Source organism: Strongylocentrotus purpuratus, unplaced genomic scaffold (genome assembly GCF_000002235.5).
Source record: "Strongylocentrotus purpuratus isolate Spur 01 unplaced genomic scaffold, Spur_5.0 spur5_scaffold_7, whole genome shotgun sequence".
Lineage (NCBI taxonomy): Eukaryota > Metazoa > Echinodermata > Echinoidea > Camarodonta > Strongylocentrotidae > Strongylocentrotus > Strongylocentrotus purpuratus.
The window spans coordinates 34,998,506-35,054,017 of NW_022145613.1; the positions used below are offsets into that span (position 1 = coordinate 34,998,506).

A 55,512-nucleotide genomic window follows, 5' to 3' on the forward strand; every position below is an offset into this window, starting at 1 on the left:
AAATCAATGGCTGAGATGAATCTAGAGATCCAATAATGGTGAACGCGCGATCGAGTGGCGTAGCCGCGAGAGCCTTTTGCAATCTAGATATTACTGCTCCGCATGAATTATTCATAGCTTTGGATTTTATTGACCAATTAGAACGGCCACCCCCAGTTGGCTTCGTTCGTGATTCGTTCATTATCAAAACATGTAAGAAAAGGTAAAAGACGTAAATACGTTTTGCTTATGAGATGAACATATAATTGATATATACAAAATATCACATTCAAATTTATTTTACATGCAAAATTACAATGAAATAGGAAGCATTTGATGACTTATGCTAACAATCATAAGTGAGATAATTGGACTTTCACTGTATATAAAATGAACCAGTATCGGTTTCGTTCCATATCAGTGGTCAGTGGTCTTAGCCCGAACGTCAGTTCATAGCAGATCCATGTTTGTATGTGTGATGGATACTATATGTATGTACTATTATTTTTGCATTGAAATATTGGATATATAGATGCAGGGGAAAGTCCGTAATATTGTCTTTGGGGGAGTTTCAAAAAGAACTGATAGAATTTAGGGAAGAAGAAAAGAATATTGCAGGGAGGGCAGGTAAATTGGCCTTACATTTACAGAAGTGGGAACAAGTAACGTTTTCATGAACTTTTTACACTGGACTATTGTAGCCTCGTTTAAATGATTTTGTTTTAAATGTTTTAAATAGATTGTTTCGGTTTTGTCTGTCGCTCCAATTTGGGGTATTCTGAGGGGGCTAGGAACAGTGTGTGGTGGAAGTGTGGTCGGGTGGAGTGTGTGTCGCATGATGGGGAGGGGGGGGGGGGGGTAGTAGTAGTAGTAGTAGTGTGTTTGGTTGGATGGGGTTATTTGTTTTATGATACAACTGATTTCATTTTACTTTTGTTTTCATCAATTGTACAATGTATGTAATGTAAATGTTTTGAATTATGTCAAGGAAAAAAAATGTATTTCTAAAAATTAATTTGTATTGTTTGGAATCAATAAAAAAAAAACTATTTAAAAAAAAAATCAAAAAAATCATATGCTGACGTAATGCGAGGTACGTTCGTTGATTGGACGCTACCATTTCGGTAGAGAATTCCAGTCGGAAACAAAGGTTAACATAAGAAATCCAACCTGGATTGCTAAAGGCTACTTGGATGCGCTGCTCAGTCTGGCGTTCACTCAGGTTTTCATGATAAGTCACTCGGCGTCTATCAGACATGTGGCCTTGTGTAAAGGCTATCATCACGAGTGTGGCATAGAGAAGGAGCGATGAGTCAGTGGTAGAGCAGTGGTCTCGTAATATGGAGATCCCGGGTTCGAGACCAATTCGATGCGCTAGTGCCCTTTGGTAAGACATTATATCCTCATTACTAAGTCCCTCGGAGAGGACTTAAATTCGTCGGTCCTCTGGTTGCAAAGACTGACTCGATCGCGAAATTAGTTTGAAAAATGAAGGATTTTTATTTTAGTTTGTACTATTTTGTTTTAAAATGATATTGTAAATGTCTATTTAACCTAATGATAATCGTTTATTAAAACTAACCTTAATATACTAAAAACAGTAAAATAACTGCGATAAATGATTCCAATGCAGGTGAACCTTGAAGAAGGTGGAGATGGTCCACGTATTGTGCACAAGCTTCTTTCTTCCTTGAAATTTTGACTAGAAGATAAAAGGAGAGGAAAAAATAATACAAATTGATGTGAAAATGTAATGAAATGGGTGAAGAAGAACATACTTTTAATACGGTGACTTTTGGTTTAATAATTTGTCATCATGCTATTATTATTATCAACAACATCATCATCATCATCATCATCATCATCATCTAACTATATACTATTTAATCCAAACGACGCGTGGTCATGTTAAGAGTGACAATCATTTATATATTTTAACCAGCTTCCTTATACATTTTTGATGTGCTTCAAATTGAAAAGACAGATTGAAAAGAATTGATAATATGAATTCTTCTAAATGCTCGACAACTAACGAAATGTCGCCTTCTTTTCTTCATGCAGGTACTGGGCTGTCCATGGGATATCTGTCATCAAAAATTATGCTCAATGAATATTTTAAAGGTAGTTACGTTCTGGTAGCTTCAATCGCAAATATGGGCAACACAGCGGGTGCGCTCATTACACCATATATCGTGGAGAGGTCGCTTGAAGCATATGGCTATGTTGGAGCTATGCTTATTTTGGGTGGTATCAGTTTACATGCCATTCCGGCAAGTGTCGCTCTGAGGAATCCTCCAAAAACCCCGATGAGAAGCTCTAATCCGGAAAGAGAGGCAAAGGCTTTGATTCTAGATGAAGAACGGTCTTCGAAACGTCACCTCAGGAAGACACGACAACCTACTAACTCTAATCATATGATCACAGAAGACAATCAACAAAATAGACCGGCAGTTTTTCTTGAACGTCATGACGATACAATAAAACAGAAATTCAAGAAGTTGGTTCAAAGCTGCATTTTTATACAAGAACCTCTGATGACCATTTCATTTGCTTCCATTTTCTTTACTCATTTTGGATTTGATTCCTGGGTTCTCTTCTTGGTGTCGAGAGCTGAATGGCATGGTATCCCTAGCTCCGACGCAGTTTTGTTGTCGACTTTAGCTGGTGCAGGGGGAATCATTGGACGATTAGTCTACATAGCGTTTATTTACTTTGGCGCCAATGCCATCTTCCTCTCCTTCATATTCAACATGATATCAGCAATCACATTTCTGATGGACCCGCTCATTACAACCTTTCCAGAGATGTGTGTGGTAGCTTTTATCCAGGGGTGGTGTCTCTTCTCGTGTCAAGTTTCAACGTCTGCCTACCCCAAGTATGCTGCTTCTGATAAAAACTTTACACTATATGCAGGAATTCAGGGTCTGATGGCTGGATTGGGAGCAATCGTCGGTGGTTTTATGTCAGGTACAGGATTTGATTAGTTTTTCAATATTCTCACATTCTTCTCATATACTATGTATGATCCAAATGTTTCAATATGCAGATAACTTATAAACCATCCAGCCATCATGGAGAGACCCTTAAAACCAGGCGCGGATCCAGGATTTCTTAGTGGAGGGGGCCCACCTTTTTTTTTTTTTTTGCTCCCGGGTAAGCGGGGGGGGGGGGGTAGTGAGCACATTTTTTTTTTTTTTGGGGGGGGGTCCTCGAAAATTTTAAAATTTGCACCCCCCCCCCCCTTGAGCGCCAGGGGGGGGGGGCCCAACCCCCCAAAAAGGTAAAAATCGTGTGATTTTGCATGATTTTTTTCTCAAGGGGGGGGGGGGGCCGGGCCCCCCGGCCCCCCCCCCCCTGTATCCGCCACTGCTTAAAACTAGAAAATACGATCTCAACCACTTTCGAGAAATTCAATTTCACATTGAATTGCCTTTAGAAATCATGTTCTGATTATGACTGTAATTTGTCATCGTCATGCCTGCCCAATTCGTTAGGTGACGCACGAACCTCTTGCAATTGCCTTAGGTTGATTTTTTTCTCGAAAGTCTTCACAATCGTGTTAGAAATAAATTGATTCATATTTTGATTAATAGAAGCAAGTTACCAATGAATAGTTTTTTTTCTCACACGAAGAAAATGGAAGATATTGTATAGTAAGTAATCTAATGTTTAAAGTACTCTTTTATTTCGGAACCTCCTGAAACAAGATATGATATATGAAACTAAAAAGTTTTTAGGAAGATCCAGGTTAAGTTTTTTTTCATGACCAAGCAAAATCTATCGCCTCATTTGGGACGACAATGTGAATCTCGTCATCTTAATTTCGTTTGGATGAGAGGAGGAGAATCAGAGATCTCGAATCACGTCATCTCAATTTCCTTTGGATGAGAGGATGAGAACGAAAAATCTCGAATCTCGTCATCTCAATTTCCTTTGGTTGAGAGGAGGAGAATCAGAGATTTCGAATCTCGTCATCTTAATTTTCTTTGGATGAGAGACTCGTCATCTTAATTTCCTTTGGATGTGAGGATGAGAATCAGAGATCTCGAATCTCGTCATCTCGATTTCCTTTGGATGAGAGGAGGAGAATCAGAGATCTCGAATCTCGTCATCTCAATTTCCTTTGGATGAGGGGAGGAGAATCAGAGATCTCAAATCTCGTAATCTCGATTTCCTTTGGATGAGAGAAGGAGAATCAGAGATTTCGAATCTCGTCATCGTGGAATTCGTGTAACAATTTACCTCACCTGGGTAGAGAAATGTCTCGCTAAAAGACTTCTCAGCTCAATAATCCTAATATCTCGTTTGTATACAGGTCTTATAAAGGATGCCAGCCAGTCATTCACTACCGTATTCCTTGTCCTTGGAGCTGTGTTCACCGTAAACTCGATGACTACTTTGCTGTTTTTTGTTGCCCATCGCAGAAAAAGGGCGCTGCCTTCACCGTGTGGTGATTAAAAAACAAAGGCACGGTTGATATCAAATCAAAGATGGATGCAATATACATTAGTTGATATATATGTATTTTCAGTATAAAAGACAAGGATTATTTTAAAGAGACTTTCAGTTCATGTACTGCCATCGCAATACATTTTAATGGAAGATTTTTTTAAATTATACGTTCTTTGACAGGTTACCAATGGAGATTTTTTTAAGATAGGTGTAATGTGACTACGTTTGCTTGACAGAGAAATGGTGCGTGCAGCTGCATTTTGTAGTTTTTGTAACTGTGCAATTTGTAAATTTGGTAAATTATAGAGTAGACTGTTGCCGAGACCCAGACGTGAAGAAATAAGTGAGTGAACAAGTTTCTCTGTTGCCGAACGAGTCGGATATTTCCGGCGGAAAAGAAACAGAAACTAGTTTGTCATCTGCATATAAATGATAGTGAACAGAGTGACGTGGAAAAACCTTTCTGAGACCCGTAAAGCTATGGTCACAACACCTAAGAGTAGCCTGCTCGGCGGCCGGACGGCGAGTTTTGAGCCAATTTCGCCCGGCCACCGAGCGGCTTGTTTTTAGGGCATCGCTCGGTCGCTGTTGAAGTTTTAGCGCGGAGTTGAAATTCGAGCGGCGCCTGCTCACTTTCACTCGTCGCCCAAAGTACGCCCGGGCACCAACCTAATCGAGTGTTCGCCGTCGAGCGATTTAGGTCAGAAATCGAAACCACTAGGTCAAAGGCTGCCGAGCAGTCCCCGCCCGGTCGCCGTTGAGATCAGTCGGTCACTGGGCGGCTAGTCCAAAATCGGTCGGCATCCTTTGACCTAGTGGCTTCGATTTTGACCTTAATCGCTCGACGGCGAACGCTCGATTAGGTCGGTGCCCGGGCGGCGAAAGCCCGGGCACCGAGCGTATTTTGGTGCCCCGCCGATTACCGGCCGACCGCCGGCCAACTCTTTAAAATCAGCCGGTGGCCGGTTTCTTGATCAAATAGTCTGTTGACATACTATGATCATAATGTAATGTTTACTTCACAGTACGCAAACTATTATAATTGATAAAATAAAGTGAGAATCTAAAACAATTGTTGACCCTTTAAAATTTACGTAACGGGGATTTCAGGATGTGCATAAGCTACATTTATGTTGGATGTAAGGTTGATAAACTTCCACAAAATAACGCAATTACTAACAATCATATTACCATTCAGTGGTAAAGGTTTGAGTTCTTTTCGTGTAAGACATGATTTAAAAAATGCCATAGTGCTATATATTGTCAGGGACAGATTTAGATCTACCAAAACAGTGCTTTTCTCTAGTGAACTACTCATATAAGTATGCTATGTTATTTGTTATAGCTGTAAGTATGTACCCACCTATTTATTTTACTGTATGTAGAACTGTCTTGCTACCATTTAGTTTTATGTTTCTAAAATAATTTTAAATATATTTATGTATAGCTTTCATAGGAATATATTTTCATTGTCATGCATCATGCAATTTATTTTTGTTTGTATCGTATTTATTTAGTTACAATTTAGTTTGTATCAGGTTAGTTTTTCTACCCATATATCTTTTAAATATCAGTTGTATTGGGGGAAATATGATGTTTTGTGAATGTTCATTTTTGTCATTTTATTCTTGTTTAGTTGAAATTAAAACTTCAGGTCACTTATATGTTTTTTAATAATTTATTTGCATACTCACCTCAACAAACTTGGTAACAAACTCTTTAAAACAACCGATCCAAGTATAAAGAACATTTTTGTTTGCATCACGTATACAGTTTTATGTATGTCTGTCTTGATCAGTGATACCATTTTTCTGCTTTGGATATTTTGCAGAATAACTTGTTTGAGACTAAATGACTGCAAGGGAGAAGTAGTCAGTCATTTATACCTCTCTCCCTCCCCCTCTTTCTCCCTCTCTCTCTCTCTCTCTTGCTCTCTTGCTCTCTCTTTCACTCAGTTCACTTTTTTATTAAGATTTAATTAATTCATCTTGACTATCTTTCCTTTCCATTTTACATATTCGTCTTCTTTTTATTTCAATTGTGACGTTCTCTTGTTTCTTTTTCTATTTTTTTTTCCCTCTTAACCATCTGTTTCACTTTTTGTGTATGTCATAATATTATTTTCTTTTTCCTTTCATCATTTCTCTGTCTATTGTCTTCCTTTCTTTAATCTTGTCAAGCTAGTTAATCTACTTCTACTACAACTGTTCTGTACATTCACTAAAATATTTATTTAGACACTATTACAAATATGATCTTGTTTGACAGCATTGCCACTGATAATGTGATTGAATTTAGAATGGAGTACATGCATACATTTGATCTAAATTGTCAATTCTTCGAAATCTTTGTAATTAGATGGTTTCCAACAAAAATGAATAGCAGGTAAATCGTATCAGTCAGCTTGTAAATCATGGTCACACTTTGTATGTAAAATAACATGCACAATGTAGGTGTGAATATTTTGCACTGAGAAAATGCTATTTTGTGAGAAGAAGAAATATTTGTTTGTTTTTTAACTAGACAATGATGAATATTTATGAAGGATGCACCAAGTTAATGCAATGGTTTATACAGCTATGTTGCTGTAACACACTTTTTCATTGTAATAAAAATGGGAGAAACTTTTAAGCTGGTTTGACAGTGGCTGTTTATTAACCTTTTGTCTTCTTAACATGTAGTCATAAATATGATGTTATGGAAGATCTATTTTTGTTTAAACAAAACATTGGGGAAAGATGTCAAGAAGGAAAAGGGAAAGGTGGGAGATACAGGAATCAAAATAAATAGAAATGAGAGTAGATGAGACTATAAGATGGGAAGGAACATGTACGTCATAATGGATTGGAGGGGAGAAAGAGAGAGAGAGAGAGGGGGGGGGGGGGGAGAGCAGTCGGGGAGGTTGACCAGGGTGTACATTTGGTTGAAAAGAAAAAGGATTGACCCGTCTTCTAATAGATGTATATATATATGGCAATTGCTTTCCGACAGAACTTTATGTCATTTCTTGTTCTTGTATTTGCGATGTACAGTTATACTACTTTATTTTGAGAAAGTTTGATCTTCGATCTTAAAATCGATCGAATTTAGGTTCATGTTTGAGGGGTGAGGGGGGGGGGGGAGGGCTCTAAAAAGATGAACCTGACTGCTATACGGTGAGGATACCAAACAACTTTTATAGAATAAATACAGCTGTAGGCCTGCTGGGTTAAATCATTTGGGCTAACTACTTCGGGACAGGTACTTGGTCTAGAATGACTCATTTACTATCATAGACAATCCGGAATCTCTCCTTCGATTAAGACATCTACTCCAGCGAAAGTTCCTGGTACAGTCCTTCCATCGTCCTGGTCTACACACCAGCAGGTCTGTCGATCTACCGTACACTGGATGCTAGCCCACTGAGAACCGTCGGCTTGGCATTGAGGTACGTACTCGCATTGGGCCGAGGAGCTCGGCCGCTCACACGATTCGTTGAAAGTTTGTTGCCAGGCAACGCATGAGAGGGGTTGTGCAGTCGTGCTGGTGATAGGCGGAACATCTGTGTTGATAACCAGAGAGGGAGAGTGGGATTAATACAGATAAGGAGAGGACAGATGTGGATTAATGAAGGAAACAAATCGGACGTCCACTTTGATATAATGAGTATGGGTGATAGGATTTGAGGGTTATGTCGTTTGTCGGCCCAAAATGTGGAAACATAAGAAGATGAGATTATTAATACCTTCACAATATTTTTCATCGAGACCAGTCGTACAATCTAACTCTCCATCGCATCGCCATTCCTCTGGAATACACTCGGGCACATCAGCATGGGTGTCGCACCAGAACTCGCCTAATAAGCAGCTTTTATTTTCATCTAGTGGTAAAGTAAGTAATACAAAAATAGTATTGTTTGAAAATGTATTACAATGATATACATCGCCATCACGATAAATATTCACCATAATGATCATCATTATTAACATCCCATCACCACCACCACCACCACCACCACCACCACAACCACCATCGACACCATACCATCATTATCGTCATCATCATATAAACGTTGGTTCCCTCTAGTGGGGATATACCTCTCTCTCTCTCTCTCCTCTCTCTCTCTTTCTATTTCTCTCTCTCTATCTCTCCCTCTTTCTCTCCCCCCCTCTCTCCCTCTATCTCTATCTCTATTTCTACCTCTACCTGTAGCCAACGCTAGAATGACCATTCTCCTATCTTTATCGATATAATCTATCTATATTTTCGTTAGTGTTTCCCTCTCCATCCCCTTTTGTTCTACTTAAAATATTTTGGCAATTCGTTTTCTCTTGTCACTCTTCATTTTATATTAATATCCGAGTCCGCTTTCTCCGTTCTCAGTACCCATTAGAAAATATACGGATCACAATCGTCCAATTCTTCTTTTAATGCAACTGTTAAATATTTTGTTCTTATATATTTTTTTACAGCTTACACATTTTGATGCAGAAATTCAAAATGCATCTGAATTAATCCCGACCATTATTCAAATGTTACCTGTTAAAATTGACGTCGGAGTGGTAGTCGAGTTTATAGTCATCATCGACGCTGTCGTAGTCGTCGCTGTTATCGTTTCACGTCGAACCATTGGTATCACTGAAACATAAATGGATGTAATATTTGCATACATGTATATAATGTGCTGAAAGTATACACATTTCAGGAACAGAAGGGCAATGGGATATCAGATACATGTACAACAAAAACAACAGAGTATGAAAGAACAAAACCGATAATTTTGGTTCACAGCAGACGATAATTGCATTATTATGATTCTCTTAGGCTATGTTAGAATACTTAATAACCTATTCTTCTCTCTGGAGGTATTACGTTGCAAAATCTTCAAATAAAATTAAGATTAACAAATGAAATTCTGTACACGGCACGCTATACAATAATGTTTCAGAAAGCCGATCAAAAATGATGTTTGTGTGTGTTACATCATTTTGATAAGAAATCGGGTCTAAATATTATTGGTTCTATGACCAAGTTAAAATATTGAATAACCTATTCTTCTTTCTGGAGGTATTACGTTGCAAAATTATCAAATAAAATTGCAAATCAAAAGGTTAAATTCTATATACGACACGCTATATAATCATGTATCAGAAAGCCGATCATAAATTATGTTTGCGTGTGTTACATCATTTTGATAAGGAATCGGGTGTAATATTTTTGGTAATATGACCAATATGAAATTACTAAAAAGTGATATTGCCTGTCTCATATTTACCCGAGATAGTGACGAGTACAGCTGCTACAAGAAGTGATATGAGGATCAAAACAGCGCGGGAAAACCAACGAGGAACCCGTCTTCGAGTCATCGAGCTGCCCACTTCGATTTTCCTTTCAATGTCATCATCATCGTCATCATTGACCAAGCTAACGATTTTCTGATTCCGCGATGCTTCGCCGACGACGTCGTACGATGTCCGGCTCCAGGGATTCCAATTCGTACGGCTATTCCTCGACGTCATACTCGACGTCATACTAACCATCTCGACCGAGGTGTCGTCAGGACTGACATATTTCTGATGAAGAGATGAATCCTGTTTGGGAATGATATCTTAAGTTATTACCTTTGGTTTAAAAGCTGCAGGGATGATTTGGAGCCACCTCTTAAAGGCCCACTGTACTACTTGTAGTTACCTGCTCCCTCTAGATAGAAAACAATGCCTAATCGGTGACCATTGTTCCCACATGATCCTCTTTTTCTTATGTTAATTTATTGAGAGCTGAGTTGATGGGAAGCCACCTGTCAGTGACATTTCTAGGTGGTCTAATCCCTCCTAGCCAGACTAGTACAGATGGGCTTTAAACTGTTTTTTAAAAATAAATATAATTCAGCCCGATAAGCACATTGATATTACTTCGGTACTCCCTCTCCCCACCCTTGTCTGCACATGAACAGACACTCAATGTTAAATCAAACTGAATGAAATAAATACGAGTATAACAAAACTAGAGTCTCAATACTAATAAAATGTAGAGATGTTATACCAACAAGAACAACAACATTGGAAACAAAACTCATTTTTCCTCGTGTGATCATACATGTTTAGGCAAATCATTCTTTAACTCACCAATCACACCGCCAAACCGCATCCAGACCCGAACGAATCCAGCCATTCGGGATTAATTTTTTTCTCCGTCTTTTGTCGATCTGTTGTCGGTCTCTTCGGTTTGAGTGGTACTTATATATATATATAGGCACAATGAAAGTGGCCTACTTGATCATCGCGTCGGTTCGGGTGGTCGCGTCACCCGACTTTTTGCGAAAACATGCCCCCTTAGGCACGAAATGTCGGGAGTAATGATTGTGAAATAATCCCCTCTCATCTACAAACAACAAATCTACGAAAGGTCGCGCCTTAAACACCCCCCCCCCCCCCCCCCACTCAGTGTTATTGAGGGTACGCGTATGCTCGTTCCCTCTTTTTGAAAGCACCCCCTATCTGAGGACTGCCCTTTCGCGGGCTTTTCGCGGGCTTGGAGACCCCCCTTAATACGGAAAATTGCTCAATGTACCCCCTTAATTCGGAATAATTTCTCAGGAGTCCAAAGAGATGAGAGAAAAAAAAGAAAAACACCCCCTTTTTAAAGAAATCTCCGGGTGAAAAGTCAAATACACCCCTTTTTTTAAACAATTCTCGGGCCGGACTTTGTCGCACGAAAAGTGCCCCTTTACCGGACATTTTGGTAACACGCATGCCGTCACTCCGACCCCGGAGTGGGGGGGGGGGGGCTTAAAAATGATCCTTTCGTTTTTGTTTCACGAAAGGCCGTGTAACGCGACCACCGACCAGACGCGATGACCCGACGATTCGAAGTAACCCATTAAAGTTGTATCATATTTTGTGCAGGTACATGATTGAGTTTAAAATAGATGCATTTCTTACCACGTTGGTCTTATTCAAGCCTTCGGCCTCCTTGCTCCCAGACATAATTCAATGTTGTTGTTTTTTCTTTCTATCCCCAAATTATGTCCGTGCAATCTAACAAAAGGTAGAAAGAAGGAGAAAGTCTCATTCTGCTTTTAAGATGAAGCTGGTAATTTGTCATGTATCGTTAATTTTCCACCGAAGCCAGTCCGTCACAATGTCGTATTCACCACGTATGCATAAACCTCGGTCCTCTTCATATTTCTGAATATAAACTAAACAATTTTTCAAAATTTATCCTAGATGTAAAACGGTACCACATAACCGCACGATAGCATATTTTGTCCGCCTTTTCCCAGGCCTTTCTTTGCACTCTACAGTTGCAAATAGTAACTACAGATAGAGAATTCATGGTTCAGTTGCGCCTCTGTTCCGAATACAATAGTACAAGTTTGAAGAGGGAAGCGATGTATTCGTGATTTCTTTGTAATATTTTGGGTCACCACAAAAAAAATGCGTTGTCAATTAAAAATTGAATAAATATCATCTCCTTTGTAAAAAGATGGACACAAAAGTTTTAAAAAGTACAAGGTCCATTAAAGGAGGAGGTCTGTGAGTAGGCCTACAATCATGATGGATGTCTAAAGCGTATATCGCTGGTTGGATTGTAATAATGTATCAACGGGTTGGTCAGTATTCAGGTGAAGGTCATCAATGAGAACGACATCTATTTATAATTGTTAAGACGATAGTCTTTAACATATATTATAAATGTCTTATAATAAAAAATAATTTGGGTCAAAATGAATCGATTCGTCCCCATGAACTTGGAGCAAGCAATAGATAAGATTCTTAGTTTATTCCTATGTAATACTTTTATTTTTACTTTTTTTGCGGGAGGCGGGAGGGGGGGGGGGCTCAACTGCCAAGTTCTCCCCTCCTACTACTTACTTTTTGGGTGAATGTTTGGCCAAATTGTCAACTACTTCTCACCATAATAAAGTTTGTTCAATTTGCTTATATTTAATTTACGTTTTCGATATTTAATTTTAGGATTGATATGCATGTCTTGGTCAATCTCACTTTTTTGAAAAAGTAAAAAGAAAGAAAGAATAAAGGCATCAAAATATGCTCATCTGACCATAATTAAATGCATAAAACCCTAAGCTTCAGAGTTAAAGGTAATAAAAAGTTTTGGTATGGGGTCATGAATTTGGTTCAAATTAACATATTGTTAGCATATACGATCCTAAAAGATTCATCGATCGTTGTCGCAGTTGAAATCGAGTCTGAAGTTATGAAATTGTAAATAATAAAGTCTTTATGTTGTATAGCTCCCTCTCAAGGTCAAGATATTAATTAAGCTATAAAACAATGTTTCTTGACTAAAATCGACCGACGAGCTTTTCCCGTTTGGAAATTATATATCACAACTACATATTCTGAGAATTTCATGGTCGCAGCTACCTTTGTACGGCCGTAGGCGCTTTTTGAAATATATCAAAAGTTACCGGGAGCACCGGTAAATTTTTATATTTAATTTTTCTCGAAAACAGAAGTGTTTTAGGGGCTAAATGTTCTAGTGCTTATAATACATCCACATGGGGCATCCAAATATATCAAAATTGTAAAGAATCACTATCCACCCCATTTTCAAAATTTCCCAAAACTTTGTATTACCTTTAAGCTTTGACCCCAGCCTATTTACGCTCTACCTGATTGTAAATACTTTATCCCCAAACTTTGAAAAACGTTCCACAAGGCCTCTCACAGACTCCCCTCATAACAAAAAAGCGAGTATTCATGCAAATAATGAGATATACACGGCTAAGCTTGTATTCCGTTTGTGATAAAAAAGAAATATAAAAAGTCTGAATGTATATTCACTGTATTCACATTCCACGCACCAGTGTGCCCAGAGTGATAATAATATTATATTTGAAAAGTATGTTCACCTGTTTAGTCTACACTGAATTTAATGGCGACAGTCTAAGGCGGTGTTCCAATACAGGTGAGAACTTTTTATTCATTTCGTTTTCATATTAACTTGATTGCAAATACTTTTCCAACTATCATTTCAAGGGGCAATTTAAAATTTGGATTGCCTGCATGTGAAAAACATGTACGAAATGTTCGCACAATTCAATCATGCAATGCTTTTGGAACTGACTTCGGCTGATATCTTTGTAAAAAGGGAACGTTACCCAAAGAAATAACTATTCTTGTTCGGAGCTGAGGTTTATTGTATTCTTGCCCATTAATCTACAAGATTCCCCCACCTAAGTATAATTATGACAGACGTATAAAGCAAGATATTCTTAGCATTATGTACAGTTTCCCGACAGTTTCTCAGCACAAAATGGGCACCCGCATTTTCTTGATAACGTGACGTACTATGCAAAGTCGTTTATCAAGTAAATGTATTCAAATATATGGATGCTTCCTTCCCACTTGTGTGTGATGGTGGTGAAGTATTTCACTCACCTGCTATTATTTTTCTGCTATAACTGTTAAAATACAAATTGCATAATTACAGTTTTTGCTTTTATGAAACAGGGCTCTGGTGGCATGAATTGGAGCAAAATGACGAGGGACAGCGAAATGGAGGACTCTCAGAACACATGGAAGTACATCATTTTACTCAGTAAATTTATCTTCAGTTGTATTGATGTGTCAATCTCCAAATCATTCGGAGTTCTGATACCCGCCATGATGATGGTTCTTCAGACGAATACAAGGACACTGGGTTTCGTGTGTAGTCTCCCGTCGGCTTTGATATATCTTGCAAGTGAGTACAAGATTGATAAGTAGGAAATAAAGTTAGAATGAAGAACTGGATGGCAATGGTAGTGGCGGATCCAGGGTGGGGGGGGGGGGGGGACCGGGGGGCCCGCCTCCCCTGGGAAAATACCATGTAAAAACACGTGATCTTTATTGGGGGATGCCCCCCCCTGGCGCTCAAGGGAGGATGCAAATTTTCAAATTTTCGAGGGGGACTTTTCAAATTTTCAAATTTTCGAGAGCGACTTTTCGGCTGGCGCGATTTTCAAATTTTTGGGAGCAAAAAAAAAAGAAAAAAATTGGGCCCCCTCCCCTGAGAAATCCTGAATCCACGCCTGGGCAATGGCCTCCGGAGGGGCACAACATTTCAAGTTATTCTGATCCATAAACTTTGACTACTACTAAGACTTCTACCATTACGACTACGACTACTCCTAAAAATATTAGATATTCAATCAAGTAGTTTATTGCCTCTATTTAAAATGTGTTGCTGATCTTTATCCCACACTCTTTAGAAGTCCAAACATGTAAAATGTTGAAATTTTTTAGCTGCCTTATTGTTTTTGTTCATGGGGGGGGGGGGGTGCTCGTTCGATCTCCCATGAGTTTTTTTTCCTTCCTAATATAATAGTAAGTGCTAGATTTTGTTAATGAAAAATCGGCTGTAAGCCCTGGTTATTGATGTTATTTAATTTTTGTACTGTATTCGTTGAGAGTATCCATTAATTGTTTTAATTATTATACTAGTAAAATCTGTGTTAAATTTTTGTTGTTTTGTATTAAATGTGATGTTATTTTATTTACTTGTATAATGTAGGGCTTCCTCGGAAAGCAGGCCATTAACTTTATTTTTGGCTTGAATGGAACTACCCTACTGAAATAAAACTTAATAAAATTAAAAACAACAACAACTACTTCTACTTCTACTATTCTAATAACAAGAATATCGTTAAATTTGTATAGCTCATGATAATAACAATGTAATCCCCTTTTAACATTAGAGCGCTTTCGCAATCATGACGGAAACAAACACGACGGGAGAATTTCACTCAACCGAGATCTTCATGTACTATATGCTCCTGTCTTTATACAATATGCTCTCGATACGAGACAGTTGCCCCGGGCTTTTGTATGATGTACAGTAGGCTTTGATAGACATCACAATAAGCGCTCAACCGAATGTGTATTGACTATTGAGGTCTGTATTCAAAGTCCCTTCCCATTTACCAGAGATATGATGATTCGGCATTTGGAATTTGTCCTCAAAGCCAAAATTGTGATCTCCGTTAGTTTACATTGAACGCAAATTTCGTATGGGAGTTAACAAAAAGGTCCCGCATGGGACAGCTTTACAAAGATGTGTTTTCAAACTTCGATTTTAGCATTCAAAATTAAACTTATAAGCTGGAATTTCGAAATTACGTGGTTTGACGTACTTCTTTATAATGATATCAATAAAGCATGCAATATTGTTAATGATCACTTCCTTATTCAAGCAAGTGATAATGAGCCCTTCGTTGGGCCAATATTTACGATTTAATCAAGAAAATTGACTTCAAGCATTATGATTGAAGGTGTAGGTGCCCATGGTGTATAATGATGTATAATTTATTATCCACGATTATTATCAATAGGTTCATCACATTATGATATGTTTTAATATTTTAGTCAGTAAAATACATGATTTTTCAGGCATTTCCTGTTGGGCCGTGATGAATTACTTCAGGCAGAGCCATCTATACACAGAGTTTGGCCAACTTAGTTTCACTGGGTCACAACATGGCGTATATTCTTTTGTTTTGTGCTTGTCCAACAAAGCAGTGGTCGCCATGCTGTGTCCAACTCAAACCGGGTTGGCGAAACTCTCCTAATCAATGGCTATGGGGCAATACAAAGCCATCTATACACAGAGTTTGGCCAACTTGGTTTCACTGGGTCACAACATGGCGTATATTCTTTTGTTTTGTGCTTGTCCAACAAAGCAGTAGTCGCCATATTGTGTCAAACTCAAACCGGGTTGGCGAAACTCTCCTAATCAATGGCTATGGGACAATACAAAGCCATCTATACACAGAGTTTGGCCAACTGAGTTTCACTGGGTCACAACATGGCGTATATTATTTTGTTTTGTGTTTGTCCAACAAAGCAGTAGTCGCCATATTGTGTCCAACTCGAACCGGGTTGGCCAAACTCTGCTAATCAATGGCACTTGCTTCAGGGCTCCTGTGGCTCCCTCTATAAATAATATTAATTTATTATCATTTTTTTCTAATTTTGAATGTTTTCTGGAACGCTATAATATTTATTTGAAAAATAACAAGCACAGGTGGATCCAGGATTGTCAGAAAAGGAGGCCGGCATTTTTGGGGGGTTGTTTTTTGTTCCTTGAAACATGATTTCGGGAATCCCGTGGGCACTTCCGCCAAAAACTAGCTCACTCTCATTGGATATGGTGGGATACAATAAAAGGGTAACATCAGTACGCCTGGCTTATTTGTGTTTGTTTTCCCGCTCTTTTTTTTCGAATGGAGGCATTTTGACCCATTGATCAGTTTATGAAACTGTACAGTGCGTCCCAGAAAAAAATGAAACCGAGAAGTATCGATGTTTTATCATAACTTAATCACAACCATAATTAATGAATGATACATATTTGGAAAGCTTAGAGTCTCCTCTTTCAGTTGATACTACTCACGTGATGCATATTTCATATGAAATATCATATGAAAGAGCAGAAAATGAACTTTCTAGAAATATGAACTTTTCTTTGAAATTCAGATACCGCCCGCTAAATTACTTTTTGGTTTCCTTCCTTCAAATTGCTTTTAATCACTCATGCGTGAAATATGCATCACATGAGTAGCATCAACTGAAAGAGGAGACTCTAAGCTTTCCAAATATGTATCATTCATTAATTATGGTTGTGATTAAAGGTACTATGTCCCATTTGCGGGCCAAAAAATGAAAGAGTTAAATTCCAACTGCATTTGAAAGATAATACTAATTTAGAACATCCCTAAAAAGGTGGGGTTTGAAAATGTCTTCAAGTGGGAAAATAACGACTATTAGTTGGCAAATCGACTTTAGGGCTATAGAGCCCAAAAGTAATAGTCTTGATTTTCAGACAATTGTACCGAATGGTAATACGTTTTATGCTGCGCAAAGATTCAATTAGTTTAATCTTGGCCATCACAAGAAGTGGATTATTGATGTAGACAAATGCTCATGTACCCTTTACAACTCTTTTCATGTATGTTATTACCAAAAAAGAAAAAAGCCAGTCAGTCATTCAATAGTGTCTGACAGTTAAGTCTAGCAAGTAAACGGGTTTCCTTGCATAATTTGAATATGAGGACACTGCTCAACGTTTAAATTTCACAGATAGGACATACACGACATATTCATAATTCCTGCAAAGTTCTACAGCATTTGAGGTTGGCTGCAAAAGGGACATAGTACCTTTAAGTTATGATAAAACATCGATACTTCTCGGTTTCGTTTTTCCTGGGACGCACTGTATAAAGACAATTTATTGTCAGCACAACTTTTGATCACTGTCAACACCACGGACCACTTTAATCTTTCTTTAGATTTCTTACACCTAACATTATTATCGTCGTAACTGTACATTTATAGGCCCTGCTGTAGCTTATGCATTGATCAAAGGTGTGGTAACGCCTCGGACGTGTGCTCTAATTGGCGCGATCTTATCATCAGCATGCCTTGCTACTGCTGGATTGATTATGTCTGTACCAGCTCTTGTGATAAGCCTTACAATAACAGGTAGGTCATAGTTTTTTCTTCTTCTTGTAAGTATGATGTTTTAATCACATATGAATCTGAAGGATACAGTTTTAGGTAGGAGGGGGAGTGGCATCGATTTGAAATTATAAGTCTAAGCGTGGATCGTGAGTGTGACATAGAGGAGGGGCGATGGCTCAGTGGTAGAGCAGTGGTCTCGTAATCTGGAGATCCCGGGTTCGAAACCAATTCGATTCGCTATATCGCCCTTTGATAAGGCATTACATCCTCATTACTAAGTCCCTCGGAGAGGACTTAAAATCGTCGGTCCTCTGGTTGCTTACTTACAAGCATACATGCAGTCAAGTAAAACCAACGTGCCAACAAACCAGCAAACAACCTGATTTCAAAGCCTGACTTGATCGTGAAATTAGTTTGAAAAATGAAGGATTCTATGTAAGGTTTGTAAATGTCTATTTAACCTAATGACGATCGTTTATTAAAACTAATATAACCTCTATATTAATAAGTTAGAGACGAATGCAGACTTACCTTTGCCACTTTGTACCACAGGTATAAAGTGGAAACCCTCTAGGGATTACTAAAAGTCAGTGTAATTACTGCAATAAATGATTCCCATGCAGGTAAACCTTGTACAAAGTGGAGATGGTGCACGTATTAGATCCCTCCTTCCTTGAAACTCTGACTAGAAGAGAAAAGAAGAGGAAAATAATAAAAATTGATGTAAACATTTAATGAAATTGGTATAGAAGAATATACTGTACTTCCAATACGGTGACTTTGGGTTTAATAACGTGTTATCATACTATTATTATCAACATCATCATCATCTTCATCATATTTAATTACTATTCATTGATATATTTTAACCAGCTTCGTAATACATTTTTGATGTGCTTTAAATTGAAAGGATAGATTGGACATCGCCTACTTAGAATCAATTGATAATATGAATTCTTCTAAATGCTAGACAACTAACGAAATGAAAATGCCGCCTCCTTTTTTTTTCCATGCAGGTACTGGGTTGTCCATGGGATATCTGTCATCAAAAATTATGCTCAATGAATATTTCAAAGGTAATTACGTTCTGGTAGCTGCAATCGCAAATTTGGGCAACACAACGGGTGCGCTCATTGCACCATATATCGTGGAGAGGTCGCTTGAAGCATATGGCTATGTTGGAGCTATGCTTATTTTGGGTGGTATCAGTTTACATGCAATTCCGGCAAGTGTCGCTCTGAGGAATCCTCCAGAAACTCCGATAAGAAGCTCTAATCCGGAAAGAGAGACAGAGGCTTTGATTCTAGATGAAGAACGGTCTTCGAAACGTTACCTCAGGAAGACACGACAACCTACTAACTCTAATTTTATGATCACAGAAGACAATCAACAAAATAGACCGCCAGTTTCTCTTGGAAGTCATGACAATACAATAAAACAGAAATTCAAGAATTTGGTTCAAAGCTGCATTTGTATACAAGAACCTCTGATGACCATTTCATCTCCTTCCATTTTCTTGACCTTCTTTGGAGTGAATTCCTGGGTTCTCTTCTTGGTGCCGAGAGCTGAATGGCATGGTATCCCTAGCTCCGACGCAGTTTTCTTGTCAACTTTAGCTGGTGCAGGGGGAATCATTGGAAGATTGGTCTACATAGCGTTGATCTACTTTGGCGCCAATGCCATCTTCCTCTCCTTCATATTCAACATGATATCAGCAATCACATTTCTGATGGACCCGCTCATTACAACCTTTCCAGAGATGTGCGTGGTAGCTTTTATCCAGGGGTGGTGTCTCTTCTCGTGCCAAGTTTCAACGGCTGCTTACCCGAAGTATGCTGCTTCTGACAAAAACTTTGCGCTAGCTGCAGGACTTCAAGGTCTGATGGCTGGAATGGGAGCAATCGTCGGTGGTTTTATATCAGGTACAGGATTTAATTAATTTTTCTTTATGCTCACATTCTTCTCATATATGTATGATCCAATTGTTTTCAATATGCAGAAAACTTATAAACCACCCAATGATCATGGAGAGACCCTTATATCTAGAAAATACGATCGCAACCACTTTCGAAAAATCCGCTTAGGGGAAATTTCAATACCACGTTAAATAGCCTTAACAAAATCATGTTCTGATTATGGCTGTAATTTGTCATCGTCATGCCTAAACAATTTATTAGGTTTTTTTTCTCGAAAGTCTTCACAATTGTATTAGAAATGAACTGATTCATATTTCAGATACCAATGAATAGTTTTTCTCACGCGAACAAAATTTAAGATATCGTTGAGTAAGTAATCTAATGTTTAAAATAATATTTTATTTTCTAACCTCCTGAAACAAGATCTGATATATGAAACAAGAAAGTTTTTAGGAAGATCCAGGTTAAGTTTTTTTTAATGACCAAGCAAAATCTATCGCCTCATTTGGAACGAGAATGTGAATCTCGTCATCTTAATTTCCTTTGGAAAAGAGGAGGCGAATCAGAGATCTCGAATCTCGTCATCTTAATTTCTTTTGGATAAGAGGAGGTGAATCAGAGATCTCGAATATCGTCATCTTAATTTCCTTTGGATAAGAGGATGAGAATCAGAGATCTCGAATCTCGTCATCTTAATTTCCTTTGGATGAGAGGAGGTGAATCAGAGATCTCGAATCTCGTCATCTTAATTTCCTTTGGATAAGAGGATGAGAATCAGAGATCTCGAATCTCGTCATCTTAGTTTCCTTTGGATAAGAGGAGGAGAATGAAAGGTATCGAATCTCGTCATCTTAATTTCCTTCGGATGAGAGGATGAGAATCAGAGATCTCGAATCTCGTCATCTTAATTTGGATGAGAGAATGAGAATCGAAGATCTCGAATCTCGTCATCTTAATTTAGATGAGAGGAGGAGAATCAAAGATCTCGAATCTCGTCATCTTAATTTCCTTTGGATGAGAGGATGAGAATCAAAAATCTCGAATCTCTTCATCTCAATTTCCTTTGGATGAGAGGATGCGAATCAGAGATCTCGAATCTAGTTATCTTAATTTCCTTTGGATGAAAGGAGGCAAATCAGAGATCTCGAATCTCGTCATCTTAATTTCCTTTGGATCAGAGGAGGCGAATCAGAGATCTCGAATCTAGTCATCTTAATATCCTTTGGATGAGAGGAGGCGAATCAGAGATCTCGAATCTCGTCATCTTAATTTCCTTTGGATAAGAGGAGGTGAATCAGAGATCTCGAATCTCGTCATCTTAATTTCCTTTGGATAAGAGGAGGCGACTCAGAGATCTCGAGTCTTGTCATCTTAATTTCCTTTGGATAACAGGAGGTGAATCAGAGATCTCGAATCTCGTCATCTCAATTTCCTATGGATGAGAGGAGGAGAATCAGAGATCTCGGATCTCGTCATCTTAATTTCCTTTGGATAAGAGGAGGCAAATCAGAGATCTCGAATCTCGTCATCTTAATTTCCTTTGGATAAGAGGAGGCAAATCAGAGATCTCGAATCTCGTCATCTTAATTTTCTTTGGATAAGAGGAGGTGAATCAGAGATCTCGAATCTCGTCATCTTAATTTCCTTTGGATAAGAGGAGGTGAATCAGAGATCTCGAATCTCGTCATCTTAATTTCCTTTGGATGAGAGGAGGCGAATCAGAGATCTCGAATCTCGTCATCTTAATTTCCTTTGGATAAGAGGAGGCGAATCAGAGATCTCGAGCCCTGTCATCTTAATTTCCTTTGGAAAAGAGGAGGCGAATCAGAGATCTCGAATCTCGTCATCTTAATTTCCTTTGGATAAGAGGAGGCGAATCAGAGATCTCGAATCTCGTCATCTTAATTTCCTTTGGATAAGAGGAGGAGAATCAAAGATCTCGGATCTCGTCATCTTAATTTCCTTTGGATAAGAGGAGGAGAATCAAAGATCTCGGATCTCGTCATCTTAATTTCCTTTGGATGAGAGGAGGAGAATCAAAGATCTCGGATCTCGTCATCTTAATTTCCTTTGGATAAGAGGAGGCGACTCAGAGATCTCGAGTCTTGTCATCTTAATTTCCTTTGGATAACAGGAGGTGAATCAGAGATCTCGAATCTCGTCATCTCAATTTCCTATGGATGAGAGGAGGAGAATCAGAGATCTCGGATCTCGTCATCTTAATTTCCTTTGGATAAGAGGAGGTGAATCAGAGATCTCGAATCTCGTCATTTTGATTTCCTTTGGATAAGAGGAGGTGAATCAGAGATCTCGAATCTCGTCATCTTGATTTTCGTTGGATAAGAGGAGGTGAATCAGAGATCTCGAATCTCGTCATCTTAATTTCCTTTGGATGAGAGGAGGCGAATCAGAGATCTCGAGCCTTGTCATCTTAATTTCCTTTGGATAAGAGGAGGCGAATCAGAGATCTCGAATCTCGTCATCTTAATTTCCTTTGGATAAGAGGAGTCGAATCAGAGATCTCAAATCTCGTCATCTTAATTTCCTTTGGATAAGAGGAGGAGAATCAAAGATCTCGGATCTCGTCATCTTAATTTCCTTTTGATGAGAGGAAGTGAAGCGTTATTATTTCTGCGGCACAGATTGGGGTTAGGTGCGTGTTGAGCACATAGGAAAGTTCAGGGTTAGGATTAGGGTTAGGGCTAGGGCTAAATCAAGACCTCTTTTTTTTTTTTAAAGCCCCAATTTGTGCCGCAGAAAAAAATGACGCGTCCGGGAAAATCTACCGAGCGGCCATTTTGAGCCGCCATTTTGAAAGAAAAAATAAAAGAAAAAAGGGCCTCCTCCTTTCTATTTTTCAAAAAGGCAGGACGCTAAACAATTTTGTTTTTATTATTTGGCCTTACCTCACCTGGGTAGATAAATTGCTCGCTAAAAGACTTCTAAAACCAATAATCCTAATATCTCGTTTGTATACAGGTCTTATAAAGGATGCCAGCCGGTCATTCACTATAGTATTCCTTGTTCTTGGAGCTGTGTTCACCGTAAACTCGATGACTACTTTGCTGTTTTTCGTTGCCTATCGCAGAAAAAGGGCAATGCCTTCACCGCGTGGCGATTAAAAAAAACAAAGGGCACGGTTGATATCAAATCAAAGATGGATGCAATGATCTTTATTTAATCTATATTTTCATTTATTTCAAATAAAGTGTGATTTTTCAAAAAAGTCAATTTTAAAGAAACTTTCAGTTTATGTACTGCCATTACAATGTATATTGATGGAAGATTATACATCAACAAGTCTGTTTGTAGGCTATTTAATGATACGCTTGAAGTTTAATGTAGCCATATGTATACTTCATTTATCTAAATGCTCCAGTCAATTTACAAAAATCTTTCTTATTTGATAAGGGGAAAATCAGCCGTTATCATATAAGATTAAAGCGTATGATTGTTCGCAAAAGAACATCAGTGCTGTTTTAAATATATATATATTTGCACGTGCCTTTCAAAATGATTTTTTGGAAACCAAATATTATATTTCCAGCATATTGTATTTAAGCTGAACAATCATTAAAACTTGAGGTTATTTACGCTTTGGAAATCAATGAAATGTTGAATAACCTCATATGTATGCAAGCATTACTTTAATCAAACAGAACTTTGATTTCTTGGCTCATTTTTCTTGATTGAGGCGTCCTATTATGAAAGGGCAGAAAATGAACTTTCTTGAAATGTGATTTTCTCTTTTAAATTCAGATATCGTTCGCCACATGACTTTTTGGTACCCTTTCTTCAAATTGTTTTTAATCATCCATGCGTGAAACATGCATCATATGGGTTGCATCAAATGAAAGAAGAGGATCTACGCTTTACAAATATGTCATGTATTAATTATAATTGTGATTAAGTTATGATAAAACATCGATAATTCTCGATTTAGTTTTTTCTGGGACGCACAGATTATTGAACTTTAAATGAACATGAAGGCCTCATTCGTTGCTAGGTCTGTCAAATATCAATTGAATGTGTTGTACGCACCATGTTTACGAGAACATAACATATCGGAAGAGAACTGGCAACATTTGAATACACTTACATAAATCTGTTTGTATTATGGACGTAATTTTGATCAGGTTCGTCATGATATTTGTTCAACCACTTATATTTTCTTTAACGTTTTAGCTATACACGTATACATGTATATTGTTCGCTTATATCATGAGACGACGTATTTGGGACGGTTATGTCAACCATGTGTTAATCTATATTTGTGACGTCATCGTTTATAGGCTTTAAAGTGAAATATATGTATCACTATATCCTATTACACAGTGAATGTTATAAAATCAAATTAATTAAAATGTATCCACTTTATACTCTGTTGTATAAAAATGATGCGGGTGTCATCCTTTCTGATTACTGCGTACCGGTATTCATTCATTTTCTTAATATCCTTACTCCACTATACGCTAATAAAACAGTTGTAGGTGATCTATTTTGCTCCCTTTGGGCTGTAGATCGCTGTATCGTTTGCCACAGAAAATAAATGTGCTTTTTAAAATTGTCAATTTAAGTTCGATTGATTACATATTGTACATCATGAAAGAGGTGTATAGCAGGGTCTATATTATTGGACATAATTAAATGATGTTGCTAACGACACAGATATATATCAAAAAAGAGAATGTTTGAAGATAAGATTAATTAATAATTTTTGTCTGTAATCCATGAACGGGATCTAGTGTTATATTAAGCACAACCAGAGCATTTATTACATCAGTGTATCACAGCAGCATAAAATAATGTTATGTTCCTTTCTTTTACGATAAACTCTGTAACTTTGTTTACATTCTCTGTTAAGTACCATATTCCACATTTATATCTTTACTATTTTCTGTGCCATGTACAAAATGTATTGGCAGATGGTATCATGCATAATTCATTGTAATCATTGAAGGCCTATTTTGCCTTTTTCTGTTTCTGCATTTACCTCACTTACAGCACTACCTTGTATTTTGTCAAAGTTTTTTTTTTTTTTTGTGAATTCTGAATTGCCAATCTTTTAATTGTTATAAATTGACTTGTTTTCGTTTACTTCTGGCATACACTGTACCGTTAATCTTGTATAGTTAAATTCAATATTAGAATTGCTGTTTAACATTATCTGTTTTAATGCATGAATTCACCATCTTCTTTGTACTTATCATTAAACGACTCTCAGTCAATGTGCGTTTTTATTATATTATATCCTTATTTCATGTTTTCTTGTATTTTACTGTAAATATGACAATATTTTGTCTTTTGACTTTAAAAGTCATGTTCAATAAAACCGAAAATGAATTGAATTGAATTAAATTAAAACAAATTGGCTAGGTCAGGCGAAGCGTAAAGAAGAAAGAAAAGAAAAAGCAATATCATAAGAGTCAAATGCTGATCACCAAACTTCTTTTATAATAATAAATTTTAATTCAGTGCTATACACTGCACAAGTTTTGTCAACCATATACTAGGCTTCAAATGCTAGATGGAGGGTAATAATGATTCTGTGCCCCTACCCAGAGGCCACTACCTCGAATATAAGAGTATACCCGTGTCAGGACAATTGCCCCCTAGACAATAACCCCTGAATAATTACCCCCGCTGGAAAACTACCCCCAAGGACAATAATCCACCGGAAAATTACCCCTCGTGGAAAATTACCCCCCCCCCCCATCACCCTGAAAATTACGCCCCTCTCAAGGACAAGCAAGGACAAGCAACCCAAGGACAATAAGGACTACCCCCCCCCCCACAATTTTTTTATTAAAATAAATAAATAAATAAATTAATAAATAAATAAATAATAATAATAATAATAATATTTAAAAAAAATACCCCCCCCCCCTATTCATTAAAGGGGAAGTCTATACCCTGATAAATAAGTTGGTTTTTTATAGAAGTATAATTTTTGTCAGGGGGGGGGGGGGTTAATTGTCCACGAGGGGTAATTTAGGTCTGCTATTATATTTACAAAATATATACATGAGTACATAGCTTATTACGATGTTAACATATTTCATGGTGTTCTTTTCAACATGCATATTTTTCAATTGAAATATTTCCGAATAAACATCAAGCGGCGGGAAAGCAAACCATGGATACAATAATGCAGTGCGGAGTAAATATCAGTAGGGGATTCCCCGGCCGAGCGCGCGAACATACCACTGCACTGCGATTTTGATTTTGATCCGGGTCATACGGTTTGTGTGTGTACTATACTAGCTAGCTGTGCATGTAGTACTCGCTGGATCAAGTTCAACATTTTTACACACGGTATTAAAGGAGCAGGGCACAACCGAAGGAGCACCTAACTGTTTATACAATTGTTAAGAAAACTGCAAGATTTACTTGTTGACACCTCGTTAACCTTTCAGCTCAGCGAACACAACAAAGAAGAGGTTTGCTAAATTGCATACAACTGAAATCTATTTCCTGAATTTCGCTCATATTCTAGTAAGACTATCATTCACATCGCTGTCACGTGAACAAGTGTACATGCAAGCTTTATACCGTTGGCTTATGTTCCTCCCGCCATACAAAAGTGACACCGCTGATATGGCTACTCTGGATGTTATGTACTGAGAAAGTAGTAGCAAGCCGCTATATACAGGCATCATCTTTGATTATAAGCCTAAGTAAGGCTAATAAGACACCACCATAACTGTCACCTAAACACTGTGGAATAGATCCTTAAATTACTTTATTTATTGGCCATGGCTGAGCAGAAACAAGACCCGATTACTGCCTACTCGGAGAGACTGGCATGTCCGCTATGCCTCGATGTGTTTAAAGACGCCACTCTCGTGGGTTGCGGACACACCTTCTGTCGAAGATGTCTGAAGCGATACGAAATATCTCATCGAGAACTTGACCATATGGTGTGTCCAGTCTGCAGGAAGATCACAAAGTGGCAGGACAATCGCGTTGACGATCTCCCGTCCAACCAAGCAGTCAATGATCTCATAGACGAGCTCCACAGTAAGTTTGGAGGACCCTCACGTCCCAGGCGGGATATTAAGTGCACTGCTTGCAAACTTCAAGTAAAGGCGAGCTCTTATTGTAAGGCTTGTGACGCGTTCATGTGTGAGCTGTGTTTGGAGAGTCACCAGAACATGTCATCCGTGTTTGAAGGCCACACGGTACAATCCCTGCAGGATGTCATCAAGAATATCAACGTTTCCTGCCCTACACAGGACGACATGGAGGAAGACATGCAGCTGAAGGTCGATGAGCTCATGCAGCAATGCAGGGCCAAAGTGGCAAAACTAAAAGATAATGCGGATGAGGATGAGGTTGAAGAACAGCGCAGTCAAATTCATGCTGCCATGCAGAAGCTTCAAGATGATATTCGGCAGGCATATGAGGCCAACGCCAAGCAACTGGCGGAAAACCAGAACAGACTCGTGAAGGAAATCAAAGCCCTTGGGCTTGGTTCTAATTCTAATGGTGATGGGAATGTCTTGGATTAATTAGCAACTGCTGAAAAACCAGAACAAATCAAAGCCCTTTTCGCTTGAGCTTTGTTCAGTTCTAATGGTCATTTTTCCACCTCTCCCAGGAACCTATTCTTTACAACAAGCTATTCCTGCACATTTCACAGTTTTGTACTTGTGTTGTCTGGGTTTTAATAATTGTCAAACATATTTGGTGATACCTGTATATAATTTTATAGTCTGATTAATTTGTCAATTACTATAATAATTTTTTTAATTATAAAACAATAAGTCTTATATGTATATTGTCTTATGTGTATAAATTGTAAATCAATATGTATTGAATCTGCATATGAAATGTGAAACCAATAAACTCAATAAACTCATCTCAACTCAAATGTTGATATGGACCAAGGTCTTGGAATCTGAACATCAAGGGCAGTCACACCAGGGTTGTCGGACATCGGTTGACAGGGAATGATGATTCTTTCTTGAGATGCTGTAAATAGCCCTATTGTGCATCTGACGTCGCTTTTTGATATTGAATATGGTACATGTACATGGTGTGTAGGATAAAAGGGTTGAAGAATTCACCTTGAAAGTTGAAAAGATGTATTCGGCTGATATCGTTCATTCTACATCAATACTATTTTATTCTGTTTACACTGAATGGACACATCTCTATATTTCTTTGAAAAATTGAGATACTTGTTCATAATTATATGTAGATAGTCTGGTACTCTAATAACTGATTGTAAACATGAGTGTCAAGAGTGATGTTGAGTTGTTAAGTTGGCAAATATAAAATAATTACTTTATTTATTGAGTGTATACACTGTCAAATATGTTGGATCCATGCTTCAATTAATTAGGCCAAAATTTACAATGAAGTCACAAAAAATTAATTCCTCCCCCTTAACACCCAAACTCCAGCAAAGCTACTTCATAGTACAGTAGCCTAGTCATAACGTGTACTAGTATGTTATAGAGACACCTTGCCTTCTGAATTTACGAAATTAAGATCATAATCATACAAGAGGACATTTTGCATTTTTCCCACTTTAGGCCCATCCCAGGACTATCGTCTTTTAAATTTGTATTATAAATGCTCAGAAGTGTACATGATTGTATATTAAATTTAATTTAAAGGGATCCGGTAACTTTGTCTCAGATTCTGAAACAAAATTCTGGATTTAGCTCATGATGCAATGATAATTATAAACCTTTAGGTCAGTCAGGAACCCCATGACTTTTACAAGTCGATCGCCTGTCTGATTATCAAGATATTTATGATTGGAATTACAAATTTTGAAAACCGTTCGCCTGACGGTTTTCATAACACTACAGTCTATTGGGGAAAACGAGTATGGTAAAACCGGTCACTCCAAGATTTTTACTTTTTTGAGGCACTTCTTGATCAATTTGAAGCGCGATTTTTTTAGGGCTTCAAGATTACACCATATCACAGACACTGATAAAACGTAGGGCCGTGTATCTCAGATTTAACATTGTTAAACGATCCCTTTAAGTTTGAATGTGTGTTAAAAAAGTTGTACATTTAATTGATCATCAAATCGAATTCATTTATTATTTATTTATCTATTTTAATTGCTGAAATACCTAAATAAATTGTAAAATATTTCAACTCACTGTCGTGTTGTTATTTTCTATTTCCTTTGTTGTACATGACTTGTATGTCAGAAAGTGAGGTAGCTGAATCGAACATTTAATTCTTTGTAAAGTACTTACTTGATTCTTATTTTGGAGTAATATATTTACATTTGGAAATTTGAGAGAAAATCCCCTATTTTCAAGGCTTTAAAGCTTACATGAATACCAACACGGAAAACAAAATACTAAGTGGCAGCAGGGGTAGGACCCTCCCTCTTCAGAAAAATAAGGTAGCCCTTTTTACCCTTTCCTGGTTCCATCATCAATTAATCAAAACCTTTATACTGTCTCTCCTTTCCTTTCCATCCCCTTTCTCTCCAACTTCTATCTAAACTATATTATCCCCAAATTTCTTGCCCCCTCTCTAACTCCCTCCCCCCCCCTCTATCTCTCTCTAGCACAAACCTCTTATCTCTTTCTCATCTCCCCTACCTCTCATTGACATTTTATCCCAATCCTATTACCTCCTTTATTTTCCATCCCTCTATCCCATGCTTCCTTTCAAACTCCCCTCTTCCCTGTTTCTCCATAACACCCTTTCCTGGTTCCATCATCAATTAATCAAAACCTTTATACTGTCTCTCCTTTCCTTTCCATCCCCTTTCTCTCCAACTTCTATCTAAACTATATTATCCCCAAATTTCTTGCCCCCTCTCTAACTCCCTCCCCCCCCCCTCTATCTCTCTCTAGCACAAACCTCTTATCTCTTTCTCATCTCCCCTACCTCTCATTGACATTTTATCCCAATCCTATTACCTCCTTTATTTTCCATCCCTCTATCCCATGCTTCCTTTCAAACTCCCCTCTTCCCTGTTTCTCCATAACACTCTTCGTCCCCCCCCCCCCTCTCTCTATCTCTTTCTCTCTTCCATTCCCCTTATCCCCTTAACACATTTTTCCTACCTCATTAACTGAATCGTAACAAGAAACACACATTGATAAAGAAATCTGTGACTCACTTTTTTTGGAATTGAATTTTACCAATAAACATGATATTTAAATAGTTCATATTCATATTTCTGATACATACAGCATTGATACAAATTACACATTTCTAAACAATTTCAGACAATTTCATACATTTTAAATACAGAAAGTATGGACGGTGCAATGACATGAAAAGGCCCAAATTCAAAATGGACGGAATTCAGTTGTCATACAACAGGCAATAAATTTTCTTGTATAAAAACTGAGACAGTTTTGGTTACAAAATTGTCACAAATAGAGACCCGTTCAGTGCATTTGATCAGTGTAAAGTTTGCTCCATATGAACCAGACCCTACAGCAAATCATGCTTCCAGAGTAACTTGGAATTACAAGGTATAATACTAATTAATTATTAAAAAAACATACTATAATACATTTGTTAAGGTGATGTTCCACCATAGAATAATCGTGCCTTGTGTCATACTCTGACAGACCCCCCCCCCCCAAACACCCCCAGCAAAATACAGAATTCCATTTTAAAGATACTGGACAAAAATCACTTTGCTAGTAATTTATCTCCATTATTGTAGAATGTTGAACTTGAATTACACAAAAATATGTGAATGTATGAAAACGTTTTAAAGAAGACAACGAAAAACAAATATATATTGAAATAAACCATTACAAAAACATTTAACTCTGGAAGAAATTAACACACAAGTCTCTTGGATTATACAGAGCACCATACATTTTAGAATGATGTGAATAATCCATAAAAAATACAAAATTGTACACAGCAGCTGATCATAACAGGAGGGGGCTTATGATCAGTGCATAATGCCTTCTTACCAAAAATCTCAACTTGATACACAGGCATGTTTGTCACAGATTTTTGAGAAATAAATATGCTTAAGAGATATTTCTCCCCCCCCCCAAGTATATGAAGTAAATTATGTTGTACTCACTTGGCAGATGTCTTGCATACACTTGTGCCCCACCCCCATCGAATAATCCTGGAGCCGTTGCTAATACACCTTTATTGGAACACAACAAATGGGAATAAACTTTGTCTACTCACAATACCAGCTTTAGTCCTAGCTACCAATTCAGCACATCAGGAGCTGCATAGTAGTGCTGTAGTCAAACGTTTAACCGTCCGGTATCCGATCGCCCATGGCGGATTCCGTTTTCAATTGGACGGTTTCGTTTTCCCGTTTTAATAAAAAAAAAAAAAATTTAATAATTTTTTATTTTTTTTAATTTTTTTTAAAATTTTTTTTTATTTATTTTTTTATTTTTTTAAAGTTTCGATTTATGCCCCTCCACCTGGCACTATGCCTGGCAATGTCTCCCAGCTCAGTAATCGGTGTGATGACTTACCACTTGGAAACTCGAACAACACTCCAATTTGTCTGTCATCTTGGTTTGAAAGTAATCTTTGTAATAGATCTCAATATATATTCATCCAAGTTTAACACATGGTGTACCACAAGGTTCTATCCTAGGTCCTCTACTGTTTTTAATTTACTTTAATGATCTTACACATTATTCTAAAACGACATTGTTACTATTATTTGTGACTAGTTCACAAGCACAAATCGGCGCCTTCAGTTAAATCACCTTCCTGCTTTTTCACATGGCCAAAAAAAAAAAAAAAAAAAAAAAAAAATGATTTTTTTTTTTTTTTTTTTTTTTTTTTTTTTTTTTTTTTTTTTTTTTTTAAATAAATCGTTTAACCGAAAACCGTCCGGTTTTGACAGGCGGTTAAACGGAATTGGAGATATCCGTGATGTATGTTTTTTAAATCCATCCCATTTTAATAATAATTCTGCTTTTATATAGCGCTTAATACATCTTTGATGTCTGCTTTAAAGATATATTATTACCCCGGTCATTGGATTCAATACAATGCCCGCACAAAATGTGTGCAGAATCTCCACTCCCTGGGGAGCATTCCAGCCAGGAGTTACCTGACTAATCCATGGTATACCCCATGTCTTATGGAAGCATTGGACAAATCAACCCGATGATTGTATCACCCTGAAGATAGCTTACCTACCTTAATTTCATGACAAAAGAGAATGAAAACATAACATTATAGCTTATTGAAGACAACACAGAATACCCATACAACTCTTGTTCTACTCATAGAGAAAAGTTGCATAGTCTCTACATAATGATACAAGTAGAATGAAACATTTGCATAGGTGAACATGATTCTTGCATCTATAAAAAGCATCAGTCTCATCAATACCCTCAATCTCTTCCTTGTATTGCTGAAGAATACAAAACAATCGTTTTCAATACATGACAGTGATATTCATTGGTGCATTTCTGTCGGTCAGAAACCCACCAGCCAATGAGAAGATCCGACAAATGAAGACACCTTGGAGGTCAGCTGATTGGAAGAGACATCAATATACAATCCTTTAATAAAATATGCCAGCTATTTACAGGATTTAAAAGAGTTTGTATATAACAACGAGTGTGATTGGCCGATCAAGGTATCATTCTAAGACTTTAGCCAATGAGGTGATGGCTTTCTTGGCACCCGCTGAGGTTCCTAGGTAGGCGTGGCAGGTGACTTTCATGTGGCTTCGGCTGACTTCGTTGATGTCCTTGAGCTGAGCTAAGTCCATACGATACCAGTCGTGCTTGGTCCGCTTAGAATCGTATTTGAGTCTGTCCTGGGCGTTGCTGCTGTACTTTGTGTGCAGGTCCTCTCTGAACATGACAAATCAAGAAAGAAATGAAATTAGACTACACGATATAGGCCTACAAGAGAGCTGATTAATCATCCAGACATATGGCACAACAAACTATGATCATAACAAGACAAATTTAAGAATTAAATGAAATTGGACTTACAAGCTATACAAGAGAGCTGGTTGTTATATTCATCCAGAGACATACATGTATGGCACAACATACGATGATTATAATTTCCAGAAATCATTTTTCATTTTTAGCATTTCCGTATATGCACTTTTTAAGCTTTACACTTACACACCATGTTGCTTATATCCATCCAGTATCCAACCTTAAACTGGAAATTAAAGTAGTGTGGTGAGAAACGATCTTTAGAACTAGCTGTCAATCTAGTCATCAAGAGCGCAGTAAAATGCACATAGTATGTAACAAAGCACTTGGTCAATTTAGTACCAACTTGGTGTGGGAAAGAAGTATGTACAATGTAAATAAATAATGATTTCAGTTATTTGTAGTGTAAATCTATAAATTCAGTCTATGAATGTGCCTGATCTTAAACGAGATGTAGATTTAGAAATTCTCAATATGACAGAACCTTCAAATGAACAATTCCATCACAAAGAAATGTTTTTTACTGAAATTGCAAAGAGGGACACTGCACTGGTTTTGCAATAACATCACAAAAGATATCAAAATTTCATTGATTATTCCCAAGGAGATATACATTAATAATTAAAATGCCCCCCTTATATTATCACAGCATCTTGATATTAAGTCTCACCTTAATTTTGGCACATCACCCCAATTGAGCTGCTTCTCATTAGCCATGGAAGGTCTGTTATACTTGACGACCGGCCAATGAGGTAATCTGGTGCTTCCCTTGGCAGCCTTTGCCTTCTCTCCTCGGTTGATCTTTGGTCTGTGTCAGGTTTAAAAATAAGAAATATAGTTCATTAACAATGAATGATCACATCCACTTTAGGTGAATCAGTGATGAGCAAAATTTGCAACCATGTCAAATCCTGCAATTTAAAAGTCTAACTTAATTACCAAGGACATTAAGCCTGAATAATGTTTTAATAATTCTAATATACATGTACATGTGTAGAGACTGATGTAAAGCCACAGAAATTTAATGACATTCATCTTTAGGAGTGGCGAAGGATAGCCACTTTCTAAGCAAGTAAGTTTTCTGAATCACAAAATAACTATGATTCAATTATTTTACAGCATGAAATTTTTCAAATATGGACCATACTTACAATTTATGAAATATTCCCGTTTTACGATGTCTAAACAAAAACCAAGTTCTATGGGATTCTACTTATACTTCAAGATCAAGGCTCTTGAGAAAATGTTGATCTTAATCATACAAATACCAGTGTGTACATTGTGTTTGAAGAGGTACTGGACATAATACTTACACCATATACTCCTCCCTTGGCGATCTGGGTGAAGACTTTGGAACTTCGTCTAATGATCTGGGGAAAGGAATAAAAATATAATTAAAAATAAAATGGCACCAAGAAAACACTTCCACTTAGCGGGTCACAATGTGATTCCTTAATTTCTTTACATGAAATTTTACAGATTTCACATACTGTACCCAGGAGTATTACTTATTTCAGTCAATGATCAGATGATTTTACAAATAGCTGTTAACATAGTGTATGGTTATAGTACTTATAAATGACTACAAGGAATCACATACCGGTAATGATAATGTCTCTTTTTTGTGTCCATATAACTTGGGTTGCTGACAAGTATTGTAAATGATAAAATATCATCGTATACTGAACATTATCCCACAAAACAAGCAACAGAAATTCAGATGTACAAATGCACAGCCCCCCCCCCCCCCCCATTGCTACGCCACTGGATAATCACAAGCACAAAATTCAGAAAGTATGACATGCTCACAGTTAAACTGGTCATCATGCAGGGATACCGGTTACTTTTACTTTTTATAGTCTGAAATAAGACCCACAAAATAGTAGATAACTAGACTGCCATATGTTCCCTACGATAGAAACAGGCAAAGGCCTGAGCCAGAGGGTGACATGTACAGGGCCTGAAACCAGGCCAAAGCCTGAAACTGGTATCGATGATTATTACCAGCAGGCCTACATGCGTTTTAATGTTAAGCGTATGGTTGCAGACTTACGTGTCCATGCTATGTGATACTTCAGGATCCACGATTCCAATGGCCGTCTTCCTCGTGATGTAACCATGACGGACATGTTCAGGCTAGGAGGGAAAGAAAAATCATAAAAAACAGTTAACTCCTTGGATATCTTTTGATTTTTATATACTAGAAAGACATACTTTAAGTTTAATACATGGCAGCTAGTGTACAAACTGACTTTGTATGTTCTCTTTGGATGTGATACATTATTGATACATGGTAACTATTTTACCCTAAATACTGTAATCATCAACCATTTACAGGAATGTGTATTTTGTTGTCTAGGAAATATTTTAAGTAGTTTCCTATAAATAAAAGAATTGTATTAAGATTGATTCCCTTTGAGTTTCGTAAATCACATCCATATATATGTATGCACATAACTTATGAAGTACACAGGACAAGCTGCCTCTAAAGCTACCTCACTTGTAAACAAAAGTAGTTCTAGGAGATTGCGTTTTTAGTTGCCATGCACCAAAGCTTCAGAATAACCTACCACTAGACATAAGAAATGCCTCATCCATTGCTGTCTTTAAAGTTTTGTCGAAGACGCACCTGCTTTCAGGATTTTTTAAATATTGGTCATTGTGTGTCTGTTAAGTGGCACTGTTATGAGTTTTCTCTTCGTCACAATGCAGTAGAGTATAATCATATAGTAACTACGCTATATAAATTGATCTAATTACTTAATTATACATAAATTAATAGAGATATATCCATGTATGTTTAAACCTTTATGGAAATTTGTAGTTCTAAAAGATATTGAGAAAAAAGAGACATGAATAAATACTTACATAATCTAGTAGATAGTTGACAGTATATGTATTATGGTATGGTTCTAGGCTAGTCCAGATAAAAGGGGAATATTCTTTGCTGTAAAGAAAAGAAAACATAAACAAAATGAAAGTTAACACTCTATAATAATACCAGATTACAATGACAGTCATAGTTGAGTGGTTTAAGCACTTGGCTTGAAATGCAAAGGTCGTGGGTTCGATCCCTGACACGGCCCTAATCTCTTTTGGCAAGGCATTAATCTACATTTGCCGCTCCATACCCAGGAGATGGGGACCTGGGTTAATAAAAGCCTTTGTGTTAGTAATTGCCATATGCCCTCATCGTGTCCATATGGTAGAAATATTCCCCAGTGAGTAGAGATGGTGCACATTGTGCATGAATGAATGCGATGACTGGGGTAATAATATCTGTAATGCGGTTATACAGGTGTTATTTTGTATTAAGCGCTATACAAATCCTGATTGTTATTATTATTCATAAATACTGTTACCTGTACTTATAATTTCATCTAAGAGTGAAGTGGTACTTTTTAATGAAACACAAAAGTTTAAAACCCTTTCAGAATTACAGGATCAACTGCTTACAATAGAAAGAAACTGCATAAGTTAAAAAGAAGACATCCATAGTATTATTTGAATTGTTCATGCATGCCTTTTGTGAAAATCTAAGTTTACTGAACTACCTTTTTTTCTTCAAAGCATAACATTTGTTACAACTTAATGAATCTAACAAAGCAAATTAGAAAAAGGACTATTACCAGATCTAGACAAATGAAATGAAAGTAAAATATATTGACTTACTATTCAGGCTTTGTTATTCTTGTTTTTTCGACATCTAAACTCTCTCTGACTCTGTTGAATTCTGCAGCAATGAAAGCTTTGTTTCTTTTAGCTCTTGGGCTTTCTTTATCACTTCCTTCCTCTGTAATAAAGAATAAGAATAAGATTTAATATTTGTTAATGGAGCAACATTTCTATTTTTTCAACAAGATAATATCATATAGATAATTGGTACTACAAAATGGGGGGAACATATAAAAGAGCTTAGTAGGATAAATGCAATTATATTTACCTACCCTGTTTCATCTCAACAGTTTTCTAAAGACCTGCGTAACAATACTGCATGAATATAGGATTACAAAAGAACTTTATTCATGTACAGGTGTATATAATTAATCATAATCCTTACATTTCATATCTAAATAAAGTAAGTTATTTGAGAATGATCATACTAGGGATTTTATTCAAACTTTTGAAAGTCATTTCTAAACATAAAAAACAGGCATTTGACAACTAACTCTTTGGGGGTTTTGTTCCAACTTTCAATTCTGTTCACTAGTTTGCCTTTCATTTTAACATTTACATTGTAGTTCTTTTAATGCAAATGCAAATGCAAAAATGGAATATGGTTATACTGATATTACTTAGTATATAATAATGTTTTACCTGTATTTTCCTCTTTTTCTTCCTTTTCTTCTTCCTTTTCTCCTTCCTTTCCTTCTTCCTTTTCTTCCTCCTTTACTTCTTCCTCTTGTTCTTGTTGCTCTTCACCCTCTTGTTGCTGGCTAACCTGTTTGGTCGAAATTACGGTAGAAAGAAAATAAGTTTAAAGATGAAGTTGAGTTCTGGTCATGCGATTGCATTGTGAAAGAAACGGTGTGGAACCGACCAGAAAAGGTTGATCAACTAGCATATAAGAATTTGTGTGTATTGCAAGGTTCTGGAATCATCAAAATGATAAGAAATTTGGCCAAGTCTTGGTAAAGTTACAAACACTTGCACAGAAAGATGTATATGGGACTACACGAACACGTGGCGTAAAAAGCCGCCCCCCCCCCCCGATTTTTACGATGTTACATGCATATTTAGAATATGAAGGCATTTGAAGAGCCATGCTTTTCAGGGAACATGTCTTAACTGATGTTCTTCCACACTTGCATAATAAAAATGAGTAATGCTCACAAATTATTTTTCACCTCTTCCCAGAACTCAACCTTCTCTTTAATAATGCAATACATGTATATTACCTGTACAATGTATGTGCAAGCTACACTCTTATTTCCACGGAGTCAAATTTCACTCTGAATGGCGTCAGCTGGGAGTCAACTCTATTCCTAGTTAAAGTGACACGGAAAAGGAGTCATCTTGACTCTGAATTGAGTCAATTCTCAGCAGATGCCACACAATCCGAGTCAAATTGATTCGGAATCCGTGTCACTTTAACTAGGAATAGAGTTGACTCCCAGCTGACGCCATTTAGAGTGAAATTTGACTCCGTGGAAATAAGAGTGTAGGGGACATAAATTATCTGTTGGACTAAAAACTCCAAAATGAGAAGGAATTTAATTTCAAGTATCAGCACATTTGTCTGTCTTACTTTCGACAGTAAAACAAAGTGAATACAAACAAATTTTCGGAAAGTGTTTTGTACTCGGTCCTTATATAAGCAGGAACTGTGCACACCAAATTCAATGCTTGTTTTTCATGAAAATAAAGGAAGTGTTTAAAATTGGATAGAACGTACCTATACAAAAATCCTTCATGCCAGAGGCCTCAGAATAGATTTGTTACTAGTATAAGATTAAGCATGTGATTGTAAAGTCGTTCAATGTTTTCGAGATCTATTTCCCGCTTTTATATTGCAAGCAAAATCTGTCCTATTAAAATTTCTTTTCAAGACAATCAGTTTTAATCCACTATACAAATACAAGTACATGTACATATCGTCTATAATATTTGAGGGTTTTTAATAAAACAAATAAAGAATGATCCAAAAGCAAATATAATTGACTTCATAATTCAGATTTAACCTTCAGTTATATGATAATATAGTTAGAAAATCATATGATCGAGTGAGAATATGATAAAGTTGTAAACTTAAAATATCACCGTTGGAATTCTACTGAAACTTAGCCATATAATGTTATGTAACAACTGGACTGAAAGGTTTGCCATTCTTTTTCAACACTAACATTTTCCGTAATTCTCTATAATCTGAGAGAATGATGATCGAATTGCCATTTAAACATACACACACGGCCCATATAGCCCAAAGGCCGACGGCGCGCCGTATATAAGTAGGAGATCCGAATAACTTCACAAACTTATTTCATGAACGAGAATTTTCTTCCAGAACAACACTTTATAATTGTTATAGATCTAAATAAGAAAACTAAAAAGGGAAGTTAACACATACCTCTTCTTGCTCTTGATCGGCCATATTTATAGTTACAGTTCCGAAGTATCAAAAAGTAGTATATATCTCCTCCAATTTGTAGTTTTTTTGCGATAGAATATGTTCTTCTGTGTACTGTGTGCGTGTCCTGTGCAATGCTGCTAGCTACATCGCTGTGTTATTGCTGTGCTGACCGCGCGTGTATGCTACGTAAACAATAGGCTTGGTAGCGCGCCATAGCAACGCCCTATTGATTTCATTCAGGCGGCTGTGTACCGGTGCTTCAAACTAACTCATTAAATCTCCCCACGGAACCGGCTCCTAGATTTAATGAGTAAAGAGACCGAACATCTGCAATATGATGGAAGGTGAATTACCATTAATTGCCAGCTCGATCTCATGCTTGATTTCACTGTTGTCTCATCAATTTGCGGTGTCATAGCAACTATAACGCCGATTATAATAATAGCTCGATCGAATCCATAATTTTTCTAATTACAGATATTGCCTGATTGGAAACACATATTTAATGTCACTGACAAGATTGTTTGTCTGTTCAGATCACTTCCATAAATCTGCTTTATACAAACATTCTTTTCAGACATTAAATGTTCCTAAAATGAAAATTATATGGGAAAATGTCATATCTTTGGAAATGAGCCGACATTTGTGACCGCCATAAAACCTTGCAAATCGGCCTATATGTAACAATGAGATAGGGACAGATATAAAGTTGGGGTTGAGGCTTAATACTTCAAATAAATCCCTGGGGGAAACAGAAGTGTTTACAGGGTCTAACATTTGAAAGGGCAAAAGAACCGCCACTGATGGTGAACAAGCTACAACAGCTAGTCTATCAATCCTAAAATAGTACAGAGAAGACCGTTTTCATGGTTACCATGGCATTGATTATCGCAAAGGGCAACATTGCTCCCCTGCTTTATGATTATTTGTTGGGGGTGTGTATGTGCGAAATTGTTCCTGTATTTAACGACGTTTTAGGATGCTATATGTTTTCAATTAGTCCGTCGCTATTATTTAGATTCCTCACATCGAGACAACCTCACTGGGAGTCACTGCCCGATAATATTCAGATGATGGCTGCTCGAAGACTGGGATATTTTGCCCGATGGAAAACTATCCTCGTACCTTGTCGGCAAATTTGGTTTGACGCCCCAAAGCCCACCACTCTCCCCATATGGCGTTAGGAAGGTGTGTACACTTAAAAGGCCCTTACACTTCGACTTTCCTTGATATTTTTCTCACGGGGTCGGCGTATGAGGTCTTCTCCATTTACGAGTGTGACCCTTGATTCTCCCCCTCTTACTATAATTGGTTTAAGTAGTTAAAACGTTCTTTATGTCTCTAATTTCTTTCTATTTCACATAATCTGCCTCCATTTTCTCCTTCACCTTTCGATCGTCAAGCTTTCTCCCCCTCTCTCTCTCTCTCTCTCTCTCTCTCTCTCTCTCTCCTGCCTGTCTCTTCCCTCATTCTCTCTCCTTAATTCTCTTTCTCTCCCATTTTCTTTTTGACTGACTAAACCTATACCCAAGTCCAATCAATCACTGCCATCTCACACACTATCCTTCAAGTTCGCTGTTACAAGAAAAACAACATGCAACGTTATTTATCATGTGATGTGTAACTGATTTAATGAAATTATAATTGCAATAATAAAAGTCATTGGAATATGAAGAAGAAAAAAAAATCATCACATCGAAGGCACATTAACGACCAAATAACCACATCACCTTTTTCTTTCAAACACTAGTTTCAGGACAGCCCATTTGTCCGTCATATAATCCAAACAATTCTCATTTACAACAAAGCGTATTACACCGCTTTGTCCTAAACCTATTTCGTCTTTACAATACCGGTTATACATACAAGAAAACCCATCACAACTGATTCCAAAGAACATCTCAAAACACTTTCTTGTAGAAATCTGTGGAAAAACAGTGTAATATCACGTCGACATACGGCTGAACAAATAAAGTGACTTTCTTTGAACTAGATTTCCTTTACATCTTTTAAAAGTTCCACATGGTCTTTCCTGTATTCCATACGTTGTATTCTTTTAATCTGCCTATCAAAGTTAATTTACCAAACACTAAAATATCATGATATCACTCAGCTTATGCATAAATAAATAAAGCAAAATGCTCTTACTATGTAAATCTGACTTGAATTTTAATCTTTAAAACATTTTATTTTTGTGAGTACAGGAAGACCATGTGGACTTTACTCTTCATACACCAATAGACAAATAATAGACATTAACAGTTAATACATTTATTACTGAGTGGTGAAGAGTAATATTGTGAAAATAGACAAGAATAGAAACGGTTGAATTGTTGAGAAACATGTAGAGACAGAACAGCTTAACATATTTGACAAATCACAACAAATAATGATTTTTAAAATGATATAGATATAATCATTAAATCTACAGTAAAATCTGAGTACACAACAGGGTGTTGTCTGAATAAAATTCCATTTCCTTACCAGAAAATGTGACAGAGTTTAATCTCTTATGACTTTCACATTCTATGGAACTACTTTGTGAAGTAGAAGTAATACATAATGCACAAGTGAGTGTGTACATATAACTGTATTAGTGTGTGATTACAGTTTGTTGTGAATTTGACATCCTTCTATTGCAATAAACTGAAAAGATTGCATTTCAACAGATATTGAAAATATTAGAAGTGCAGTAACCCCTCTCTCTTCAAAATGAAAACACTATCCACGCTCGTATAAATACATTCAACACACTTGAGACCAATGCCAGAACTCTCACATTTGATTTGACAACCACCTAACACTGAAGCACCAGAGTTCAGATTATTGTGCTAACACGATATCATCTGTTCAGAGCTAAAAGAGCGTTAACTTAGAGATAACACATGTGGAGTAAATTTAACGTTCTCCTTGCTCTCAATGCAAGATATATCAATACTGCATAATTATGTACACTCCCTCTAGACCAGAAAAAACGTTGTGAAATTTCAAACGCTAAAATTCAGTAGTGAAGTAATCATGAACAAAGTGTTAACTGGATATATCAAAATACATTAAGATGTGAAAATAACTTCCATGTACACTCGGCTTAAGAATCAAGTTTGTTCCTTTAAATTGCAACAATAACAATGACCGACTCCAAAGCAGAGACAAAAGTTTGACGAGGTTTGTGACAGGTGGGATTAGAAGGGAAGAAAGCATATTTTTTCTTACAAAACTCTTTATTTTCCAGTGCTACCATTATATTGGGAGAGTGTAAGTGGTGAGGTACGGAATCTATACAGACCAGAAACCTTTGGCACATTTTTGTCAAAGTTAGCCCTTGTAAGAGAGCAGTGTTTTATTCATTAAGTATCTTAACCTGAAACTTAGCCACGTGAAACCATAAATATATACTTGGAACAGTTTGCAACTTGGTTTAATTTTTAAATTGAATAAAACAAACAAATATGACAAAAGGCTAACAAAGACATAAAGCTTTCAAAAAATTTCAGGTCGAATGAAAAGAAAATTGTCAAATAGTCTTTCTCTCTATACACTTTTAGGTAATGTGATAAGAGTATAATGTTATAGCTATTCTTTAAGGAATGGGGATCAGAAGACCTTGTGCTAATGAGCTATAAGTACTAATACAACATTTAGGCTAAAACTTAGGCATGAATGGAATTCTAAGGTAAGAATATCTTCCTTTGATCTTTAATTAATTGGTGAAAAACAATGACTGGAAATATTCATGAAAGAGGAATCAGGAATGTTGAAGGTCTGGTATGAATGACTTCAGACAACATATCGTCTGTTTGGCCCAAGAATGGTGTTTACTCATATATATATCAGAGTTAATGACCCTCTTGGATCTGAACAGCTCTAATATCCCGTTTTAACCCAAATGAGCTAGGACTTAATAAATAGACAAGGATTCAAAAAGAGCTGAACAGAATTTTAAAAACTTCACATTCCCTGCCGCCCCCCCCCAAAAAAAAAACTAAACTAATTGTGTGTTATATCTCCTACCATGGATGACGATACCAATACAACAAAAGCTAAATAATAAATTGTAAAAAAAGGGGAAAGAACTTTGCACAAGCAGCATCAGTATTGGACAGCTGCTGTACACCAAACATATTCCCATCGCCACAAATAGAAAGTGAATTAAAACCTGTCTAAGTGGCCACCTCTGTATAAAAGTTATCTGTGTGTAATGGTCATCTGTGTACAGTGGTATTTTCTTTACAATTGCCATCTTTCTAGAGTGGTCATTTACAATAATTATCCTCTTAAGAAAAACTTCTTGTTGTAGAACCTGTCTAGAAAGGCCATTTTGTGTATCCCATAGATGGCCTTCATAGAGAGGTTTGATTAAACTCTTTAATATGAGCACATATCGTCTGTTTGGAGCCAGAAGGCCATTAAATCATATACTTTAACACAGAGTTAATGCTCTTTTAGCACTGAATAAACGATAAATGTATAATTATTTGTTCACCAACAGAACACAGACGTTAATCCGAACAATATTAGAACGATGACAATCTGATGATGGAATCCATTATAACACAGACTATCATTAGCTCACTGTGGACCCTTCTGAGGGCTTCACGAAGATGCCTTCCACCGCTCTCCACTGGTTAGCAGTGCTCAGGGACGATAGACCACACACTTCCCTCTGACCGTGGATAGGTCTCCCGTAGGTCTGGCCGGACATACTCAGGTAACTGTAGAGGACAAGGAGAAGGAAGCGGGCTTTATTACATCATGAAGTATGTGGTGGTTATTTTACTGACTGCTAAGAATGCATAAATGCTTGTTAGTAAGCAACCAGAGAGGACCGACTGCTTCAGGTCCTCTCCGAGGGACAATGACTATTGTTGTTGGATAGGCTGGACTTTCAAGATAAATGTAAGGCTTTGGAGACATTCATTATACCCTGAAGCAGAGATAGAGCCTCAAAACTTGTGATATACCCTTAAATCTTGAATCAGTTTTTCAGGTTGATCTGATTTCGTGATGTGATATAGAGGAAGATTTCTTTTTTCACGTTCACTTTAAAACATTTTTTTTAAAGATCCGGCTTTTGGCAGCTTTCTCACAAGTAACAAAGAAAAAAACTTGCCCATTGACTCTCAGGTAGCCAAGACATTTAGTGATAAGAACATAGTACAAATACAATAGGCAGAAGGATGAAATGGATGTGTGGACAACAGGTGGGAATTAAAAAAATGAAAAACTATATAGGACAAAAACACATTCTGAAGTTTCAATTTTTAGATTGCACCTACACAGTTTAGCCCTTACATAATCAATATTGTTAAAAGTGTATAATTACTTCCAAGATTAAAAATTAAGGAGTCTATAAGAAGTTGACAAAAGACTTCATTCACTCATACAATAATATCTGGGTAATCATCAAGAAGATAATCATAAGGAACTTGATACTTACTTTTCTGTTGCTACATGCTTGAATCTCACTGGTTCATTCCTCTTCCAGTTTGTTGTTGAACATATTACTGCCCAGTTGTCACCTGTACGGAGAATACAGATTCATTAAGTGGTGAAACAAAGATTGTACATCTTGTTGAAAGCAAATGTCAAACAGAGCAATGGGTATATTTTTATATATTTATTATTCAATTGATTTTGAATAAATTTAATGTATGGTTACTGCTAATATATGTTCTGTGATCTATATGGCAATGCTCTTATGTCACACAAGCAGCCTTCATGCTGTTTTTCTAAGCAATCTTTTTCAATAATCTAAGGAATTTAATAATTTAGCTTCAAGAAAAAAGAACATTCAAATTTACTTTCACTTAAAGATGACGTTGAGTTCTGGTCATGCGATTGCATTGTGGAAGAAACGGTGTGGAATCGATCAGAAAATGTTGATCATCTAGCATATACGTATCGGTGTGTACTGCAAGGTTCTGGAATCATCAAAATGATAAGAAATTTGGCCAGTCTTGGTAAAGTTACGAGCACTGAATACAGAAATACGTATATGGGACTACACAAACATGTGGCATAAAAATCTGTCCTGATTTTTATGCTGTTACATGGCATATTTAGAATATTAAGGCATTTGAAGAGCTATGCTTTTCAGGGAACATTTTTTTTGATCTGTTGTTCTTCCACACTTGCATAATAGCAATGACAAATTATTTTTCACCTCTTCCCAGAACTCAACCTTCTCTTTAAAAATGAAGATTCTGAGAAGCTTATGGGGTCATCTTGACTTACCTTCATCACCATGCCCATCTTCCCCAAAACAGCTCACTTCCTGGTTTGATGAGAGAGGCGACTGGAAATTATGACTGTGAAGATTGCGTTTGGTTGCTACATGTTGAAGCCTTATTGTACTTCCGCATTTAACTGGTGCTCTAGATATAGACACAGAACATGGAGAGAACAGTCAGGATATCGTGTTTCATACAGACATGTTAGGCACAATGACCTAAGTTACAGAATCGTAGGGAAACTAAACCTTGATAACATATGCTATAAAACAAAACAGATCAATTAGAACAAGATAAGTGAAAGTAAGAATGAAATCAGACTAACAATGAAAAAGTTATGGATTTTGAAAAAGACTGAATACGGTAGGGGATGTCACTGTGATCTAAAGCACAAATAATTTCCCATTTGTTCCAACACTTTGAATAAAGATCTAAGATTAAAGATTCACATTTTCATTGTTCTAATGTAACCTTAAAGACATTTGATTTCCACCTTTGATTACATACGGTAGACATAAATGACCAAAATGTACTGATTACACATGAGGATCTTTCATTTTTGGAAGATCTACATGTACATGTACATGTATATGCTTTCAATAACGTATTTTTGAGTAATGCCCCAAGAAAGAAGAGTTAGAAGAAAATAAAAAGCTACAACAAACAGGAGAACTGACCTGTCCAAAATAATTGCCAATTTTAATATTTTTAGAGATTCGTTGATCTCATATTTATAATATTTATAACTTTCTTATCATTTCAAACTGTGGCCATTTTTTTCTCTTATTTTTGTTTTCTTATTTTTTTCTGCTTTTTTTTCTGCTTTCACAAAAAATGAACTTATTACAAAGGTGAATAGCAGAAGCATACAAAATAATCACATTTGGCAGATTGATATTGATTCATCTTTGACATTGTGTGCACCATTAGAAATTTATCTTTTAATTGCTAATCATATACCAACTCTAAAAAATCATTACTTATTAACTTCCCACTGTGTGCCTTGTGAACACACCATTGTCTTTTCCATCAATGCAAAATCAATCATGCTTTCTTTTTTTAGAAACAACTTCCATACATGCATGCTCTTTCATTGTTATCTCAGCATGTTCATAGAATAACTCTTCAAGCTGATAACCATTTGTCCTTCATCAATATTACGTAACTCTGGAGATGGATACAAAAGATTTTTCCTTGAAAAACAAACACGTTGTGTAACATCACATGTATGATGCATGGAGTGAGATTACCCACATGTTTATATAGCAGTTCCTGACATTGTGTGAACCCCCGTACATGTACACGCATGTACCCTGGTGTGCACACAAATGATCGCATGTCCAGTGCACACATGCAGGTCCATGTGACTCCCCTACAGAAAAGGGTGACCAAGGGACACAAAGGACCCCAGCCATGGGAACAATCCCCATTCATTATGGCCGGACTGTGGTTTCCTTTCTAGGGTCGGTCCCCAGGCCAGAGGACTAATCATGTTTGTCCAAGGGAGGTGAGGTCAAGCAGAGAGTGATTGTACAGGTCTTTAGATATCGTCATGGTGATAGTAACCGGAGTAGAAAGGATATAGAAGAGGTGCCTGGACGGACTCAAGGACTACAGGATAACTAGAGATTATTCTAGGAAAGAGAGTCTTAGGAAATAAACAATTTCTTTTTAAGAGTCTAGATAATGATGATATTGATCTTTCTAGATTAGGAAAAGAAGTATCTTTAGGGATGATCATCACATTTAGTTTCTCCCACAATATTAAAAACATATTTTTGTTGTTGTTCAGGAAAGCTCTCTGTAGATTTGATTTTGATGCTGTTCAATTTCCACTTGGAGACTTTCCTCTTACCTTATTCTTAAAATCTTAAGATTTCTAGAGTCAAATCACCCCTCCTTCCTGTATATATTTCATGTTTTCCGCACTTTTCCAAGCTCCTTTTTTTCCACTTTTCCAGAGATAAAAATCACTCCCCAAAACAAATTATTCTTTTTCTCATCGCTCTCACAAATGAGAAATGATGGGACACATTGGGTGCTGTTTGTCATTTTACTCAGGTATATTACTCACAGATTCCATAATAAAAGCTTAGGTAAATACTTAATGAGTATAATTCACTTAGCTTCCATTCCGAAAATGAGATAAAAGCTGAATATTATTAACTTTAAGACTATAATATCAATGTTCAGCATACGCATTGTATTAGTCAGTCATGTCACGTGTGAGGTAATTTGAATGAAAACAAAATCCTTTCACTTCTTGGCAAAAAGTCAAATGCCGGTGCAGAAAAAATAGTGCAATCAAGAACAAAGAAATGTTATATTAAAGTAACTTTCGAACAATGACTTACCCTCTTATGCAGTTCTTATCAAGTTTGCCTTTGATTTGCCAATAGCTATTTTTATCTGTAGTTGAATCGACGGCTGTAACAGACTACAAGTAAAATAAGAAAGAAAAAAAGAAGGATATGAAACATAACAAGTGGAAGGACTACATGTATGTACATGTACTGAGCTCTACAAACCCAAGAATTGAAGATGCCCAGGCATTTATTAAACCACTACAATTTCAACACGTCTAAAGGAGTTCACAATATGTTCCCTTTCAATCATTTATCAAAATTGAAACTCCACAAGGATTGCAATTAATAATCAACCTATTGACAACACTTTCACCTGAGCAAGTTTACAATGCGACACCAGCCCTATGTCAGGTAACAAGATCATGTGGACATGGTGAATCAATAAAGCTCTAAAGAATCTAACATGCATGATATATCAAAACATCTAAGGTCCACTGGGGCTGTATTCCTTATCTTACATGTCAATTTCAATTGAGTGGAACTATAGAAATCTATCATAGCTGATATATCTTCATATCATTTTTCATGATTTATTCATTTAACAAACAAATTTCAACAGGAAATGTCATTATATCTGAATAACAGCTATTGATATCATTAATATCAGGAAATAACAGCTATTAATATCAGGAAATAACTATGGCATGCAACATCAAGTAATTTGAATGGCTGACAGGCTGTGTCATGTTTAAACATTCAGAAAAATTTCAGAGGTTCATTTGAATCATTATACTTACTTGTTGACCACTCCCTGAACCATAGTGTATATCATGTGAATGTAATCTAACGTTATATTTTTGGTTGATAAGTTTTACTGTTGATCCGCACGTCACATACTCGTAGTCCATTTGTACTGCAATGAGAAAAAGAAATATCAGTAAAATTAAAAGTTTTGTCTAATGCTACCTTGGTGCTTAGTAGCAGACTTAAATATTTAGGCAAGAATATCAAAGTTAAGTTAATATCAAAGACTTCTGACTCCTCTCACAATATGATTATAATTTTTTGTTTGTTGATTCTTTGTACAAAACAAAATGTCTATTAAAAATGAAATTCACCATAAGTACACGGTCGCTGTTGAAATGCATCTTCCGTCATGATAGTTGTATGTTTCATAGAGAAATAGAACTGATAATTGAGTAGATGTCTATGAGTTTAAAAGACCCCTTTCTCTTCTATTCTCATTTATTCTATTCCTCTTACAACACACGTACATGTACAATGTATGGTCGTCTGGACAAGTTGTCTTTCCTACTTTAATTTAAAGAGACCCAACCTATCGACACCCATGTACTGTACCTTTACACATCATTGTGAGATTCTGGAAAATCCAGGCAGTTTGAGTTTGAAAGTGGGGCGACAAAGTCCCTGACCGGTATATATATTTTTTTAAATACTGTACAACCAAAACTTTAGAAGATAGCGATTAGTTTGCTGTACTCAGGGGCACACAGAGTTTTCAGTGAATTTAGCGAACTCCCTGCGTGCACCTTTTTACACTTATCGTTATTGTTGTAAAGTAAGTATTAAATTGGCAATAAATTGCATTTATTTACATGTACATTTGCAGCCAAACCAACAACACAAAATCTTGTCAGAGATCAGTGTTTGCCGTTTGGTAATGTAAATCACAGGTTACTGTTAGCTCATTATCATCAGGAACACATACATGTAACAAACTACAATGCGCAATTACTCTGGGGATAAATTTTCACATTTATGGTTAAATTCTTGACCGATTTCAAAGTGCTATGTGTTAAAGAGAAGAAAGAAGAGTTCACTACTCAGACACTAGCGAACTCTGAAGGTTAGTTAGTAGTAGTAGTAGTAGTCGGACTAGATAAAGAAAAACTGAGGTCAAACTCTTTGACGGATCCGGGCAAAAATCAGCTACCGGTACGGTAGTTAATCCATGAGCTGTGTGTGCAGCAGGGGTAACCGTCTGTGTATCAGTAGGGGCGCTGGTCCGAGAATGAGGATCGTCCGCATAAACGAGGATCGTCCGCATAAACAAGGATATCCTTGTATGCGCGATGGTCCACATTTTCACTGACGTTTTTTTTCTTTGGCGCTCTTGAGAGTTTCGAGAGTTCCGAGCCGCTCGCTGGCGATGCGAAAAACGGATTCCGCGTAATAAAACTAAGGCCCCAGTTCACTGTCTACTTTTTTGTATTGTCCGTCTTCTAAAGGAATTATCGCTCATAACGTGAAAGCCTCTGTACAAAGTCAATGTAAAATTCATCAAGAAAATCATCACAGAACCAGTTTTAGGCATCGCGAAAATCATCAGCGAAAATGCAGACGATCCTTATTTTTGTGTCCGCGTTTACGAAGAGGATCCTCATTTGTGCGGACGATTCAAATATTCTCGGACTAGCGCCCATAGCCCCCTACTGTTTACTGGTGTATAGGGAAGGTTAACAAATGTCACAGTCACTGTCAGTCTCATTAAACTAAAGAATTCCCCATACCAGATCAGAGACGCCAAGTTCAAAGATCAGCAATGTGTGACATATTCATGACTGGGCGTGGGTATAACACAAGTATAATGTATAGCGTTTTTTTTCAAAATCTAGCGCGCGTCGTGCGTGAGAGCGTTTTCAGACCCTCGGAATGCGTGACACTTGGTAGCTCTGCCAGATGGTTATTTGGGAAAAGTGAGACCAATGAAAATGTGTGGCGCAATCAAATGCCATAGGCCTATCTGCCTGTATTGTATGAACATGATGAAGCGTTCTTGTTGGATAATGTCGCTTGGTTACATTCCTATCAGTATCACACTTCATTATTCACAATTCACCAAGGCTAGACTTAGTCAGTGCTAACTAACTGTTACTTTTTGATGAATCTTAAATCTATTTCGTGCGAGTGTAAGTGAATGGGATAATTGAAACCGACTCGGTGACTGAAATAAAGACAGTTCGGCAACCAACAATCATTCGTCTCAACTCTCACTTCTTTTTCTCATTTCTTTTTACGAAAACAAATGAATTTAATATTTACCTGCTTCTGTCCATGATCTGCTATTTTCTGTTGAAAATATACAAAACACAGTTAGAACACTGCAAAGAATATCTGTCAAAGACGGCGCCATCGTTGCGGTAGCCCTTCAGTTTTTACTCGTAAAAGACCTTACAATATAGCACACACGTATACGTATCAGTGCGGTGCAGCTTAGCGCTAGCTAGGCCTAGGCGAGGAAGCTCCGAACCGGTTGTACACATGTGAATCAACGCTGGACACCCCTTGAGCTAACCAATGAAACAGCTGTACGTATTTCCGGATTATGGCAAGCCTAGCCCATCGAGCCTAGCCAGCCTTTCAAGTGTGTTTTTATTACTACCATAGATTAGCAAAAGTAGAGTGATTACCAAACATAACTCAGCAACGGATGAAAGACCAAGGATTTCAGATGCAAAGTCGGTCTGTCGGAACTAAACGGGGAGAGGCATTTACCCATACTTTTCTAAGAATAAGCTAAAATACAGATAAGGGGGGGGGGGGGCACGATTCACGACTTTTACCCAACCTGTCAAATATGAGCTAGCTGTATTCCATTCCATCATGAAGACCCGATTCTGTATAAAAAGATTAAAGTTTTTTTTTGGATTGGAGTTGAGGCATGAAAACAGGTCATGCATGGGCCAAAAATATGCTGTTTCTGTGCCGGGGGGGGGGGGGGGGGGGCACAGTCCTCCCTTTTCTACAAGTGCCTCAAAAGTGCCCCTTTTCCAAAGGAAAAATGCCCATTTTACTTTGAAAAGTGCCCCTATTACTTATCACCTATGATATGTGCCCCTTTTACTTTGACACGGTGCCCTTATATGTTGGTGCCCCCAGGCGCGGATCCAGGATTTCTTAGGGGGGGAGGGGGGAGGCCCAAATTTGAAATCAGTTTGAAATTTAGTGTGCTCCAATTTGAAAATCGTGCTGGCCGATATTTTGCTCAGTGGGGGGGGGGGGGGGGATCCGCGCCTGGGTACCCCCTCCCACTTTGGTAGTAGCTCCGCCGGTAGCTCCGCCGCCCAGCCCGCCCCTGCACTCAAGCTGAGCATTTCAAATGAGCTGGAGGTGGCGCATGTATCCCATCATAAAGCAGCATGCCCTTTAATATTTCTTTTTGAATGGCCAAGGAAAAACATTGGGTGAATTCCAGTTTGATTTCGAAAGCTGCATGGTGTTAGTGTTGTGAGAACACCAACGCCATCAACACCACTCAGGGGCGTACGCAGGATTTTTTCAAGGGGGGGGGGGTTTTAAAATATTTTGCTCCCGAAAATTTGAAAATCGCGCCGGCCGAAAAGTCGCTCAGTGGGGGGACACATTTTTTTTTTTTTTTTTTTGTCTCGAAATTTCATAATTTGACATTTTTTGTCGTGGGGGGGGGGGGGGGGGGTAAGGTCACCTTATTTAGGTTAGCCGTGGGTATAATTTTTTTTAATTTTTTATTTTATTTTTTTAAAATAATAAAAACAAAACAAAACAAAACAAAACCAAACCAAAGGGGGGGGGGGTTTAGGTTTTTTTAGGGGGGTTTACATACATAAAAATACCAAAGGGGGGGGTTTGAACCCCCCAACCCCCCCCCCCCCCCCCCCCTGCGTACGCCCCTGACACCACTACACCGTACGTACTTCAACCCACCCAATTGGATCGCGGGGGTCGGGGGGGGGGGCATCTAAATTTTTTCGTTCACCGCGGCGAGCCCAGATTCCAGAAAGAACTCCTTTTCATACATAACAAGCTACGAAAGCTTGCAAAGAGGTCACAAATAATTAGACTGATTATTTATTGCTTTGCCTCACTATTTATAAAGGCAAACAAACTGGGACTGGACTACTTGCCCTCTATATTAAACAATGCATAAGCGACACCCGTTGGTCCCCCATGATCCCCTTTTTAGTATGTTTATTGAGAGCTGATTTGATGAGATAAACACCTGTCAGTGACCACGGCAGGGAGGTCTAATCCCTCCTGGCAAAACTAGTGCAGATAGGCTTTAAAGGCCGGGAAACGAACTTTGCAGCAGAAGTGATCTAAAGTGAGAAATGGCTTTTACCAGTCCGGATATCATGACATTCGGTGTGAAAAAAAATCTTGCGTTCATACATAGCGATAATTCCCTCGTTTATTTTCGTACACATTTTCCTATTGATCGCCAAGGTAGAGGATTAACCAAAGACCAATCTGAGGAGTAGTAATCATGGTAAAAATTATATTGTATATATATTGTTTGAATATTCATTGATTTAATTTTAAGATAGAATTCCTATATAAATGCCTTCCTCTCCAAAATAAAAAGCCAAATTAGATTTTCTTTAAGATGAAAAGCCATACACATCTAATGGTATTAAATTGGCAATGGTTCGTTCCGATAGTCTATGTTTACTCGTACCGTTCAATCAGAAATTTCGTCATCACTGACAACATGACACACCCCCTTCTATATACGGTACGTGGGGTCCAGACAACTCGCCACAAAGACAACCCGCCCCAAGACAACCCGCCACAATACCCTGGACATCCCGCCACAATACCCTGGACAACCCGCCACAATACCCTGGACAACTCGCCACAGCCTTTTCGGACAACTCGCCACACTTTTTCCCATCATGATTTCTAGATCTAAAATGAAATGAAATTGTCATTTTTCATGATTTTCGTGCTTTTATAAACACAGTCATTACAAAGAATAAAGAATAAAGTTGATTTCCCTAATTGTAACAATAATATATATTGAAATGAAATTGTCATTTTTCATGATTTTCGTGCTTTTATAAACACAGTCATTACAAAGAATAAAGTTGATTTCCCTAATTGTAACAATAATATATATTGAAATGAAATTGTCATTTTTCATGATTTTCGTGCTTTTATAAACACAGTCATTACAAAGAATAAAGTTGATTTCCCTTGTAACAATAATATACTTTTGATCTAGAGGTCTATAACAGCTGCATTTTTCTGTCCCAGAATTTTTTTAATGGTAGGATACTGGAAGCACTGGCGTACTAGGGGGGGGGGGGGGTGGGCAGTTGACCCGCGAAATAAAATTGGAATGTGGTTTATTTCTAGATTTTCTGGGTTACTTTCGTGATATAAATAATTAAATATTGCTATATTTCTGTTTATGTGGCAAGGGTTTATTGCAAAGGTCCATGTCATGTAAATTGAAATTTAATTATGAAATACATTCTCATGAAACTCGTAATGCTGGTAATTTTCATTTTCCTAAAATTCCGTACAAATTAATGTTTTAAAGGGCCAGTTTTATGGAAAAATATCCCGTTTAATATGAAAAACTCTAAATAAATTAGTATTTTTAAACGATTGTATAAATCCCATATTCTATCATTGTATTCCAGTCAAAATAAATGACATTACGTTTAAGTTAATGCACTTCTCCTTCCCTTTTTTCTTCTTCTTGGTGTTCAGGCTCCCTCTGCTTTCCCTTTCCCTTTTTTTCTTTTCTCAACAATACAGTATATACTTGCTAAGGGATTGACGCTAATAAGGCTAATTGCCCTTTTTGTTAACCCCACATTTTTCTTGTAATCAATCTTTTATTGAGAGCGAGTTCTGTGTGATCCTGTATAGACTGGATATTACGCTAAGCGATAGGATCGCTGATAAGATAAAATTTCATTTGACTCTATGGACCCCCTTCAGGGGTATGATAGCACTACATATTTACAACACAATACAGAAAAATATATAAAACAAAGTATATGATAATAAAATACATAGACATGATTATATACATTTTTATATTTCTAAAACACAATAAACATGAGCTAAAGACTAAGTATACCCTACATACAATTTAAAGTTATAAGTCTAAAATATCACGTGGATTGGTTTGTCTACCACTACGAGTAGGCCTATTACACTTTTAGTAACAAAAATAGGACCACGCCTTTTAGCATTATGATCCAACAAAAAGAATTGTATTATAACTGTTATGAATTTTACGAGTTTTCTTAATTGCTTAACGCTAGATATACCATGTTTGTATGTTTTAATATTTTTTTAATGGAGAATGATATCAAATGAATTGAATTGAATGGAACGTTCCATATCCTCTCGATTTCTATCCTGAGGTCTTCATACTTGAGACGTCTCTTTCTTTGATGGCGATGTTGATGTCATGGGGAACGATGACCTCGATGAAATTTACTTTGTTGTTGTCCCTGAAGACAATGTCTGGATTCTTGCAGTTATTATTAGTACTTTTTATTATTGTTGTCGTCATCATCATCACCGTCGTCGTTAAATTGTAATCATCATCATCATTATTATTATTAGTAGTAGTATAGTAGTAGTAGTAGTAGTAGTAGTAGTAGTAGTAGTAGTAGTGAAGTAGTAGTAGTACTATATTTCAGTGGGGAATATATTTGTTGTCACTGCCAGGATTACCAAAGAGGCCGGGACGAGCATTCCTGACATCGCAACCAATTTGGCGCGCCGGAAGCACTTTGGGATTGGGTTGGGTCACTTGGGTGGGGGGTGGGGAATATTCCAGGGGGCTCACCCTCCAGGGGCAGTGGCGTAATGCGCAAAAACGTTTTTGGGGCAGAAGAAAAATCTGCATCGCCACCACTCTTACACGTAACATGCAGGCCCCTGGCGGAACGTTTTTTGAAGTGGAGTATCAACAATCTGATAGAGCGTATATAGTGAGCAAAGTGAGTTGAGCGCAAATTGACGTGGAGTGGGGTCCAGGGGTCAAGGGGTGGAGCCCCCAGAAGCTCATGGGTTTTATGTATGTATACTTACGGTCCGATGAGCATCCATGGGCCCACGTTAGGGCCCTTAGTGGGTTCCAGAGGACGGAGCCCCTGTAAGCTCAGGGGATTTAGGCATTTAATTACGCCAAGATGAGCATATTTTGAAACATCATTTGTGAAACTAGCAGGCCACTCGTTCTTTCTTCCTCTTTCTCTTTAACATACTTTTTCAAAAAGTGCAGGCCCTGACATAAAGGCTTCAAAATAAGCTGATCCAATCTGATCCACTCGCTCGACAAAAGCAATGTAATCGAGCCATCACCAATTAAGAACGCCGCCGCCGCGAAAAAGCGTTTGGTAGACCAGTGCTTCCAGTATCCTACCATAAAAAAATTCTGGGACAGAAAAATGCAGCTGTTATAGACCTCTAGATC

The 55,512-nt window shown here is 37.3% G+C and overlaps 6 protein-coding genes across 6 annotated transcripts; 3 read left to right on the top strand and 3 right to left on the bottom strand.

The window, feature by feature from the left end:
• Positions 1–2,132: 2,132 nt before the first annotated feature.
• On the top strand, positions 2,133–4,930 carry LOC105442956. Its single transcript, XM_030974534.1, has 2 exons — positions 2,133–2,946; positions 4,295–4,930. The coding sequence occupies exons 1-2, from the start codon at positions 2,133–2,135 to the stop codon at positions 4,435–4,437; spliced, it is 957 nt and encodes a 318-aa protein (XP_030830394.1). The 3' UTR covers positions 4,438–4,930.
• Positions 4,931–7,700: 2,770 nt separating this feature from the next.
• LOC115919904 lies at positions 7,701–9,990 on the bottom strand. The gene is made up of 4 exons (XM_030974535.1): positions 9,686–9,990; positions 8,950–9,048; positions 8,156–8,290; positions 7,701–7,972 (listed from the first exon to the last, which is right to left on the bottom strand). The coding sequence occupies exons 1-4, from the start codon at positions 9,948–9,950 to the stop codon at positions 7,701–7,703; spliced, it is 771 nt and encodes a 256-aa protein (XP_030830395.1). The 5' UTR covers positions 9,951–9,990.
• A 7,766-nt stretch (positions 9,991–17,756) lies between these two features.
• Positions 17,757–23,199, top strand: LOC105442951 (monocarboxylate transporter 3-like). The gene is made up of 3 exons (XM_030974727.1): positions 17,757–17,897; positions 18,893–19,798; positions 22,772–23,199. The coding sequence occupies exons 1-3, from the start codon at positions 17,858–17,860 to the stop codon at positions 22,912–22,914; spliced, it is 1,089 nt and encodes a 362-aa protein (XP_030830587.1). The 5' UTR covers positions 17,757–17,857; the 3' UTR covers positions 22,915–23,199.
• A 2,842-nt stretch (positions 23,200–26,041) lies between these two features.
• Positions 26,042–28,408, top strand: LOC578828 (E3 ubiquitin-protein ligase Midline-1). Its single transcript, XM_003725573.3, has one exon. It carries the CDS (start codon positions 26,548–26,550, stop codon positions 27,301–27,303), a length of 756 nt encoding a protein of 251 aa, XP_003725621.1. The 5' UTR covers positions 26,042–26,547; the 3' UTR covers positions 27,304–28,408.
• A 3,265-nt stretch (positions 28,409–31,673) lies between these two features.
• LOC578897 (VID27-like protein) lies at positions 31,674–39,012 on the bottom strand. Its single transcript, XM_794930.5, has 8 exons — positions 38,753–39,012; positions 37,003–37,126; positions 36,358–36,478; positions 35,554–35,632; positions 34,739–34,821; positions 33,999–34,055; positions 33,356–33,493; positions 31,674–32,589 (listed from the first exon to the last, which is right to left on the bottom strand). The coding sequence occupies exons 1-8, from the start codon at positions 38,774–38,776 to the stop codon at positions 32,373–32,375; spliced, it is 843 nt and encodes a 280-aa protein (XP_800023.2). The 5' UTR covers positions 38,777–39,012; the 3' UTR covers positions 31,674–32,372.
• A 1,348-nt stretch (positions 39,013–40,360) lies between these two features.
• LOC578962 (stromal cell-derived factor 2) lies at positions 40,361–50,664 on the bottom strand. Its single transcript, XM_779098.5, has 6 exons — positions 50,355–50,664; positions 48,089–48,204; positions 47,340–47,422; positions 44,990–45,129; positions 44,193–44,274; positions 40,361–43,467 (listed from the first exon to the last, which is right to left on the bottom strand). Exons 1-6 carry the CDS (start codon positions 50,443–50,445, stop codon positions 43,320–43,322), a joined length of 660 nt encoding a protein of 219 aa, XP_784191.1. The 5' UTR covers positions 50,446–50,664; the 3' UTR covers positions 40,361–43,319.
• Positions 50,665–55,512: the final 4,848 nt, after the last annotated feature.

Bases quoted from the DNA above. Each gene is read 5' to 3' on its own strand.
- LOC578828 (XM_003725573.3), top strand. From the start codon at position 26,548: ATGGCTGAGCAGAAACAAGACCCGATTACTGCCTACTCGGAGAGACTG.
- LOC578897 (XM_794930.5), bottom strand. From the start codon at position 38,776: ATGGCCGATCAAGAGCAAGAAGAG. The intron at 37,127-38,752 runs GTATGTGTTAAC...TCGACCAAACAG, and splicing joins CCGATCAAGAGCAAGAAGAG to GTTAGCCAGCAACAAGAGGG. The intron at 33,494-33,998 runs GTAAGTATTATG...AACCTGACACAG, and splicing joins CCAAGGGAGGAGTATATGGT to ACCAAAGATCAACCGAGGAG.
- LOC105442956 (XM_030974534.1), top strand. From the start codon at position 2,133: ATGGGCAACACAGCGGGTGCGCTCATTACACCATATATCGTGGAGAGG. The intron at 2,947-4,294 runs GTACAGGATTTG...GTTTGTATACAG, and splicing joins CGTCGGTGGTTTTATGTCAG to GTCTTATAAAGGATGCCAGC.
- LOC105442951 (XM_030974727.1), top strand. From the start codon at position 17,858: ATGTCTGTACCAGCTCTTGTGATAAGCCTTACAATAACAG. The intron at 17,898-18,892 runs GTAGGTCATAGT...TTTTCCATGCAG, and splicing joins GATAAGCCTTACAATAACAG to GTACTGGGTTGTCCATGGGA. The intron at 19,799-22,771 runs GTACAGGATTTA...GTTTGTATACAG, and splicing joins CGTCGGTGGTTTTATATCAG to GTCTTATAAAGGATGCCAGC.
- LOC578962 (XM_779098.5), bottom strand. From the start codon at position 50,445: ATGGCGCCGTCTTTGACAGATATTCTTTGCAGTGTTCTAACTGTGTTT. The intron at 45,130-47,339 runs GTAAGTCATTGT...GTCTATATCTAG, and splicing joins GATAAGAACTGCATAAGAGG to AGCACCAGTTAAATGCGGAA. The intron at 44,275-44,989 runs GTAAGTCAAGAT...TTCTCCGTACAG, and splicing joins AGATGGGCATGGTGATGAAG to GTGACAACTGGGCAGTAATA.
- LOC115919904 (XM_030974535.1), bottom strand. From the start codon at position 9,950: ATGGTTAGTATGACGTCGAGTATGACGTCGAGGAATAGCCGTACGAAT. The intron at 9,049-9,685 runs GTAAATATGAGA...TTTATGTTTCAG, and splicing joins TGTACTCGTCACTATCTCGG to TGATACCAATGGTTCGACGT. The intron at 7,973-8,155 runs GTATTAATAATC...TTATCAACACAG, and splicing joins CGATGAAAAATATTGTGAAG to ATGTTCCGCCTATCACCAGC.